At 39.2% G+C, this 72,089-nt stretch overlaps 1 long non-coding RNA gene across 1 annotated transcript; it reads right to left on the reverse strand.

The window, feature by feature from the left end:
- Nucleotides 1-27,645: 27,645 nt before the first annotated feature.
- On the reverse strand, nt 27,646-35,066 carry LOC309709886. The gene is made up of 3 exons (XR_014277626.1): nt 34,927-35,066; nt 30,176-30,370; nt 27,646-29,149 (listed from the first exon to the last, which is right to left on the reverse strand). It is a non-coding gene; the product is annotated as an uncharacterized lncRNA (long non-coding RNA).
- Between the last annotated feature and the right edge of the window lie 37,023 nt (nt 35,067-72,089).

The following is a 72,089-nucleotide window of genomic DNA, read 5'->3' on the forward strand; positions in this document are numbered from 1 at the left end:
ATAATGCCTTAGTTACAGATGTCGGTGAGTTGTCTGATGTTTTCTGTGGGTGAAATAGAGCTCCAGGTAGCTCAGAGCGATGAAGAACAAGTCTATGCTATGAAACAGCTTTTCAGCCTTAAGAGAAGCTATTATTAATCATGGTTTCTGGTATTTATAGTGTTACATCAGAAGGAGTCTTATTTTTTGATGAAAAAAAAAATCTGTCTTTGGCAGATCCAAATCTGAATGATAATGTGTTGCCCTTAATTCCAATGCTCTTGTTAGCAGTGATATTCAGTGACAGAAAATATCTTTATCAGATTTTGCAAATAGTGTTATATTAGCAATTGTCATGTACAAAGGAATGGTTCTGTTTTTCTTGCACATCAGAAATTAATTTATAAAAAGGAGGTAATAAAAAGGGGGGCCTTCTCGTAAAACGTTGCTGGATAACAATCTTCTCTGGACAATCTATTGCCCTGAATGGGACTTAAGCTGGTTCTGGGAGAGAGAGGGACGTTCCTCTGTGTGTTTTAACCGGGCTTCTTCTTCCCTCCTCTTGCCAGTTCCTACGGTTTTTTTCTGTCATTATTTTTTCAAAATGAGATCTCAAGCATGCAATGTGCTTATAAAGTTTTGCAGCAGAACCCATAAATATCTAATAAGGAGATTATCAGTGGTGATAAGAGCTGTGTCTTGAACTGCAACCAAGACCCCAAGCAGGAGTTTTCAGTGGAGGAGTCCTAAAGTGGTGCATGAGGGGAGGAGTGTGGCCTGAGCAGGATCAATGTTTTTTGTTTTGTTTTGATTTTTGCTACCCTCACATGGTTATGCAGTGTGAATCCTACAAAAATGTATTCCTCTTCATCCTCTCTATTTTGCTACTCAACTGTAAATTTAATGTGTTGGTGGGGGCAGAAGTTATAATATGTTGAAGGCCTTGAAAACATGATGTAACCACAAAAAGAATTAAACACTATTCAGCACATGTGCCTCCATCAATAGTATACACAGCATTGTAACACAAACACATTTATATGAAATGTTCTTCATGAAGAACTTTGTGAAAAGTCCAATATTTTCTCACTCTCCATGATATAAGCTACCCTGCTGAAGCTTCTATTTCCAATTTAAACAGAACTTCATATAGAGCCGAACAATGCCTAAACCATATGTCAAAGAATAACAATGCCTAAAAGCACCTTCCAGTCATCTGACCTTTCACATGTCTGTATGGAGACTGTCCAGATAAGCTGTCTTTCAGTTGTTCCCTTTATGAGTTGACACACTGTCTCCTGTTCCTCCATTTCTCTCTATAGCATCCTTCTGTCACACCAACCTTGCGCATGTCCTCCTTCACTACATCCATGAGTCTTTGTAGTTTTCATCATTTGCCTCTGATATATTCATTTCTAATCTTGGTGATCCTTGACCATTTCCAATGGAAATCTTAACATCTTCTACTGCAAGCTTGCCCCCACCCCCATCTTTTGGCTAGTGCCTCTGTCTCCAAACCATACACCATAGCAGGTCTCAGTGCTATCTTGTAAACCTTCCCTTTTACTCTTGCTGCTATCCTTCTGTCACAAATCACCTCTAAAGCTTTATCTTACATGGACTCCATTCTTCACCTCTCTTGTGCACTGTCCCTTACTTTGGATGGCTGACACCCAGGCACTTAAGCTCATCCACCTTGTCATGTAATTAATATATCCTTAGTATCCTTATTTTCTTATTATATTGTTTTATGTAGTCAAAGGAGCTTGCAAAGAAAAGCGTCTGGACTTCTTTAAGTTGCTTGAAGACGTTTCACCTCTCATCCGAGAAGCTTCTTCAGTTCTAAGGTCAAATGGTGGAGAGTCCCAGATATAAACCTAGTGGGAGTATCCCCCCACAGAGGGACAAAAGGACCCCCTGATGATCCTCTAATCGCCTGAGCCAAGGTGGGAAACTGGGCGTGGGTCCCAATCAGCCAGAGTTTCGGGTGTGTTCATTGTGAAACCTGGCCCCACCTTATCATGCGAATTCCTGAGGTCAGCTGTCAGTGGGCGTTAAGGCGTCTGGGAAGGGATCTCAAAACTGGATTATAGATGGCAGAGAGTTGGTGTCGTAAACCCCCGCCTCTGTTCAAAGATGGTCGCTCACAGTGGACATAGATGGCTTCTTTCACTCCTCTTTCAAACCATCTGTCCTCTCTGTCCAAAATGTGAACATTGGCTCCTTTGACTACGATGACCTGGATGACTGAGAACCTTCACAGACATATTGTTTTATGTACTTTAATAATGAAGGTTTGTAGAGCAAGGCCACTTTTGACTCATAAACTAAGAGCTCAGCCAGACTGAAAACAGGAAGTGTAGAGCTGTACAGTATATTAATAAATACAGGAAGCCAGACAGAAAAGAGGAACTTTGCCATATAAGCAATGGTTGTATTGAAACTGTGACGTGTAAAGTACCAAAATAATACCTATATGAGACACAGTTTATGATTCCAATGTTAGAGATCCTGCAACTGGCGTTTGGGCTGTGCAGGGGTCTCTCTCCTCCGGAAGATGATTGAATAAAAGAAATATAAATGTTTTAACACACTATGAGTTGGTTTTCTCTGTTCTATCATGAGGACAAAAGAATCGGGGTTAATAGCCTTCAGTAACTCTATTCAGAGTACGCTGTCCAGATAAACTACTTAAATGTTTAGAAATGTGTAGGACAGTCAGTTGAAGAGCCCGGTCACATTAACATCAGACAAACACATTTTCTTAAAGCACAAACTTTAAATTTAATTCTAAAATGAAATACAGCACACCACAGAACAAAGAAGCCAATCAGAATCAAAATACATTTTGATTGTTGGTCTTCCCCTCTCTGAGCATCATTTATCTCAGACAGAAACACATTACTATTTATCCACCTACTCTTCTTCTCTCCAAACAACTTTACAAAAAAACATCTACTAAAAGTTGATTTTTCCCTTAAGATTTTATAATCTTTTCCTTTTCTTTTCTTTTATAATTGAATTTTGTAGTGCATAAGCTATGTTAAAACCACTGTGTATCCTCTTCACTCCTTAAGATAAAACACTGTTTAGTGTTACAATCCTCTTAATAATTTTAAGCATTCATATCTGTACACATTAGAATTGTGCAGTCTACAAATCAACCTCTGAGTTTTATTAAAGGTTGAATTAAAAGATGCATTTTGGTGAAAAGCCAACGGCCCTTTCATGGGTGGATATATCTAAAGAAGACACCGAACACATCAGTGACGAGAAACAGTAATTTGTTCCTTTAAAAAAAAAAAAAACTGCATGCAGGTTTCCAATGCTGTCCTCCTGCCTAGCAACCTCCAGTGAATTACTGACAGGCCTGCTTACACACAAGCAAATGAAGTCACCAACCATTGTCTCCTTTAAATGACCTTCTCTTCTTAAAATGAGTTGTTTATCCACCACTTTGAGGGTGATCGTTACCACTTATTCAAATTGATTCATAGGTTCCATATTTTGTCTCCTTAGTTTGACTGTTATATGTGGAATTAGCCCCATTTGTTTGAATGTGTCTTTCTTTTCTGGCATTAGGAAAAAAATGTTTTATATTTTCAAAGACATTACCTTTATTTTTTTTTCTCCTCTCGTGTACAATTTAGTTGCTCACTCTTGAAATTACTTATAATATTTATCAAAAGCATTGCATTGCTGGACAGTGGTTTAACGGTCTTAATAATGGTGGTCTTAATCATTCTGGTTAATGCCATAGTTCCCTCCCAAAAACTAGCCAATTTCACCATGCAAATTTGTACTGAATATAGTGTAGCCTGAGAACAACACTTTACTGTAGCAGTATTAAAGGTGTACTCGAGCCGCTGAATATAAGAAAATATAAGAGGTATACCAATGTGTGCTGTCATTTGTTGTTCAGCTGCAGAGAGAAGACGCAGTTGAGAAAGGAAGATGAGAAAAGAAAAAAAATCAGAGGAGCAGGAAGAGGATGTAACCTGGCAAGTGAGACAAAAATGAAAAAAAAGTAATTTGTCTTTACAGATAAGCAGAAGGAAACCTTCAAAGAATCCTTAATAAAGTTATAAAGGGAGTACTACTATAGGAGCAAAGATGAGACAGGTACAAAACAGGCTTCCATGGATGAAGATATGATTGGTGTAATTATGAGGGGCTGAAAATGAAAAGCTGCCTTCATGCGAATACTGGTAATTTAATCCGAAATGAGGGCAAGGCCAGAGAGCAGCAGCAAGTTAAATAAGTGGAAAGGTGTAGACACATGCATGCACACATGCGCATATGGCCCACACAGACTCACACAACACTCATGCTGTGGCTCATAGCCAAGGGAGAATATTCTCTGAATTCCATCTGGTACAGTGAAAGCTGATCCTGTGCTCACTGAGCGCCTGTGCTAAAAAACCTGCTGGGGCCAAGTGCAGAGTCTCCATTCACACTCTGTTGACCTCCATCAGCTGGAGCACTCACGCTTTTTGGACTCTTACCTAAACAGCAGGGTTTCTGCATTCAGAGCATAGGTGCCATTTTCATCCAGGTGCACTTCAATGTGTTATACATGGGAATGTCACTGACCACCACATCATCTTTCAAAGTTACAACCTTCTTGAGTTTTTAGTAGAGGAGTGCAGCTCTAATTACTTCAGACATTTAGAAATGATACACGTATTATTTGGAATGCAGAAATCATATTTAGACAGCAGACTTGGAAAAAAAATGTCTAAAAAACAAACGCATTAAAAATTTGTTAAAAGAGCCAAATTTTTGAGTTGAGCCATGCCAACTATCCTTTTTAAGCTCATCTATGGACATGAAATACAAGTATGGACAAAAAACACTTAGACCTTGGACAGTTCCATTTCTCTGGCAGCATGTCTTACTAAAAACAATGGTGTGAGACATCCATGCTTAGCCATTGTGTCTTGTACTAGAAGGAAATAAAAGGAAATGGATGACTAGATGGATGAAATAATCGAGCATCTATAAATACTGTCAATTGTGCTTTTTGTGGCTTCCGGAAACGAAAATGAAGGCAAGGCAAGGCAAGGCAAGGCAAGGCAAGTTTATTTGTATAGCACAATTCAACAACAAGGTGATTCAAAGTGCTTTACAGAGACATTAGAAACAAGAACAACTAAAAAGCACGATTTAAAATTGATTAAAACAAGCAAATAAACTAACTAACTAATTAACAAACAAACAAACAAACAACAGTATATAAAATCAAAACAGATAAAATCAGAACAGTAGATAAAATCAGTAGTTAAATGTAAGTTTTGAAATTTAAGCTTAAAGTGTGGATTTGGTGCTTTATTCAAATGCAGCTGAGAACAGGTGAGTCTTCAACCTGGATTTAAATAAACTGAGTGTTTCAGCTGATCTGAGGCTTTCTGGGAGTTTGTTCCAGATATAAGGAGCATAAAAGCTGAATGCAGCTTCTCCGTGTCTGGTTCTGACTCTGGGAACTGATAAAAGACCGGATCCAGATGACCTGAGGGATCTGGATGGTTCATACTGGGTCAGGAGGTCATTGATGTATTTTGGTCCTAAACCATTCAGAGCTTTATAGGCCAGCATCAGAACTTTAAAGTCTATCCTCTGACGGACAGGCAGCCAGTGTAAGGACCTCAGAGCTGGACTGATGTGGTCCACTTTTTTGGTCTTAGTGAGGACTCGAGCAGCAGAGTTCTGAATGAGCTGTAGTTGTCTGACTGATTTTTTAGGTAGACCTGTAAAGATGCTGTTACAGTAATCAAGCCTACTAAAGATGAATGCATGGACTAGTTTTTCCAGGTCCTGTTGAGGCATCAGATCTTTTATCCTTGATATATTCTTGAGGTGATAGTAAGCTGACTTTGTTATTGTCATAATGTGTTTTTCTAAGTTTAGGTCTGCATCCATCACTACACCCAAATTTCTCGCCTGGTTTGTGGTTTCTAGATGTATAGATTGAAGTTCTCTGGTGACCTGTAATCGTTTTTCTTTGGCGCCAAAGACTATTACCTCAGTTTTGTTTTTGTTTAGCTGGAGAAAATTGTGGCACAACCAGTCATTGATTTCCTCAATGCATTTACCAAGAGCCTGTACAGGGCCTCGGTCTCCTGGTGACATTGTGATATATATTTGTGTGTCATCTGCATAGCTGTGATAGTTTATTTTGTTGTTGTTTATAATCTGTGCAAGTGGGAGCATGTAGATGTTAAACAGAAGGGGTCCCAAGATGGAACCTTGGGGAACTCCACATGTGATACTTGTCTGCTCAGATGTGAAGTTACCTATTGATACAAAGTATTTCCTGTTTTCTACGTATGTTTTGAACCAGTTTAGTACAGTTCCTGAAAGACCTGTCCAGTTCTCCAGTCGTTTGAGTAATATGTTGTGGTCAACTGTATCAAATGCTGCACTGAGATCCAGTAAAACTAGGACTGACATTTTTCCACTGTCTGTGTTCAGACATATGTCATTGAACACTTTGGTCAGAGCGGTTTCAGTGCTGTGGTTCTGTCTAAAACCTGACTGGAAGGCATCGTAGCAATTATTCTGTTTTAAGAAGTAACTGAGCTGTTGAGAAACTGCTTTTTCAATGATCTTACTTAAAAACGGGAGATTTGAGATCGGCCTGTAGTTGTTCATTTGTGTCTTGTCAAGATTGTCCTTTTTCAGTATAGGTTTGATTACAGCAGTTTTTAGTGATTCTGGAAACACACCTGATAATAAAGAAAAGTTGACGATCTGTAACAGGTCTGACTCTAAACTCTTTGAGACCTTTTTGAAAAAACTTGTTGGCAGGACATCTAAACAGCAGGAGGAGGAGTTCAGTTGACCTAAGATGTCCTCCAGGTCTTTGCTGTTAATAGGTTGAAACTGTTTCATGGTGTTTAAACAGTTTTTTGGTGGACACAGTACATATCCTGGATCTGCTGTTGATGTACCAATTGCTTGTCTAATTTTTTGGATTTTTTCAGTGAAGAATTTGGCAAAGTCATTGCAGGCCATGGTCGAATGAAGTTCAGCTGCCACTGGCACAAGAGGGTTTGTTAGCCTGTCAACTGTAGAAAATAAGACCCGAGCATTATGGCTGAAAGAGAACAAAAATACTGTGAGTACCTTCTGTGTAATTATGGCAGGGCTGATGTATAAGACAGTTTTATATTCCATTTTTATGTCCTGGATCCCATTTTGATTTCCTGCTGCAATTATTCTTCTAGAGCCCATTAGTGCTAAGCTTAAGTATAGTGAAACATGGAAATGGCTAATTTCCAAGAATTCCCCAGCAGATGCTGCTGGGTTGAGCTCTCCTGTGGTACATATCTATTAAACAAATTGTAGGTCAGAAGTTCATTTTGACCTACCTTGCTGTTCCGGTCAGTAGAAAGATACTTCTGACTGTTACAGGATGCACACAATGTTATCTCCAACACTATCTCACACATAACAGAAAAGCTAGTGGCCAAAACATCCTCATTAGTGCCAGAGAATACACTCAGAATTGTGAATATTTCTCTCTGATTGCAAGATTACTGGGCTTTCCCAGTGGAAATTGAAGGGACACATTTATGCCGGGATACAATAAGTCCAATCATAATTGTCAAAACTGATTTCACAGACACTATCATCTGCTACTTAAATTATACATGTGAGGAAAGCACCAGCATCATGCAAAGCACTGTTAAAGCTGAACCATGGCATCCGGGCAGCTAATATAAATTATTTTTTTCCCCCATGATTCTGATACACTTTGGTATGAGTATGAAACCATCCATTACCACAGAAAATTGATTCATGTAAAAATAGACCACTCTTGAAACTGAAAGCTGCAAGACATTCACTGAATTTAAGGCCTCTAAAAATTAATTTCTCAACTTGACACACAGAACATGCAAGAATGTAAGATTAGGCTGATAAACAATGCCAAAGCAAGGTTCAGTTCAACTCAACCCAAGATTCAATCTGTTGCTGCAGATGAATTTTTTACAATTTATTCCTGACACAATGCCACAGTTCAGCCTGGGGGCCATCGGTGAGCGTGAGTGGAAGTACAAATATGACTGAACATGCAATCTGTGATGAAAATCAACAAACCATCCAAATCATCTCACCTGACAAACAACTGCTACAACTAACACTGAAATGAGTTCACCTTTTTTCACCCTTATATTGATTTAAATAGCATCTGTGCAATATTTCTTTGTGTCTTCTTCCTATTGTTTAGCAAGAAAAGAAGCATTAATTCAGTGTCTCTGTGTTACCACACATTGACAAGCACTCTCAATGCTGCTGTCAGGGCAAGAAAGGTAATAAAAGGAGGGTATGCCAGCTGACACTGAGCGAGAAGCACACTCTGGACAGGTTTCACAGACATTAACCTTTGACTACATATATAATCTAATAAAAACCCATAGATGATGTATTCAGGGTGCACTCTGCCACCCACTTGCTCCCATGATAAATGAATAAATACAACTGCCAAAATAAATAAATAAAAAAATAAAAATCAATTATTTGTGTTCTTGTGGTCATAGGTTAAAATAAAAACCACCCTCCATAAGGAAAAGAAAAGTTACTGTCTGTAAAGGAGAGGAACACAGACAAAAAGCATGCTGATTATTAGGCTGAAAAATGAAGTCCACCAAAAAAGTCTAAAGTGTAAAACCTAAAAACACAAAAAGTTACATAAATGCAATGGGGACAAGAAAACATTGAAGGGGAGAGTGGAGATTAAAGGCATGAACAAAAAATGATGGAGGTACAGACTAAGGGAAACATTCAGGGAACTAAACACACAAGAAATAAGAACCTCAAAAGAGAAACTGAGGCTAATTATAAACCAGAACTAGAGCAGTAAGGCAATGAAAACCGGCACATAAAACTCAACTGAAGTCAAATCACATGAGAAAAACTAATGTTCAAACTTAGTAGAATAATAATAAGTAGTGTTGCATGGTACTGAAAATTTTGGTATTGCTCTGATACCAAGTAGATACATGGGCAATATTGCTAACACCAATACTGACACTGATACTTTTAACTTATAAAGACAGCTTATGTAGCGGAGAGCCGTGCGTTATGACTTTTGAGGTTAATAATCATAAGTTTGCATTTCTTAACACACTTTAATGACCACTGTGATTTTTACTTTCTACAATAATTAGTTACCACAATGCAACACACCACTAAGCTTCAAAGTAGGAAATAAAAACGCTAATAACAATACTCAACACTTCAAATCCCAGAAACACAGACAAAAAACAAAACAAAAACAGAAACCCAAATGTAAATATACTGACAAAGAATACTGTCAGTATATTTTGTGGTTATATTTCAGGTTTTGTGTAGTACAACACAAAACCTTAGAACAATCACTTCCTTACCTTGTCCAACTTAGGCAATGTCCACGTGTACATAGGTAGTTTTTACAACTGGTACCTGTCAAAAGCAACCACAAGTCTGCGGTCCAAAAAACCTTTGACATTGTACAACAAAATCTGTTTTCCCCGTACATATGTGAACACAGTGGGCGAGCGAAGTGGAATTTCTGAAAACCCTCATTGTGGGAGGAGCTTTTCAAAGGTTTTCAGTGATCTAATATGTTGTTTATGTGATTACATAAGAAAACAAAACAAATAATCAGGGACTCATTCAATGTTGGTCCCTCTCAGAGCAGCAAAAAGCTGCTACTGACTGATACTTCTGACTTTGGAAGCACAAATAAATGGCACACAGTAGCTAAACTGTCTCCTCATCACTGTTACTAAATAAACAAACAAGCAAACAAATAAATAAATAAAAAGAAGACCAAATTATCCAATCACAAAAGGTAAAAGGCAAAATTGATTTGTCCCCAAACATTAATAACATTAACGTCTCATTCATGTCATTTTTCAAGAAGCCTCATTTATATTCCAAGTGACAAATTACAAAATTTAATGGAATTTTCTTCCAATATGACAAAGATACAAAAGGTTTGCACGCAGTTATGAAAAAAAGAACAAAACAGCAGGATAACTAAGTTAAAAAAAGACATTTTGAGATGTGCCAGTGGGAAAATGTGGATTCTAGTGTTGTGTGTGCTTGCTCATTGTCACAGTGCCAATAGACTGAGATGAATGCTGTCATTGATGTTTTCATAACAACTCTTTTTTTTCTGTTATGACAAGAGAAATACCCACCATAAAAAAGCCCAGTGCTTAAACAAGGGGAGACACCTCATTTGACCTATTGGAAACACATCATTGCTCTTAATGTTATTTATTTAACTGCAGCAGCAGCAGTTCATCTGGAGTAAAAGCTGGGTATTGAGCCATTGATAGTCTGGATCATTCCCTTCCAGTGTTACCACAGTCCCAATACAAGATAGATGAAGACACTGAATGTGCTGTACATGGAAAAAAAATATTTTCTTTGCCTCTCCATCTCTATCCCTTTCAGTGAAAGCACAGAGTACAAAGCCCCCCCGATGGAAATTGTGCTGCTCACAGTTTCATTTGTCTCATCACATATAAATTCTTTTCTTATTTGGAGATTATTGTATTCTGTTTCCCCTAAACCCCCTTAGGAGAAATGAGGAGCAAAAGGATAAATCAATGTAAGACAACTTTTCTTAATGCATTCTTCTCACTATTTCAGAACAGCTGGAGGAACACAAGAAAAGTGGGTGATATACTAAAGAGATGAGACCTGATCAGGGAAACAAATGTCAGCCATAATGGTAAGCCAGTGCAGTTATCTTTTAGATCTTACTGAAAAAAGAAAATCAAATAACATTTGGATATTTTAAGTTAGGATCAAGCAGATATAACAAATAGGCTATTTCTTAGGAAGTGACTAAGAAATAGAAGAAGCACTCTTGGTGGCGCTGTCACTTGGTGTTTGCTCGCTCTGCGGTAGAGTATCACTTCCTGTTCCTGCTCAAACACAGTGGTGTTTCTGAGTAGCTTATTTGCTTAGCAATTTAATTAACAACTTTTAAATACATTCTTCTTTCATAGTATAATTTTCACGTGCTTCATCCGAAGCACACTTTCTGTGTACTCACTACCTAATTTATAGCCAAAGTATTCACTCACAGTCTCTGTACTGTTTCACTAGCTTAGCTTAGCTCGTAGCCGACTCGTTAGCACCATGGCTACTTCACCTGTCCCTCCTGCACTTTCTTGCTCATTGTGTCAGATGTTTAGTTACTCCTCGGCCTCCTTTAGCAGTAATGATATCTGTAACAAATGTAGCATATTTGCAGCTCTGGAGGCCAGGATTACTGAATTGGAGACTCGGCTTCGCACCCTTCATTCACCTGTAGCTAGCCAGGCCCCTGTAGCTGGTGCAGCCGAAGATAGCATAGGCCCCGCTAGCTGTTCCCCGGCAGACCCCAAGCAGCTGGGGAAAGAGGGCGGCTGGGTCATGGTGAGGAGGAAGCATAGTCCTAAACAGAAGCCCCAGGTACACCACCAACCCGTTCATGTGTCTAACTGTTTTTCCCCACTCGGTGACACACCCGCCGGGGGTCAAACTCTGGTAATTGGTGATTCTGTTCTCAGACATATGAAGCTAGAGACACCGGCAACCATAGTCAATTGTCTTCCAGGGGCCAGAGCAGGCGACATTGAAGGAAATTTAAAACTGCTGGCTAAGGGTAAACGTAAATTCAGTAAAATCATAATTCACGTCGGCAGTAATGACACCCGGTTACGCCAATCGGAGGTCACTAAAATCAATATTGAATCGGTGTGCAACTTTGCTAAAACAATGTCGGACTCTGTAGTTTTCTCTGGTCCCCTCCCCAATCAGACCAGGAGTGACATGTTTAGCCGCATGTTCTCCTTAAATTGCTGGCTGTCTGAGTGGTGTCCCAGAAACGATGTGGGCTTCATAGATAATTGGCAAACCTTCTGGAGGAAACCTGGTCTTGTTAGGAGAGACGGCATCCATCCCACTTTGGATGGAGCAGCTCTCATTTCTAGAAATATGGACAAATTTATTAAACCCCCCAAAATATGACTATCCAGAGTTGGGACCAGGAAGCAGAGTTGCAGTCTTACACGCCTCTCTGCAGCTTCTCTCCTCCTGCTACCCCCCCAAAAACCCATCTCCATAGAGACTGTGTCAGCTCCCAAACAGACAAAAAACAAACTAAAAACCAGCAACAAACAACTTAAACATAAACAATTACAAAGAAAGAACAATAAAGTATCCACATCTGAACCAAAGAGTAAAACAGTGAAATGTGGATTATTAAATATTAGGTCTCTCTCCTCCAAGTCTCTGTTAGTACATGACTTAATAATTGATCAACAAATTGATTTACTCTGCCTTACAGAAACCTGGTTGCAGCAGGATGATTATGTTAGTTTAAATGAATCAACACCCCCGAGTCATTCTAACTACCAGAAACCTCGAAGCACAGGCCGAGGGGGCGGTGTGGCAGCAATTTTTCACACCAGCCTGTTAATTAATGAAAGACCAAGACAGACTTTTAATTCATTTGAAAGCCTGATGCTTAGCCTCGTCCACCCCAGCTGTGAAACTCAGAAACCAGTCTTACTTGTTATCATCTATCGTCCACCTGGGCCTTACACAGAGTTTCTGTCTGATTTCTCAGACTTTATATCTAATTTAGTTCTGAGCTCAGATAAAGTAATTATTGTGGGTGATTTTAACATCCATGTAGATGCTAAAAATGACAGCCTCAACATGGCATTTAATCTGTTATTAGACTCAATTGGCTTCTCTCAAAATGTAAAAGAACCCACCCACCACTTTAATCACACTCTAGATCTTGTTTTAACATATGGCATAGAAACTGAACATTTAACAGTGTTTCCTAAAAACCCTCTCCTGTCTGATCATTTCCTGATAACATTTACATTTACAATAATTGATTACACAGCGGTGGAGAGTAGACTTTATCAAAGTAGATGTCTTTCTGAAAGCGCTGTAACTAAGTTCAAGAATATAATCCACCCACTGTTATCATCTTCAATGCCCTGTACCAACACAGAGCAGAGCAGCTATCTGAACGCTACCCCAACAGAGGTCGATTATCTTGTTAATAATTTCACCTCCTCACTACGTACGACTCTGGATACTGTAGCTCCTGTGAAAACTAAGGTCTCTAATCAGAAGTACCTGACTCCGTGGTATAATTCTCAAACACGTAGCCTAAAGCAGATGACTCGTAATCTGGAGAGGAAATGGCGTGTCACAAATTTAGAGGATCATCATTTAGCCTGGAGAAAAAGTTTGCTGCTTTATAAGAAAGCCCTCCGCAAAGCCAGAACATCTTACTATTCATCACTGATTGAAGAAAATAAGAACAACCCCAGGTTTCTCTTCAGCACTGTAGCCAGGCTGACAAAAAGTCAGAGCTCTTTTGAGCCAACCATCCCTTTAACGTTAACTAGTAATGACTTCATGAACTTCTTCACAAATAAAATTTTTATCATTAGAGAAAAAATTACCAGTAATCATCCCACAGATGTAATATTATCTACAGCTACTCTTAGTACCATTGATGTTAAGTTAGACTCTTTTTCTCCAATTGATCTTTCTGAGTTAACTTCAATAATTACTTCCTCCAAACCTTCAACGTGTCTTTTAGACCCCATTCCTACAAAACTGCTCAAAGAAGTCCTGCCATTAATTAATTCTTCGATCTTAAATATGATCAACCTATCTCTAATAATCGGCTATGTACCACAGGCCTTCAAGCTGGCTGTAGTTAAACCTTTACTCAAAAAGCCATCTCTAGACCCAGCAGTCTTAGCTAATTATAGGCCAATCTCCTACCTTCCTTTCATATCAAAAATCCTTGAAAGAGTAGTTGTCAAACAGCTAACAGATCATCTGCAGAGGAATGGTTTATTTGAAGAGTTTCAGTCAGGTTTCAGAGCTCATCACAGCACAGAAACAGCTTTAGTGAAGGTTACAAATGATCTTCTTATGGCCTCTGACAGTGGACTCATCTCTGTGCTTGTCCTGCTAGACCTCAGTGCAGCATTCGATACTGTTGACCATAATATCCTATTAGAGCGATTAGAACATGCTGTAGGTATTACAGGTACTGCACTGCAGTGGTTTGTATCATATCTATCTAATAGACTCCAATTTGTGCATGTAAATGGAGAGTCCTCTTCACACACTGAGGTTAATTATGGAGTTCCACAGGGTTCAGTGCTAGGACCAATTCTGTTTACATTATACATGCTTCCCTTAGGCAGCATCATTAGAAGACATAGCATACATTTTCACTGTTATGCCGATGACACCCAGCTCTATCTGTCCATGAAGCCAGATAGCACACACCAATTAGTTAGACTGCAGGAATGTCTTAAAGACATAAAGACCTGGATGGCCGCTAACTTTCTGCTTCTTAATTCAGATAAAACTGAGGTTATTGTACTCGGCCCTGAAAATCTTAGAAATATGGTATCTAACCAGATTCTTACTCTGGATGGCATTACCTTGGCCTCCAGTAACACTGTGAGGAACCTTGGAGTCATTTTTGACCAGGACATGTCCTTCAACGCACATATTAAACAAATATGTAAGACTGCTTTCTTCCATTTGCGCAACATCTCTAAAATTAGAAATATCCTGTCTCAGAGTGACGCTGAAAAACTAGTTCATGCATTTATTACTTCCAGGCTGGACTACTGTAACTCATTATTATCAGGATGTCCAAAAAACTCGCTGAAAAGCCTTCAACTAATCCAAAATGCTGCAGCAAGAGTCCTGACAGGGACTAGAAAGAGAGAGCATATTTCTCCTGTTTTGGCTTCCCTTCATTGGCTTCCTGTTAAATCCAGAATTGAATTCAAAATCCTGCTCCTCACATACAAGGTCTTAAATAATCAGGCCCCATCTTATCTTAATGACCTTGTAGTACCATATCACCCTATTAGAGCACTTCGCTCTCGCTCTGCAGGCCTACTTGTTGTTCCTAGAGTATTTAAAAGTAGAATGGGAGGGAGAGCCTTCAGTTTTCAGGCCCCTCTTCTGTGGAACGAGCTTCCAGTTTGGATTCGGGAGACAGACACTATCTCTACTTTCAAGATTAGGCTTAAAACTTTCCTTTTTGCTAAAGCATATAGTTAGGGCTGGACCAGGTGATCCTGAATCCTCCCTTAGTTATGCTGCAATAGACTTAGGCTGCCGGGGGATTCCCATGATGCATTGAGTTTTTCCTTTCCAGTCACCTTTCTCACTCACTATGTATTAATAGACCTCTCTGCATTGAATCATATCTGTTATTAACCTCTGTCTCTCTTCCACAGCATGTCTTTTATCCTGTCTTCCTTCTCTCACCCCAACCGGTCGCAGCAGATGGCCGCCCCTCCCTGAGCCTGGTTGTGCCGGAGGTTTCTTCCTGTTAAAAGGGAGTTTTTCCTTCCCACTGTCGCCAAAGTGCTTGCTCATAGGGGGTCATATGATTGTTGGGTTTTTCTCTGTATCTATGAAGCGCCTTGAGGCGACTTTTGTTGTGATTTGGCGCTATATAAATAAAATTGAATTGAATTGAATTGAAATTAAAATTCGTTCACAACTGGGAAAAATTCACAAACATCTTTTTTTGTTAGAAAACAAATCTGAAGGCCACATTTAATGTTGGTATGTGTTAGATTTGTGTTCTCATGAGTCGTTCAAGATGGCGCTGGAGTGACGGCAGCCTTTCCAAGTAGCTCTGCAACACCGCACCTTTTTGTTAACTTTAACTTTTTAGACTAGGCTTTTCAAACTTTTTTTCACCTTCCTCTACTTATACCTCTTAGATATAGCGATACAAGATGGATAATGCACTTTTTAAAACTTCTGGAACCAGTTCCTTCATCTATTCGAGAGCGGAGCTGCTGGCACTAAAAACAAAGGGACAGACCGGCATGCGACACAACATCCTGGCCGAGCTAAAGAGGAGCTACAGAGGCTGCAAAGCTGGAGCGAGGAGAGCGGATCACCGGAGGCGATTCAAACCATCAATCCCGACAGTGATCATGGGCAACGTGAACTCGTTACAGAATAAGATTGACGAACTGTGCGCTCTGAACAACCACAGACTATACCGTGAGTGCAGCTTGTTTATCTTCACGGAGACGTGGCTAACCGAGCTAACGCCGCAGGCTAACGTAGACCTATGCGGTTTCACACCCGTGAGAGCCGATAGGGACACGCAGGCCAGCGGAAAAAGCAGAGGTGGGGGACTCATTGTCTACGTTAACAACAGATACTGTAACCCTGGACACGTCTCCGTTAAAGTTTTGGTATGCCGTCCGGACCTGGAGCTGCTAGCTGTTAGCTTGCGGCCATATTATCTACCTCGGGAGTTCAGTCATGTGATCTGTGTGTGTGTTTACATCCCTCCGAGGGCCGACGCAACAGCTGCCTGTGAGAAAATACACACAGTCACAGAAGACTTCAGACACAAAACCCCGAGGCTTTCATTATTATATCTGGAGACTTTAACCATGCCACACTGGACTCTACTCTGGCTGCTTTTCACCAGTTTGTGAATTGTCCCACAAGAAGCAACAGGACAATTGACCTACTGTATGCTAATGTGAGAGATGCATACAGAGCCACCCCCCTCCCCCCACTAGGGAAGTCAGACCACAACCTGGTTTACCTACAGCCACAGTACACACCCCTCGTCCAAAGGCAGCCGGTCACAACACGCTCCATCCGGAGATGGACCCCAGAAAAGGAGGATGCTCTGAGGGACTGTTATGACACCACAGACTGGGATGTGCTCCTGAGCCCACATGGTGAGGACATAGAGGGGGCGACACACTGTCTTACAGACTACCTCAACTTTTGTGTGGACACGGTCGCCCCTGCTAAGACGGTACGGTGTTATCCTAATAACAAACCGTGGGTAACACAGGAAGTCAAAGCTGTCCTCAACATGAAGAAGAAGGCTTTCAGGAGCAAAGTGAAGGAGGAGATGAAGGCAGCACAGCGGGAGGTGAAACGCTGCCTGAGGGAAGCAAAGGACACCTACAGGAGGAAGGTGGAGCAGAAGTTGGAGAGGAACAATATGAGGGAGGTCTGGAATGGTGTGAAAACCATCACAGGCCACAACACCAAGAAAAGCACAGTGGGGGGGAATGTGGAGAAGGCAAACGAACTCAACAACTTCTTCAACAGGTTTGACCAGCCCACAACCCCCCCACCCTCACCTTCACTACAGAGTCCAATCCCCACTCTCCTACCTCCCTCGCTTCCCCCCCTTCCTGACACCATGACACCCCCCTCCTCCAATCCCTCTCTCAGCAGCAAGACATCTCCCTCCCTCCCCTCTTCCCAAACATCTCCCAGTGTCACAGTGGATCAGGTCAGGAGACAACTGAGGAAGCTTCGCCCCAGAAAGGCAGCAGGCCCAGACAAGGTGTGTCCTAGGATGCTAAAGGCGTGTGCTGCTGAACTTGGGGAGCCGCTACAACGAGTCTTCAACCTCAGTCTGCGACTGGGGAGAGTGCCCGCCCTATGGAAGACATCCTGCATCGTCCCGGTCCCCAAAAAGAACCGGCCCAATGAGCTGAATGACTTCCGACCGGTGGCACTGACGTCACATCTTATGAAGACTCTAGAGCGGCTCTTCCTCAACCTCCTCCGACCACAGGTACAACATGCCCAGGACCCACTACAGTTTGCATACAAGGCGGGTGTCGGAGTGGAGGATGCCATCCTGTACCTCCTACACAGAGCCCACTCACACCTGGATGGGGGAAAAGGCACGGTCAGGATCCTGTTTCTTGACTTTTCCAGTGCCTTTAATACCATCCGGCCCTGTATGCTTCAAGAAAAACTGAACAGGATGGAGGTGGACCCCTGCCTGGTGGCTTGGATCTCCGACTACCTCACCGACAGACCACAGTACGTCAGGCTGAAGGACATCACGTCTGACACAGTGGTCAGCAGCACAGGAGCACCACAGGGAACTGTGCTGTCCCCTCTTCTCTTCACCCTGTACACCTCTGACTTCTGCTACAACTCTGAATTATGCCACATTCAGAAGTTTGCAGACGACACAGCCATCATGGGGTGTATCTGGGATGATCAGGAAGAGGAGTACAGAAGTCTGGTGAGGAACTTTGTCGCATGGAGTCACACAAACCACCTGCAACTCAACACCTCAAAGACTAAGGAACTGGTTGTGGACTTCGGGAGGTCTAGAGCAGGTCCACTGCCGGTTCAGATAGAGGGGGAGGAGGTGGAGGTGGTCAACAAGTACAAGTACCTCGGGCTGTGGGTGGACAATAAACTGGACTGGTCATGCAACACAGAGTACCTGTATAAAAAAGCCCAAAGCCGACTGTACTTCCTCAGGAGGCTGAGGTCTTTTAACATCTGCAGGAAGCTCCTGAGGATGTTTTACCAGTCGGTGGTTGCTGGAGTACTTTTCTATGCTGTGGTGTGCTGGGGGAGCAGCACAGCAAAGAAGGACTCATCCAGGCTGGAGAAACTGATCAGGAGGGCTAGCTCTGTGGTCGGCATGAAGCTGGACACTCTGGTGACAGTGGCAGAGAAAAGGACATTAAAGAAACTGATGGACATTATGGACAATGCCAGGCATCCTCTGCACACGGCCATTAACAACCAGAAGAGTCTGTTCAGTGACAGGTTGCTTCTCCCAAAGACAAGAACTAACAGACTTAAAAACTCCTTTGTCCCACACGCCATCAGACTGTTTAACTCCTCTCTGGAGGGGAGAGGGAGGGGAAACAGGAGGACAAAGGAGGGAACAACTAAGCTGTAGTGCCTCTTCACCTCACTGTGCAATACCTTTTGTGCAATACTTTTGTAAATAGTCAACGGTGCAATAGACTCAATACTTGAAATGTGCAATTCACTTGTATTTTTATTTTTATTCCTATTTATTCTATTTATCCCCTTCGTATATTTTATTTATATTGTCTCTGTATTTATATATATGTGTGTGTGTATAACTCTGTAACTTCTGTCGGTGCTGTGCTTTTTTGGAAATCGAATTTCCCAGAGGAACCCACCCGAGGGATTAATAAAGTTCTATCTTATCTTATCTTATCTTATCTTAAATATATTAATTTATTTTATGTTGTGAAAGACGTTTTCTGATTGTCATTTTATTTTGAAAATGATTTTATTCTGGTGATTATAGATTACTTCACTTCCTATTCCTGTTGTTCCGAAGCGCGAACTGCTGAAGTAATGTATGGTTTTCCCTCCTGTGTTGCTCACAATTAAAGAAACGGGAAAAGTAATCAACCACCAAGTGTGTGCATTATTAAGAGAACATGACCGAAGAAGAAGAAAACTCTTCGAGCTCAACAGGTTATGGGCCCAGGCGTGACACAACAGGAGGAAGATGGCAGAGGTTAGTTTTCAACGGAGACGAAAACAGTTACGAACTTTGGGAGACAAAGTTTCTCGGCCACATGCGGATCATTGGCCTAAAGGACACTATATTATCAGTCACTAACCCAGATGCAGAGAAGAATGCTGAATGCTACGCTGAACTGATACAGTTTCTCGATGATAAAAGTCTGTCACTGGTAATGAGAGATGCGACTGACGACGGAAGAAAAGCTTTAAAAATACTACGTGACCACTACGATAGTAAAGGCAAGCCCAGAATCATCGCACTGTACACAGAGCTGACGTCTTTACAGAAGAAACCAGATGAGACAGTGACAGATTATATTATCCGAGCTGAAAAAGCAGTGACCTCCCTAAGAAATGCAAAAGAAGTCATCAGTGATGGACTTATTATCGCTATGATTCTAAAGGGGGCTTCCTGAAACTTACAAGCCATTTGCTATCCACACAACTCAAAGCAGTGAAGATTTAACATTCACACAGTTCAAAAGCAACCTACGAAGTTATGAGGAAACCGAGAAATTCGACAACAAAGTAAAAGCAGATAATGTGATGAAGGTTGATTTAACATCAATCACCTGCCATGGATGCGGAAACCGAGGACATTTTGTAAAAGATTGTCGCCAAAAGGGAACACCTAAGTGGTGTAGCTACCATAGAAGCTCGACACACAGTGATGAGACATGTAGAAGAAAAACCAAGTACAGAGATGATGCGAAACTAACTGTAGTAAAACAAGAGGACAAGAAAGAAGAGCAGACTTTTGTATTTAAAGTTAGTCAAAGACTTCTGCCTACTGACATAATAAGAGAAGGACTAATGGTGGACTGTGGTGCTACTTCACACATCATTACGGAGAAGAACAAGTTCATAAAGTTTGATGAGACTTGATCCTGGGAAACACTACATGGAGCTCGCTGATGGATCCAGGACAAACAACGTCGCACTCAAGAGGGGAGACACCAACGTTTCTCTACGGGACATACAAGGACACTGTACCACCATCACACTGAGAGATGCCCTGTTCATCCCATCCTACCCTCAGAGCATATTTTCAGTGAAGGCAGCTACAACCTATGGAGCACAGGTGATCTTCAAGAAGGGACAGAATGAACTGGTGAACAAAGATGGGACAGTCTTCTCCATTGAAGAATACAACAGACTCTACTATTTGAAAACGGTAAACAATGAAACATCATACAATGACATGATGTCCTGTGACACTGTTAATCTGGCTTGTGATGTGAAAACATGGCACGAAATTTTAGGACATTGTAATGTTAGTGATGTGTTAAAGCTACCTGATGTTGTAGATGGCATGAAAATCACAGGCAGTGGCATGTTAGATTGTAATGTGTGCACAGAAGGGAAATTCACTAACAACAGAAACAGACAAAGCGACCCAAAAGCGAGTGAGCCATTACAGTTGGTGAGCACTGATCTAGCTGGCCCCATTGAACCAAGTGGCCAAAGTGGTCATAAATACGCTATATTATTTACAGATGATTTTTCAGGGGCAGTGTCAGTTTACTTTCTAAAACAGAAAAGTGACACCACAGAGGCCACAGCAAAGTTTCTAGCTGACTGTGCACCATACGGCAGTGTTAAGTGCATTAGATCGGACAATGGCACCGAGTTCACAAGCAGTTCCTTCCAGTCTCTTTTACGGAAAAAGGGCATAAAGCATGAGACATCTGCGCCATATTCTCCCCATCAGAATGGCACAGCTGAGAGGCAATGGAGAACTCTCTTTGAAATGGGGAGGTGCCTTTTACTAGAAAAAGAGCTGCCAAAAGAATTATGGCCTTACGCCATTCAAAATGCAGCACACACCCGCAACAGATGCTACAGTAACAGGACTAAAAGTACACCATATCAGATGTTAACAGGGAAAAGACCAGATCTCTCAAAACTGTGGATATTTGGGTCAGACTGTTATGCATACACACATAACAACAAGAAACTTGATCCCAGATGTGAAAAAGGAATATTTGTGGGTTATAGTAAAAATAGCCCAGCATACCTGGTCTATAACCCTCACACAGGAAAAGTGTCAAAACACAGACTCGTGAGATTTATCAAGAAGAACACTGTTGAACAACAAACACAGACTGATGAATATGACACAGAAATTCAGACTTATGAACATGTAGTGCCTTTAAAAGAAAGTACAGAACAACAAAATGAAAATGCAGCAGAGAACAGACCTCCTAGAGAAGAGGAAACCAGCACAAATGAACCAAACCCTGACATAGAAAGACATGAGGGTGATGAGCAAAACCAAACTGAGCGCTATCCTAACAGAGAAAGGAAACCTCCTAAATATCTAGAGGATTACACATCTAACTGCAAAGATTTAGCAAATGTAACCTCTGTAAGTGTTGATTATTGTTACAGAGCAACCTGTGGAATCCCCCAAACCTATAAAGAGGCGCTGATGTCACCAGAGGCACTAAGGTGGAAACAGGCAATGACAGAAGAAATCAACTCTCTGAAAGAGAATGACACATTCGAACTGACTACTTTGCCTACTGGTAGAAATACCATTGGAGGAAAATGGGTCTACGCCCTCAAAGAAAATGAACAAGGACAAATATTCAAAGCCAGGTTTGTAGCAAAAGGTTACAACCAGACACAAGGAATAGATTACCAAGAGACATTTGCACCAACAGCAAACATGACATCTGTGCGAACCCTAATGCAAATAGCAGTCCAGAATGATCTTATTATCCACCAAATGGATGTTAAAACTGCATATTTGCATGCTCCCATTGAGGAAGAAATATACATGGAACAACCAGAAGGTTTTGAGCAAACAGAGTCAGGAGAAAACTTGGTGTACAAATTAAAGAAATCCCTTTACGGGTTAAAACAATCAGGTAGAAACTGGTACAAACTCTTGAATGACTACCTTGAACAAAATGACTTTGAAAGAAACCTTTCTGATCACTGTGTATACAGAAAGGACATTGGACATGAAACTCTACTGGTTATCATCTGGGTAGATGACTTGATCATTGCAGCTAGCAATACTAACTTGTTAAACACATTCAAAGAAACAATGAGGTCAAAGTTTAACATGAAAGACCTGGGGAAAATATCCAGTTTTCTTGGGATACAGTTTATACAAAAAGAGAGTGAAATCAGGATGAATCAGAAGAGGTACATTCAAAGAATGTTGGAACGCTTTGGGATGTCTGAATGCAAACCCAGATCCACACCGTGTGAACTAAAAATGGACACCACTACATGTGGAGGAAATGATGCAAATGAGACTGTTAACTCAAGAGAGTACAGAGAAATAGTGGGCAGTTTGATATATGCCATGACGTGTACAAGACCAGATATAAGCTGGGTTGTTAGCAGACTATCTCAAACACTAGCTCAACCCACGAGAGAGGACTTAGTAACGGCAAAACAAGTCCTCAGATACCTAAAAGGCACAAACGACTTCGAACTGATCTTTAAGAAAAGCAGTGAGGATCTAGATCTAATTGCTTACAGTGACTCTGACTGGGCATCCTCTGTAAAAGACAGACGCAGTACAACAGGCTACTGTTTTGCACTTACTAAAGAGGGACCAGTAATATCTTGGAAAACAAAGAAACAGCCTACAGTGGCACTCTCAACATGTGAAGCTGAATACATTGGTCTTGCAACCACTACTCAGGAAAGCATGTACTTAACCCAACTGTTAAACGGCATGGACAGAAAAAGGTACACATGTACTAAACTGTTTGGGGACAACCAAGGGGCCATTGCGTTGAGTAAAAACCCAGTGAACAGACAGAGGTCAAAGCATATTGATGTGAAATATCACTTCATTCGTGAAGCGGTAAATGAAAGGAAAATTTGCATTGAACACTGTCCATCAGAAGAAATGGCTGCAGACATACTAACAAAACCAGTTACAAGAGTGAGACTCAGAAAGTTTCAAAAATGGTTCTTTGGAAATGCATAAGATGCTATGGGTTAACAGCATGAGAACAAGGGGGGGTGTTAGATTTGTGTTCTCATGAGTAAATATATTAATTTATTTTATGTTGTGAAAGACGTTTTCTGATTGTCATTTTATTTTGAAAATGATTTTATTTTGGTGATTATAGATTACTTCACTTCCTGTTCCTGTTGTTCCGAACTGCTGAAGTAATGTATGGTTTTCCCTCCTGTGTTGCTCACAATTAAAGAAACGGGAAAAGTAATCAACCACCAAGTGTGTGCATTATTAAGAGAACATGACCGAAGAAGAAGAAAACTCTTCGAGCTCAACAGTATGCATGATGAGTTTTTGAAGTCACACTCAGTGGTGGAAAGAAAATGTGTGAACTTAAAACATTTCTTTATTTTGCAATTGGTGTTTCAATAAGTAGAGATCATTTGAAGGAACTGTACATGTAACCCAGAGTAATACATGATTTATTTAAATGCAGCGTTTGATTAATAAACTTTTTTGCCAGTTACGTACATAGCAGATGGAGTCCAGCAATGGTAGGAAGTAGGACAGGACCCCCTGGAGTCTAGATGCTGTTGGTGCCAGAGGTGAAGCAGGTGTAGCCTTGGATAAAGATCTTGGATGAAGGATGGGGTGGAGATGGGGTGAAAGCGGGTTGTACAAATGAGAGTCCAAAAGGCAGAATGACAGCAGAGCGGTGAGCTTTACAGATCTTCTTTATTTTACCTGCACATAAGCTTCATTAGGTTGTAACCATAAAGTTTTAGCAGTAATCTTGACAAGTCAGTTAAAGCAGATATAGTAGAAGCAGTTGTCAATAAAGTGTTTAAATAACGACTTCCCAGCTTGTGAAATCTGACCATCTGAGGAACAAATGAATGTAGGCTGACAAAACTGTCCAAAGCTAAGAAACTGAGCTCAGTTATGCCATGGAGATCAACATGCTGAGCGCACAAAAGATCTCTAGGTAGTAAAATGTTTGAATGATGTGATGAAATGCTACATTTGCATAAAGAAAAATGGAAAATTAGCCAGACTTTGAGCATCTAAAAACCCACAAAGGAACCCACAGGAGCTAATAACTAATTAGACACAGATGCTGGAGTGAGCAGGAAGACAGCGGCATGTGGGAAGACATCTGGTAGACAGGAAAAAAAAAGGTGCTGGAAATATAAGAAAGAAGATAGATTTTAAAAGAAGGTTAGGTTTGGAAATTTGAAACAAGCAGCACTGGTAAGAAGAAAATCAATAAAGTAAAGCAAGAGGTAGACTGATCTTTCCAGATATTAAGACCCAGAGTAAAAAATAAAGCCATGCTCTCACTCTTTATTAATAAAAAGGATGACATGATCAATGAGTAGAGTGAAGAAGAGTGTGAGAAAGAGAAATCTGTGAAATCACAAAGAGAGTCAGATGTGTAAAGAGAAGTAAGGACAGTGCAGGAAAATATGGAGAAATAGAAGATTATGAAAAAAAGGCGACAGGCTTTGCCATCGATCTGCTTAATTTCTCACTACTTCACATACTGTAAGTGTCTTAAAACCCAGTACTTAAATGATTCCATCTGTACAATTTACTCAAAGGATCATCAGAATGGCACCATAAAGTATGCATAATCACATCCAGCTGATAATGAAAAATTGTCTTGAATTTCTGAGAGAAAATGAATGGGAGAGGAAAACGTGGGTTCAGCAAGTGAGATAAACCACAGATGGAAGAATTAAAATGAAGCTGTTAGTGCTTCCATTTGTGCATATTCACAGTTGAAACTTAATTCATTAAGCTCTTATTAGAAATTCAGCAGACATCTGAACAGCTTCCATTGGCTCAAATCTTACACAATTGGGATTTCACTTACTGAAATTGACACATTCTTCATTTAATGCCCCTGAACCCAAAAATAAAAAGCTGGTTAAGAGATTACTCCACCAATGCCAGACACCCTTTAATTAATGAACCTGGGGATTAAATATGAATATAAGATAAGCAACACGTTTACATCTCTCAATCTGAAGTCTCACTTAACATACAAATGAAAGAGTGAGCAAATTAGCAGGTGTATAAAAATAAAATAGCAAATTCTGACTGAAAAATAAGCCACACAGAGATCTGTGGGAATTATGAAAGTGCAGCCAAAAGTTAATTAAATGGTAAATGGTGCACTAGTAGTCTGAATTAGCCAAGTCAACTTGGAATTTGCCAAAGCATCCGCTTTGTGTTGCCTGGGACTATGTCCATTGCTGGGCTGTTGTGAAAAGATAGGGTGCTTACTGGTAACCACAGAAGTGTGTTTACTAGTTTGTGCTACAAAGACACAACAGAACACTCGAGGCACGTTCGGACTCAGGGATTAAGACGCCAACCATAAACCATAAAATGCAACATCCATGCTTCTGGCAATCTTTGTAACATTTGTCTTTGCTTTGTTTTCCCTATCAGCTCTGTACGGATTCTTTCAAATAAAGGCATACCCCCACCCCCACCACCTCAAAAAAGTTAAAGACCACCAAGGATTTAAGTTTCAGACACGAAAAAAAAAAAAAAAGAAAAAAAAAAGAAGACAGCTTCTGAAAATTTTTACTTGAAGCCGTCAGCTCACTCTGATGAGGGTGAAGTAATATCTGTAAGGTGGTGCAGCTGGACTACCAAGTGATTTGAATCTCTTCATTTGATATTACAGCTCCATGTAAAGCTGAGACAATTAAGCCTGACAAAGGATCCCTGAGGAGGAATGATCAGCTAAAAGAACATTATATGCCCCATTATATGTCTCTGCTAATACCAACTCAGAGTCTCAAAGCAGACCTACTATCCATCATATTAATGCGTCTCCTATCAAACTCTGCTGACCGTGAAAAAAATCTGTGCTACAGTATAACTATCCGACACACTTGTGACTACTAATTTACCATAACAACTAGGGTGCATTTCATTGTAAAGCTTTAATTAGCCTGATGCTCCTTCAGCAAATTGTTAAAGCATATAAAACGTATTTGTCCACTCACTTATCAGCGGCACCGTCCTTTCTCTCAGCATTTTACTGAAAATGCATACAGCTCTACGTCCTCTGGGTTTTCTTGTGAGAAATTCAAACATTGGATTTAGACCAGAAAATGTTTGTGCCAAACTATCCCATCACAAACTACAGTTCAGTCAAGCTTAACAAATACAACATTCATGCTTTGTCTCCTAAGGAAAGCATTTGATTAAGTTTGCTACAGTTGCTTTCAACTTGAGATAAAAATGAATTGTATTAAGTCCACTCAAGCAGTACTCCATACACATGAAAAATAAAGTACAGCCCATGGAAACTGTTGCCATCTTAAATGTTTTACTTCTTTGGAAAAGCAAATATTAGACTTTTGGCAAAAGATAAAACTGGTGTACTTAAATAACATCGCAGAGAAAATAAGCTTTAAAAAAATTAAATATGCATTTGATAGAAAATTCTTCAATGGTAAAAAAAAATGCACCTTTGCACACTAACTAAAATAGATTTCTAACAGATATGTATTTGTTTTTATGATATTTATCCAGCAGTCTGTTCTAAAATGTCTACCGTTACCAACTATCTCTGTTTGATTCACCTTTTCAGAGCACTACCAACGTGTCTGGTTTTCCTGATTTTCTTCCTGGAAACTTTTGCTTTTCTTTTATGGACAATTAGGAAAGGATTAGGAAAGATTAAAAAAGAGCATCTGTGACACCTCGTAGATATCGATATAGGAGCAAAACTGGGACCAATTAATTCAATAATTAATTCGAATAACTCAATATTTATGGATTTGAAGACGGTGTATTGCTTTTTTTACAGGCTCAAGTGGTGGTTCAGGTAGTGACAGGCTGGGGAAAAGTTCCCGCTAGAGAACTGGGGCAAACATTGAGTAGGGTGTTTGCCCCGAGGGGGTTCTGGGTAGAGTGTGGGCTGTGCTGTGTAGGACTCTAATGAAGCAAGTGTCCAAGCACGAGGAGGAGCAGCACAGCACAGTGGTGTATAACACATCAACAGTTTATATACACTGGACATGTGTGGTTCAAGGTAAACAGGAAGCACTGGATAGACTGCTTATAGAAGATATTTCACTCACAGCCACTGCCAATCATATGGGCAGCAATTGGATGTATTCAGACATGTTGATGAGGTCAAGATAACCTGACAAAGTTCAAAGAAATCATAAGAATGGGAATAAAAGTGATTTATAAAGCTTTGAACAATGCATTGTTGTTGGTGACAGACAAGCTGGTCTTAATATTTCAGGAACTGCTTATCTGAGATTTTCAAAGAAAACCATCTCTAGATTTTATTTAGAATGATTTAAAATAAAGGAAAAAAAGAAACATGTTCAGCGAGGAGCAATTCTCTGGGTGAAAATGCTTTGTCGAAGTCAAAGGAAAATAGCCAGACCGCTACAGGCTGATAGGATGGCGGTAACTCTGGTGACTGCTCATTACAACTAACGTATGCAGACAAACATCTGTAAATGCACAGCACGTTAAACCTTGGAGAAGAGGGGCTACAACAGCAGACGACCACATCAGGTGCAGTTCCTGTCAGGAAACTGAGGCTGCAGTTCACACCGGCTCACCAAAATTGGACAATATAAGATTGGAAATACATTGTTTGGTCTGCCTGGACAATTTCTGTCATGACATTCTGATGGCTGGGTCAGAAAATAATGAATCAATCCTGTCTTTATTAACTTTTAAGGCTGCTGCTGGTGGTCTAGTAATGTGGAGGGATAGTCTTTTGGCAAACTTTGGGCCCCTTTATACCGGTTGAACAGCACATAAATGCCAATACCTACCTGACTGTACCCATCTTCTGATGGTCGCTTCCAGTGGGATAATGCAGCATGTCACAATACTCAGGTCATCTTAAACTGGTTTCTTGAAAATTATCGTGAATTCACTGCAGTCAAATGAGCTCCACAGTCAATAGATCTCAGTCCTGTAGAGCAGCGGTCCCCAACCTTTTTTGCGCCACGGACCGGTTTATGCCCGACAATATTTTCACGGACCGGCCTTTAAGGTGTCGCGAATAAATACAACAAAATAAAACTAGTACCGGTACCAATAAAAAAGAAGATTTATTCATAACACACGTGAAAAGACCCAGGAAAACCGAGTTAACGATAAAAACAATAACAAAATGGGGGGTGCTCATGTGCAACTATGGAGTAGACGTGTTTTCTGTGCTCTCCGTGCCTTCTCACTCATAAAGTTGCACTTTAAGTTTATTTCTAGCTGGGTAGTTTTAAAATCTGTTTTGCGGACTGTTGGAGCCGATCTTTTGTCATCATGCCGAAGAAAGATGAGAGCCAGAGGGATACGTCCAAGGCGAGCCAGTCGGCGGCAGGTAATGATGCCATATTAGCGGCTATCGCTAACCATGGAGCTGAGCTTTCCAAAATAACCTCGCTCGTGGATAGGTTGAAGAAGTCGGTTGAGGGCCATCTCGATGTAATTGATGCAACGCTAACTTCTCTCCAGAAGAAATACCATGAGTCTGAGTGCCTGTTTAAAGACCTTGATGAAGCTATGTCCGCTAACGATAGCCGATTAGCAATGCTGGAAGCATCGTGCAAAGAGCTACAGGTGGCTAACACTCTCCTCAAAGCTACTCTCACGGCCTGGTACTGGTCCGAGGCCCGGGGGTTGGGGACCGCTGCTGTAGAGCACAAACTAAAGCGAGGAGACTTGGCTTTAATGTAGTGAAAATGACACGTGTTAAAACAAAAACATATAAATGTAGCTGCACTCACAAGGTGGTAGCTGTTGAGATGAATAAGTGATACGGTGCAGGTGTTGAGGGTCTGTGGCACCTGTTTCTAGTGAATGGCAATACACCCTGTACATCTACGGAAAAATATAAATCAATCCAGACAAAGAAAACATTGTTAAAAAGGCTGGTATAAAATCAACAAACTAGCATTATTAAAAATAGTTATTTTTAAAAGAAGCCAAAGATATCTATGCAAGTTACATAAATTATGTTACCGTCTCATTCCTGGAGGGAAAACTTAGGTTCTTCTGCTTTAAAAAAAAGTAGATTTAACCGTATAAACCCGACTGGGGTTTATTGTATATAATAAACCCCGCATAGCCATTCATGTGTGACTAAGGCTAGGATGAAGTCTTTAATTAGATACAAGTTTTAAAGAAATGGGTTAATTAAAATTACAAATCCTGTTTGAAAGAACTGGAGATGTAGGACTGCATAAATAATTCACAGTAGGTAGCTAAGCTTGGATTTTAAAAATGGGCATGGATTATTGATTTAGATGAATATTTGCATGTCTATTTCCTAATAAAACACCACAATCGTTGTATGCTATGGAAGAGGCTTCTATTAAATATCAAACTGCCAAAAAGGGGCTTTAAGAAGTCAGATCAGGTCTTGTTGTGCTATTTAAAAGATTTCTAATGAAAGGTCAAATGAGTCATCAACTAGAAAGTGCTCCGAGTTGTAAAGTAGATGTTGCTACTATTAAAGTAACATTAAATGCTATTGTCATATTTTAACTTTTGTGCTGTTTTAGCAACTTAATGAGAGGCACATTGGTGCAGCGGTTAGCACTGTCACCTCACAGCAAGAAGGTAATCGGTTTGAATGTGAATGAATGAACATGCGGTTTGCAAAGACATGCATGTTATATTATGTCTGTGCAGTTTCTCAGTCATCCAGGTCATGCTAGTTTTAGGAGCTTAAAAAGAAGGTGACTGGACTTCATAAACTTTGTTGAAGACGTTTCACCTTTAATCCAAGGTGATCTTTTCGTTTAGCTGAACTGGAGGAGCTTCTTTTTAAGCTCCTAAAAATGCATGTTATGTTAATTCTTCTTCTTCTTTCAGCTGCTCTTTTTAGGGGTCAACAAAACAAACCATCTCATCCTGTTCCTAGCATTCTTCTCCTTCTTCACTGCATCCACAAATCTCCTCTGTGGTCTTCCTCTTTTCCTCCTTCCTGGCAGCTCCATCTTCAACATTGTTGTCCAATATATCCACTATCCCTCCTCACCTTCTCCCTCTCCTCTTCCTTTGTCTTCGGCCAACAGTAGCACAGTTTCCATTGGTACTCTGTTGGCCAAGAGGACAGGAGACGGTAATAATTACCCCAAGCCTCGACTGATCTGGTATGGAAATCTCCTCCACTGTCATTTCTTTACATGTTTAATTTGGACAAAATATTTTGGCAAAAAACTAGGATTACACTTGCCTGTGCCCATATGTAGTCTGAATTATGAGATTTCATCAATCTGCCCAACCTACCTTTGTCAACAGTCCAGGCCTCTATCTAGGGAGAAACTTGTTCACTATAGGTATTTGTGACCTCACTCTCAACTTCTGTACCCACTGTCACCCCTATCAACATAAGCCAGCGAGGAGGAGAGAGGGTGGGAAGAAAGGAAGACGTGAGGAAAGAAGCAAAAAGAAGAGGAAATAAATAGAATCGGCATCAACGCTATGGGAAGACAAGGAAGAAGAGAAATGAAAACAAACCTACACAGAACAAGATTAAGTGTCCAAGAAAAATACAGGGCAGCCAAAGCGATAACGGGATGATGCTACCTTTCCATTTGTATACTATCTGGTGTTTGGGCTGAGGGAGAGATAATGAAACAAAAAGGAGAGAGATTCTGGGTCTGAAATAAGGACTGACAGCTTGAAAGTGTGTCCCAAAAACAAGAAGAGTGTCTTGTCAAGATAGAAGGGTTTAAAAGTCTTGGAGAGGAAAGGAGAGATGAGAGAAGAAATGATAAAAGATGCACAAAATTATTAGGAAACGAAGCAAGTTCAATCAAGATAATAATATGCAATAAGAGTCTCTATACTAAAAAGGTAAGAGGGGACAGGTGCACCATTCATAGAAGGATAAAGAAAAGCAGTGGATTTGTGGGATTGATCGAGGGATCAGGGGGTGTTGATCATCTGCCAGTCAGTTTCTCAAAAATGGCAGGGAATGATAAGGGTTCATGGCAGCAAAGATTTGGTCATGATAGATAAAAAAAAAAAAAAAAAAAGCAAAAACAAGACAAAGGTTCACCACTGCCAGAATCCACAGTTGATTGTCTGCAAATAATCTGCTTCGGGTCACCTTATTCGGCATGCCACGGCTGTATCTGTCCATAACTCCAGGCTGCTGTTTATCAGACTCTGTGTAGCAAAACATTGTGTGCAGTCTTTGGCCAAACTGTAAAAAGATGAAATGTTCACTGCCAGACTGTGTGATCTGTCCTACAATATTTCCTTGTTTCCCAGTATTATAGTTCAGGGACTGGCAATATTTGATTAAGTTCAGGGAAAGGTCATGGTCTGACTCAATACAAAAAAAAAAAATAGAATCCAGTGTATTATGATAAATTGTACATTTGGCTTCATGTCAGTCTTTTCTCACAGAGCTTGTATTGCCTAAACACATGTCTGGATGTGAACCCTGTGCTTTACTATCATAGTTCTGCACTTTGTACGTAGCTGAAAAGAAAAATTAAAGGAACACTTTGAAAACAGAATTGCAATGGATTCCCCAGATGATCACTGTCCCACCACCACCAAACTGGTCATGCTGAACGATGTTGCAGCTAGCATAATGTTCTCCACGGCTTCTCCGGGCACTTTCACATCTGTCACATGTTCTAGGGATGAACCTGCTCTCAACCTGCAAAACGTATAGGGTCCCAAAGGGGACCTGCCAAGTGCCAGGTAGCAAGCACAGAGTCACGCAGAGAGTAGGGACACTGACCCTAGTCAAATGCAAAACGAGTGAATCAGTGAGAAAGAGAGGAGGAACAAATGTCTGTAACCTCCATTTGGGAGGTTGTTTCATTGTTGCCCCTCTAGCGCACCCGTTGTTAATTTCAATAACACCAAAGCAGCTGAAACTGCTTAACAAACCCCACTGCTACTTAACTGACTGGACCAATATCCCAAATTAAATGACTTGATGATATACTCTGAATAAAAAGTGTTGCTTTCATTGTTTTTAGCAGTGTGTGTGCTCACTGGGAAATCTCAATACATCCCAGTGACTCCAGTGCAGTTATTAGATGGAGCAGTTTATTTATATAGGAAGAGGTTGCCAAAGAATTAAATTTATCACCACAATGTAACAGGGAAATGTAGGTATTTAGAAATCTATTAACACAATTTATACAAGAGAGTTGGTAGGAAAATCAAATTTTTACCTACAAAGGTATATATACTTACCAGCCATTTTGTACTGGTACTGGGTACTGGGTTTGACTCCCTTTTGCCTTAACACCTGCCATTCTTCATTGATTGAACAAGGTGTTGGAAATATTCCTCAGAGATTTATATCTATATTGACATGATAGCATCAGACACTAGCAGCAGATTTGTCAAGCACATCCATGATGTGAATCCATCACATCCCACAGGTGCTCCCCTGGATTGAGATCTGGTGATCTATTAAAGTGGTAGCAATTCCTAAACAGTTCATGCAATACTCTTGTCAAACCTTTTAAAGCTAAATGTTTGCATATTGATTGTTTGATTTGGTGAGTCTAAACTGATGATTTGTATTCGGTTTTTTTCCCTGAATTTTTTTGTAATACAATTTCCAGAACCAAGTCCCATAAGTATGTTGCTCTATTTATCTGACATTAATTTCTTTGTTCATATATTTTTACAGGATAAAACTAGAATAGTTTTGCTTAAAGTCAAGTCATTGCTTACGAGGCCAAATACTGACTCATTTCAACTTCAAGCCAAGTCGAGGCTGAAACATCTGCTTGGCTGTTTCTTTTATATATTGCAGCCTGCAAGACTGTCAGGTCCAAACAACACAAGGTGTCAGCTCCTCTGTAACCTTTACTTATTCATAATAATATTCTCTGCTTTTATGTGAAATGCTGTAAAACAATGATTCCATTGTGTAAAATGGGTTCCTGCTAATATAGTGTTTTCCTGCTCAAACCATATTCACCTGTTGACTCACTGTGGGTTTTATGCCTTAAGCACTTTCTAACTATCACACTCATATGCCAAGAAATGCATCAGGGGAGACTTTGGGTTTAGTATCTTGCCTGAGGACACTTTGCTAAAATGGTAAATGGCCTGTATTTGTATAGTGCTTTACTAGTCCCTAAGGACCCCAAAGCGCTTTACACATCCAGTCATCCACACACACTGGCAAGCTACATTGTAGCCACAGCCACCTTGGGGCGCACTGACAGAGGCGAGGCTGCCGGACACCGGGCCCTCTGACCACCACCAGTAGGCAACGGGTGAAGTGTCTTGCCCAAGGACACAATGAGTGAGACTGTCCAAGCCGGGGCTCGAACCAGCAACCTTCTGATTACAAGGTGAACTCTCAACTCTTGAGCTACGATTAACACACAAACTGGTGGAGGTGAGGATCAAACCATTGACCTTCTAATCTGTAAAAGGCCTGATCCACAGCTGTCCCATGTCTTGACAGGGTGATGTAATTTTGGGTAGTTTTTTCGATCGCCTACTCAGCGGCTTGACTTTAATATGATTGATCAGTATTCATTACTTTATTGATACTTTCAGCTGGGGTCATTATTAGAGATGGCACGATACCACTTTTTTATGTCCGATACCGATACCGATATCATAAATTTGGATATCTGCCGATACCGATATGAATCCGATATAGTGTTTTTTAATCAACAAAACTGTTTTTTAAAATATCTTGCTGCATTTTGTATAAGTTCATACTCAAGTTTAAAACAACAACTACACTAAAGCTATTCTGTTATACCTGTATGCAAAAAAAAATGTTTCATAGTTCAGCAATACTGATCAATCTAATAAACTTAAACCTACACCATCCTCCCTATTCTGGTATTTTAAAGAGTACTTAGCGTAAATATTAAGCAACCTAACTAATAGGGTTCCAACTCCCAGCAACAACAAAAATAAATAAATAAAAAATAGGGAACCACCCCTCACGCTCCACCTCATGATGCTTAATCGACGTAATCAACCTTAATTTGATGCAGTGTGAAAAAAAATGCACAGAAATCAATTATTTTTCAAGAAATATTAAATAGATTCAACATCTTTCTTCAACAAAATTGCAGACTGCACAGATGGTACCTTCCCAAAGGAAAAAGTGCTATAGCTTACTAGGGTATATATATTAGACTTAATAGTCACTATATACAGTAATTGACTTCTATTCATTTTACATCAAATTAAAACTTTGGGTGTCAGATAATTATTTATTAAAAGCTTTTATTTATTAGACATTTTAAATGAGAATAAGAAAGAAAAGTATGTCTTTGTGCCCCCTTTCCCCTGTTCATGCCCTATCGGCCCCCCTGGCTAAACTTTGCTAGATGCGCCCCTGCACAGTTACCAGCGTCAGCTACGTAGAAAAAGATCCTCGAGTAGAAAGTAATATTAAATACATTCTAACAACAGCTGATCAAGCTTAAACGTGCTGCTGTTGTTCAGCCGCTGGTTTCCTCTTTCTGGTGTAAAGTGGGCCAAAAACAAACAAGACAGACGGACTCACGACAGAAAAGCCGACCAGCTGATCATTATAAGCAGTTTCATGATTGAAGTAGCAGCAGGAGAGGCAGTCGCTCCATATATCGCTTGTTAAGCTTAACGCAGGAATGCTTTACATTCAGAGATGGACTTACACACTTGCTTTACTTCTCTCGGGGATAACTTTGTCGGAGATGAAATGCCGGGTTGCTAGCGAAGCTCCACATGCTATCCAGACCACCACAGGTCCCGCATGCCACAGCCGCTCTATCACGTGATGCACACTGCTCCGACGTGCTAACGTTCTGAGGCGAGTTACGGCGTGTTGCAAGTTTTGTGAGATGCTTTCGTGATATTTAATGGATCGGATTACATTTTTTATTTTTCTCCGATATCCGATCCAGTAATTTAGGTCAGTATCGGACCGATACCGATACGTAATATCGGATTGGTCCATCTCTAGTCATTATCAGGTGAAAGTTTTGTTTATTCATTCAGGAGGAAATATGATATATTTCAGGTACATCTCCAGTTTGTAACAGCAGACTTAATAGAATATGAAAACATAGAAAAAAAGTCAGTGTTAAGTAAAAAAAAAAAAAAAAAAATAGAAACAAAATATCCAAACATAATATTTTCTTTTCAAGAAAATATATGTACTATCTTCTCTCTTATACATAAACACTGTCCATGCCCACAGCAGAAATATCCTGAGGGACCAGAATCGGTGATGTCCTGCCAAGCACTGCCATCTCTCTTTTAATACTCCTTAATTATCTGAGTTTGACAGGCTCTGTTAACATGTAGCAGCTAAATTACTTGCATCTAAGGATTATGCACCGACCCTCTAATCATTCAGGGGGCATAACGGTGGAGAACTCTGATGTTTTATTATCAGGAGAATTATCTGAAAGAATAATACTTTATGCATTATATTTCATCACATGTGGCTCAACATTTTCTATGAATGTCATACAGTCAAGCTGATTTAGGGCTTTTGAATTGGACTTCCGTGGTTGTCAAAGCAATAATGGCAATTATTTGAAGTATTTTTTAAATGTACAAAGAAATTAAATAACCTGTTATTGTTTGAATTTAGTCAAATGATAATCTTACTTGTGGGAGTATGTGTGTTGTTTTTTTAGCAGGGGAATTCAAAGAGATTTAAAAACAGAACTGAGTCTTCTGGCAGGATAAATGCCTTCCTCCCATCAAATGTACCCTGCAGAAGTCTGTGTGGATGTAGCTAAAAATACTGCCCAACTGGAAGTCCCTAACATTCAAGAGGTCAGTCAAGGAGATACTTTCTTTTGCCAAAAAGTTTTTGAATTCATGGAATATAGCTAATGAGCACTGCTGTGTTGTTGGTTTAGTTTTGCATTAGCTGATATTCAAATTCTAGCCTACCAGAAGCGGTTCTCCATCTATATTTGTTGTTACTTTTTTTCCTCTGTTGCCCCCTCTTTTTCACACTGTCACTTTGGATTGCTATTGGGAGTTATGAGTGACTCTCCTATAATGGTATTATGTGCTTTATGCTACAAAAGAGCCCACTAAACTTGAATTTGTAAAGGTTGCGGTTCACAAGAGCTGATTGACAGACTGGATTGTAGCCCTGTGGCCACACATAAGGTTTTTTCTTTTCAAAGTTACTAGAGGGGAAGCATTTGAGCTGGCTGTAAATGGCAGCATTAGTGTGAGGTACTGCTTGATATGAATAGCGACATCCATCGTCCCACACGCCATCAAACTGTTTAACTCCTCTCTGGAGGGGAGAGGGAGGGGAAACAGGAGGACAAAGGAGGGGGGAACAACTAAGCTGTAGTGCCTCTTCACCTCACTGTACAATACCTTGTGCAATACTTTTTGTAAATAGTCAACAGTGCAATAGACTCAATACTTGAAATGTGCAATTCACTTGTATTTTTATTTTTTATTCCTATTTATTCTATTTATCCCCTTTGTATATTTTATTTATATTTGTCTCTGTATATATATATATATATATATATATATATATATATATATATATATAGATATATATATATGTATGTATGTATGTGTGTGTGTGTGTGTGTGTGTGTGTGTGTGTGTATATATATATATATATATATATATATATATATATAACAATTCTGTAACTGTAACTTCGGTCGTTGCTGTGCTTTTTGGAAGTCGAATTTCCCAGAGGAACCCACCCGAGGGATTAATAAAGTTCTATCTTATCTTATCTTATCTTATCCTGCTATTTACAAGTTATGCCGCACAGTAAGTGGTTTGCAAAAGCAGGACTCTTATTATTAAAACAAACAGAATTTAAAACTTTAAACTTTAAAACTATAGAGAAGAAAATAACCCTGCAGCTTCCAAATGAGATCTGGATGTATGATTGAAATGCTGGTACATCTTAAGTTAGCCTGTTGATGGCTGCAAACATACCTGTCGTTCAGGGTTTTTCTTCTCCTCGGTTATAACAGGGTGATACATGTCATTAGATGAGAAAAATTTATACCCATGCCTGACTGAACAAGTTATAAAATGTGCCCTTCTTTCTTTATACTTGATTAATAACTCAGCTGACCTTGGTGTGGAGTGCTAATGAGGATATAAGAAAATGAATGGGAGGAGACGAGAGGGGATGAACAACAGAGAAAATGTAATATTATAAAGTTTTCATTGGAGATGAAAAAGAATCTAATTCTGTCTTTGTCTCTTCATTGAATCCAGTGGAACAACCCTCTCTTTTGATGCATTATTTTATCTGCCAGACAATCAGTTTAGCTGTAGCTCTTTAATGCGTTATTAATTCATGCAAAGTAGAAACACAATGAGAAGCTGGAAACAAAAAAATGTATTAAGATGAAAGAAGAAAAAAAGATATGATTAAAAAATGATTCTAGCCACTGGAAGGAAAATAAATTATGGGTGTATAGGAGTGTGTTTGTCCATGAGCTTGTATGTGCTGCCCCATGGGTCTGTGTTGCTGTTCATTAGCTGGCTGAGTCATGTCAAGATGTTAAAGCAGGCTGCCAAAGCACTGAGCCCTTGGTGTAAGGCTGCCTGTGCAGAGATGACATTCCTCCCAAAGGACCGGGCCTCGCTGTCTGTAACAGAACTTTGGACAACACAGAGCCCAGTCAATTAAAGAGCAACACTGTTCACATCACAGCTGCAACACAGGAAATGTGAGAAAACAAGGCGACACACACTGGCTTTACAGTGGGAACCCGCCACAAGGTTCTCAGGAGGTACACACACCTCGTGGCAATCACAGATACACGGTCAAGACAAATGACGATTCTTATAATTCTGCACCTGTAGAAAGAGACTACAGAGCACCATCGTCTGGCTTGAGTGATTGGTTTTGAGAAACATTCAACTAACTTTTTAATGCACATTCATGACGTAACCTTTGAAAAGGTGAGAGGTTCAATGGAGCTGAAGAGAGGAACAATACTTTGATCACAGAAAGCATCTTTGTAGGTCTAAAATTTCTCACATGCTAAGCGGCTCACAAAAAGGGGATAAGCCCAATATTTGGCAGGTGGTTTTAATGTGCCAAAAAAAGGTGCGCTTGCAACATAAGTAGACAACCGTATTGCATCAGATGAGTCAAATCAGCCTCATTCACTGCACCCTATCTGCATATAAACAGCATATAAACAAAAGAAACAAACACCCATGCACATATGTAACCTGTTCTTTTTAAATGCCTCCTCTGATCTATTCCTTCACAGGTAATCCTAAATGAATTTACATTTCCACTTGCATTTAAATTACATCCATTTCTTCTCTGGTGACTGCCTGGAGAAGATTAAAAAATAGGAGGTAAGGCAGTAAAATGCATGCTATTTTCTTTTAGGTTTTAGTTTGACCACAGCAGAGGCATTTGCACTGTAATAATAATAATAATAATAAAAATACTTGGGTTCCAATCGGTCCTAACACCTGCACCATTTTATTTATACTGCTCAGCGTTTCTAATAATTTTGACTTGACAAATGAAAGCACAGAGGTATTTAAATTCAAAGAGACGATGAAATCAATCAGTACGGAACAGCTGAAAGTGAAGTAATTTGTTAGTCATATGGAACAAATTAAAGTTGCTATCAGAGGATGTCTTATTTCTATCTGGCGTTTAATGTCTTGGCTTGTACAGCATCCTGAGGAGGAATCATTTTTCACCAATCACATGCTGACTGTTGTGCCGAGAACTAATCCCAGTCCAATTTATCCCATTTAGGTCAGAGAAGTAAGTAAAGGGAGCACTCTTAAATCTTCTGTCTGCATTTAGAAACGAATAAACTAATTAAAAGTGCTGCAGAGGCTGTGGCCAGGAATTAGTACAGAGAACAGCCTCCCATAACCTCGTTTCCTATCGATTCCTCATATTATTTCTGTGTTTTAATCCATTGGATCCCCCCCCCCCCAAATAAAATACAGAACATAATACAATATACTGTGTATTACTGTATATTTAAAAAAAAAAAAAAAAAAGGTAATTATTAAAAACAAGTCTAAAGTGGCCGACAGTAAAGCACCCAGATAAACAAAACAAAAGATTAAAAAAAGCCTACCAGAAAATACTCATATCCCCATATTTTCAGGGTTTTTTTTGGTTGTGAGTTCTCACACTTGGCTATAGATGTTTAGCAGGGTTTGAATTTTGCCAAAGCAAAATAAACAGGATTCGGTGTAGTTTAAACTTTCATGTGTAAGAGCTTCACTGGAACTGTGTGCCTGGCCCATTTCTAATCTTAGTGTAGAATTGAGGCTTTGCCATCAATTTTAAAACAATTTACCTGCAATTGTATGCATGGGTGTGTCGAAAACTCATCTGACTATATGAGCAGGAAAAGTGGAAGCACATATGCAGGCCATAGAGATAAAAGAGATAATAAATAACGCAGAGCCTAAAATCAAAAGGTTTTATGAAATATATCTGAGCCCAGAGGAAATGATGATGCAGTAAAATTAGATCATGAAGAAAGGGAGGTTATAAATAAATAAATAAATAAAATACAGACATCTGCTTCTTAGGTCAGTGACACTAACCACTTTCGCAAAAAGCACACAAGGGAAAGACAAACTAATTTCTCCTCCAAGAAACCTTCACAGACTCTGAAAGCAGAGACATATTAAACAAACAGAAAGAAAAAAATCTCTGGTGAATACTAGTGCAACTTTGCTTTCCATCAGCAGGGGATATAGACAACACAGAATTGTGGACAGGCTGTGCAGTGTAGTAACAATTGTACAATGTTTTCTGAAAATCCTGCTTTCAATAAGATGTGTGTTGTTTGATATGTGATTTTAAAACTATTGCAAATCACTGTTGCATTTTCACACCTCTAATGGTAGCTTTGGAAAATTTTAGGGGAATGTCAAGGCTGAAAGATATGCTGGATGGAGACTGTTTAATCAAAGACAGGTGTGTTAGTCTGTTATGGTGTCGCAGACTTTGTGAATAATGGCACACTCTTTTCCTCTCACTTCTTGAGAGTGTATTCTTCTACATTCTTGTTAGTTTCTCGTAGATGTGTTATGATACACCAGTACTGTCAATAACCATGATAATTAACAAAAAAACAAACAAACTCTATACCCGTTAAAATGACCATCTGGTAATACTATAAACAATCAAGAACCAGTATACAGTAGTTATAGTTTAGACTGTGTCTTGCCCCTCTCAGTAGCTACTGAGGCCCCAGCTTATCTATGCACCTTATATCACTTTCTTAAACCTAACAACAACAACAACAACAACAATCTTTATTTATAGAGCACATTAAAAGCCAGGGGCATGCCAAAGTGCTTTACATAAAACAATAAAACAATAAAATGATTTACACTAAAACATCGGAGTCATATAAGTGTGGGATTATGTTCACAGGTAAAAACCACTAATAGGAATAATCTATAGCACACAGCTATAGCAAAGTAGAACTGTACCATCATACACAGTGATAGAGAACATAGACAACGCAACAATAAAATAATAAAATAATTAGCACTATAACGTCAGAGTCATATAAGTGTGAGATTATGTTCACAGGTAAAGACCACTAATAAGAATAAGCTATAGCACACAGCTATAGCAGAGTAAAGCTGTACCATCAAACACAGTGATAGAAAAGATTGACAGCGCAGGACAACGCAAAACAACCAGACACATTAATAGAATAACTCACAGAAGCGAGGCGAGAATTTAACTAGTAGAAAAAGCAAGTTCAAACAAATATGTTTTAAGCCGTGATTTAAAAGATTGAATAGAATCAGACGCCCGGATGCCAATCGGGAGATTGTTCCACAGCTCAGGTGCAGCTAGAGCAAACGCTCGATCACCTCTAGACTTCAAGCGAGATCTGGGCTGAACCAACAATGACTGTGAGGAGGATCTTAAGGCCCTCGTAGGAAGATATGATTTTAAGAGTTCCTTAAGATAACTTGGCCCTGTGTTATTAGTAATTTTAAAAGTAAACAACAGAATTTTGAATTGAATACGAAATTTCACAGGCAACCAGTGCAGATCAGCGAGGACGGGAGTGATGTGAGCAAACTTCTTAGTTTTAGTTAGAATGCGTGCAGCGGCATTCTGGACTGTCTGTAATCTATGTAAAAGGGTAGAGTGGAGACCATAATAAAGTGAATTACAGTAATCTAGTCTTGACGTTACAAAGGCATGGATAAGCTTTTCCAAGTCATTGTGCGGGATGTAGTGTTTGGCTTTGGAAATAAGGCGAAGTTGGTAGAAACTAGATCTGACGACAGCAGACACTTGTTTATCAAGTTTAAATGAGCTGTCAAGTAGCACACCCAAATTCCTAACAGTGTCAGGGAAAGAACTAGTGAGAAAACCAAAAGCATCATGAAGTTTGGCACGAAGAGCGTCACTGCCAAAGATCATAATTTCAGTTTTCTTATCATTAAGGATAAGAAAATTTGCCAGAAGCCATAGCTTGACCTCACACATGCACTCTCGAAAGTTACTCACGGACATAGCTAGATCATCATTCAGCTCAAAATAGATCTGGATGTCATCGGCATAATAGTGAAAGGCAATGTGGTATTTCTCAAAAATGACACTTAAAGGAAGCATATACAGTGAGAACAGGGTAGGGCCTAACACAGATCCCTGGGGGACACCACAGCAAACAGGTACAGCGGAGGAGGAGGAGGTGGCCAAGTGAACCGAAGAGAGCCGATCAGAGAGGTAAGATTTAAACCAATCCAAGGCAGCGCCCTTGATGCCTACAGTGTGCTCTAGTCTCGCCAATAGTATGTTATGGTCAACCATGTCAAATGCCGATGAAAGATCCAATAGCACTAGGACAGAGGGGCGTCCATTGTCAGCCATTAGTAAAAGGTCATTAAAAACTCGGAGCAGTGCTGATTCAGTGCTGTGGTGTTGTTTAAAGGCCGATTGATATTTATCATTAATGTTATTCTCATCCAGGTAGGTCTGAAGTTGAAGCAGAACTACCTTCTCAAGAATTTTAGCCACGAAGGGAAGTTTAGAAATCGGCCTATAATTGGCATAATCATTTTGATCGAGGTTACTTTTTTTAAGAACAGGTTGGATTATAGCATGTTTAAGAGCTGATGGTACATAGCCGGACAGCAAGGAGGAGTTCAATATGGACAATAGACAAGGTCCAATTGCACTAAAACAATCCTTGACTATACGGGATGGAAGAACATCATGTACAAGATTAGTATTGTTCAGTTTCTCAATTAGATGCTTCAGAGTAGAGAGAGAAAGAGGTTCAAACAACACGTGCTTTTCTTCCCACGACAAACCAAGTTTGACTATGTCATACACAGCAGTTTGGCTGTTACTAGGTTGTTGATTGAAGTACTGAGGAGGAGTTAATCCTATTTACCTGTCCTTGCACTTCAGTTTGCGGCAACGACTCACTGAAGTTTACCCTACATGTCATGGTCCTGGGTCTCTGACCCAGTGCTTTTAGTTGTGAAGTGTTAAAATCGTGTTTATTTAATATCTGAGTCTGAGGTATTAGTTTCAGTTAGATTTCTGTTGTTTTCCTTAGTCGACAGCTGTCTGTCTGTTCCTTCTCTTTCACTGACACCAGCCTCCAACCAGGCCACCAGAGGGTCTCTGCCATTGGACCAGCCCCCTGAGCTGTTTAGTTTCCATTGGGCACCACTGGCCTCCTGGGGTGCAACCAGGAGGCCAGTGGTGCCCAATGGCTTGGCCAATTCTCTGAATTATCTTTTGAATGTTTTTCTTCCCCTTTTTTTCAGCTGTCTTTGTCAGTTACCTCGATCTGTATTAAGTCAAGATTTGGATCCCGAAACCAACATACTCCACATGACACTATAAACAATATCCCATTGAGAGATGTGCAAGAGAGAGTTCACCCTTTAGCAATTTATTTTTTTCAGCCTTTATTGCTGCTTATTCTGTTTAGCTTGGTTTAGTGTGAGTTGCTCCTCCTACCATCAACAGACTTGCATTTGAGATTAACTGGCTGTAGATGTGAGTGTGAATGGTTGCCTAGCTCTCTGTGGTATATTGGTGAACTGAGAAAAGACTGAAATTTCCAAAACTGAACAACACGTAAAGAATCTCAATAGAAAATCAACACAAAGAACAAGATAACACATACATTTGTGAGCTAAAGTGTCCTATTAAGTAGCCAAAATGAATGTATTAGGATAGCCTGATAAATGAGCCTGATATCCTTATGCGAGTATGGAAATATTCCATTTTGCAGAAGTCTTTATGTGGTTACAATTTGTGAAGCACAGTGTCTCATTGAATTTATCTATAAGAGCAACACTATTCTCTGCTCTACAATTTCCCATCTGCTGTCACCACGAAACCATGGTCTGAACATTCCTGCAGTGATGGATTTTATGGTTGTGAGGACTTAATTTCTCTATGCCTGCACTCTCCTGAACACTGCTCATTTAAGTCAGTCTAGTCAATTGCTTTTTTTAATGTCAGACCCTCCGGGGGACCTTCTTACGACAATCATTAACTTAAATAGAAATCCTATGACTCATTTTCTTTCTCTCCTTTTGTCCTGCTCTGTGTTCTCTCACTTCCTATTTCCTCACTGATTTTCATTGTCAGTGATGTTCTGATTCAATTTGTGCTCCATTTGATTTAAATGAGAAGCAGAAAATCAAAAGGACATTGTAATTCTATTTATGTCTCCTAATTTTGTAATCTATACATGTTGTTGTTTTCACGTATGCTTCTTTTCTACATTTTCTGTCTTTCAGTCTCAGCCTTAAGTTGAGTAGGTTTATGTCAGAATTGATAAGTGACAATCCACCTTCTGAAACTAAAAGGTTTAGAGACCCAGTAAAGAAGAGCTGAAGATGACTTCCACAAGTATCCATAAGAGCACCATCATTTAGCAGGTTTGTGAACTCCTGGGTTTAAACACTTCAGGTCACCTTTGTTTTGTTTAATTATGTTTGACAATGATGTTTGCATGATGTAACTCTGGTTACAAATGTTACTGAAATATAACAGTAACAAACAGGGAGACAATTAACATTGTACGAAGACTTTTAAAAAGTGAGATTAGAAATTTTGAATACTAAAGTAAGGTTGTTTGTGGAAACAAAGTGGCATGGTGGTGCAGAACTAAAAGCTGCTGGGTCCAATTCCAATTGCCGACACAGGCCTTTCTGTATGTTGTCCTGGTCCCTCCAGGTGTTCTGGCTTCTTCCCACCATCCAAAGACATGCATGTGAGGTTAACCGGTAATTCTAAATTAGCTATAGATGTGAATGTGAGTGGGAATGTTTGCCCGTCTCCCTTTGTTATCCCTGTAATAGACTGGCTAAATGTTTATTTATTTTTTTAAATTATTATTTAATTGTTTTTTTCTTTATTATTATTTTTTTAACTTTTAAGTTATTACTAAAGGAACAGACATCACTGGGGGATAGGAAAGACAAAGAGAAAGACAAGAGAAGTTCAAGAAAAGGAGAGGGGAAGAAAAACAGAGGGGAAGAGGGACAGTAAGAAAAGACATTAAAAAGTCCACTAGATCACCTGCTGGAGAAAACAAAAGAGAACAACACAGTAGGGAGACCACAGCAACAACCTAGATAACTATAAGTAACAGTAAAAAATAAATATTGAATGCTACTGAGCAGCACGCAAGACCGACAATGCAAGGTATGCTTTGAGGCAGCAGCCAAGGAAGATACAATGTGTGTCTGTGAACACCCATGTGTACACCTGTGTGCACCCCTGTCCGTGAGCGCGCTTGTATTCAAAAGGTTTCTCTATGTAACGATCTGATAGAAGGTGTGGGGAGCCAGGACATGAAGCATGCAGGGAGGAGACTCAGACCCCAGACATCTACAGGCCCCCCAGAGCCCGAGAGTCCAAAGAGGACCACCGGAGGGGCTAAATTTTAAGGTTTAACACACCTGTCAATTTGTACATCGCAGAATGGACTCCAGCCTACTACAGTCCTAAATTACATAAAAAAGATGGAAGGAAATAGATGTTTGTGGCAATGCTCTCTTAATATGCTCTTGCCCGCTGTTCTTGCTAGACTAATTAGTGTCTACAGATAGAAACAGCTAGCCAGAGCAGAGTTATGTGATACAGTTATAAAGTACCAAGAGTATGTTCATGTTTGCTGGGATAACATGAAAATACTGGGATAATACTAGGATAAAGGGAAGAAAAACTAGTGAATGTTCAAATCCTAAAAATATTAACCAAGGATATTTTGGTAATTTTGATAACACTCCAATTGATAAGTTGTGAGTGTGTCTAATTAGTTACAGATACACACTCACTTTACCACATTTAGTCTATTAATCCTGCATAGAAAACAGTTGTCTTTGAATCCTTAAAAATAGCAAATCAGGTTGCTGTCAAAATCTAAAACTGAAGTTTAAAAACAATACAAGGGAGATTAACAGATGCTAAGCCCAAGCCCAAGATTGAGGGGAAGACAGGGCTGTTTATATATGTGAAATAATTGGAGAATAGTAATCAAATCCAAACTAATAAAGGATGGGGCTAGAAGAGAAAAACACTTATCAAATGCACTGTTTGTAAATGTATATTTATGTATTGGACATAAATAGTATACATACAATATTTCTCTATGATCAGCTTTACAGTCAGTCCTTCCTAAATAGGCAGTAAGAAGCAGAATATAAGTATATTGCTTAATCCGAGTGTATTACTTGATATATGTATTATATATTTACAGTATTATTGCATACAAGTTCTGTGTTTAGGGATCAAAAACATCCAAGTGCTGCTGCTATTTTTTTCCTTACAGCTGTAATCTCCAGAGGCAACTGGTGTATGTCATATTATCTGTAATAGTCATTACAGCTGACAAGGTCATAACAACTGGAAGTGATGATTATGGGTACTGTTGACAGTTCCCAAAAGGAGATGACAACAATTGGGAATGTCAGCTCATATCCACTGATTTGATCAGTGAAGTGTTTCATCAAAAAAACGAAGCAAACGCATGCAAAAGAAAAACAAGCTTCCTCCCATTTCTTTACACCTAAATAGTTAAATTCATACTAAATAGTTAAGTTATGATTGTCTCATTTCATTTAATTCAAGATTCAAATTTAATTCAAGCTGATGATTTTCCCTGCAAATGCTAATTAATAAAAAAGCGGCAAAGATAAAGTGAATAAGGAACTGCAGTAGTTCCTGACAAAACCTGCATGGACAGTCTGCTTCTTTGAAAGGCAATCAGTGAAATTTGTTTTGGTCACTGGGGCTTCTTCCTCTTCATTCCTTATATTGCATCTCTCTCTCTCTCTCTCTCTCTCTCTCTCTCTCTCTCTCTCTGTGTGTGTGTGTCTTTGACCCTTCTACCCTTTCAAAACTACTCAGAAGCTGTCCACTTAAATAAATTTGTTGTGCAGCAGAGAAAAAGTGAGGTACTACAGTTAATGCTTGTAAACATCAGTTCAGGCAAAAGATAATAATATAAGCGTTACAGAAAAATAAAACAGAAAGGACAATGTGTTTGATTTTAAACAGTGCCCTAGTGACATATGCACATATCTGCTATGACACAGATGAAAAACATAGCTAGCGGGCCCCTTAACTCAAAATCACGTTTACTTACTCTGTCGTGGTATTTATGTTGTCTAGTTTTTCTCACCTTATTTTGAGGTGGGAGAAAATTGCACAAATACACAATTTTTGTGTTAAAAAAAATGACACACTTATTTTGTGACAGTTGGCTATGAATTCTATCCAGTTGATGTGTAATAATTTCTTTGATAGTAGCAGAACATAATGTTGTATCTGTAATCAGTAAATACAGCTGTACAGTTGTAATTAAGAAGTAAACTGAACCACTCTTTATACAAAACAAGAAGATAGAAAATTGCATTGTTGGTGTTCGCACATCAAAACAATAAAGAGTTATTGTGCTCTGTACTTCAGTGTGAATTTAATTTTAAAAAAGGAAAGGGATATTTATTTTGGTAAAGTAATATAGTTGGCTGGTAAGCAAAGAGATGAAAAGGATCTGGTAAAAAGCTGTAATTATTTCCCAGAGGTCTGAGTAAATCTTGTTCATAAGCCTGATGAAAACTGAAGCATAGATTGTGTTTACTAATCCACATAATGTGTAAACCTATTCTATAAAGATGTGTTTCCAAAAACAACACATAATCTGCTTTAAGGTGAAGAATGTAGTGGATGAAAAAAAGGAAAAACATTTCCATTAAACACGGGGATATAAATAATGACTTTAAGGATTGAAATGGGATGTGCAACAATTTGCTGTAGAGCATAATCCAGTGGTGTCTGATGGCCTTTTAAGAAAGGAAATGGCTTGAAGGAGGTTTGAGGATTCTTTGACATGGTTAACTATAGTATCTTCAACAGACTGAAAATATTAATAAAAAATTAAAGTAGTGTATTCGCAAAATATGTCGTTAAATGTATGAGCTTGATGCTTATCTTTCATAATCTGAACATTTCATAGCAAACATGGGAAGGGCATTAAAGTTTTTTTTCAGACTACACACAAACATCTCTGCATTACACCTGCTGGTCAAGGAAATTAGCAAAGGAAAACATATCTGATGAGTTGATAAATTACAAAGGAATTTGCTTGTTGACTTCTGCTGCTACGTGTTTCCACACATCTATGCATGTGATTGCTAATGCAGTTGATCTCACCTACAGCTGACCTAGAGTTGTGAAATCTGAACATTAATACCTTGACTAGGACAATGGTCTTTCTTCAGTCTCCCATCAAATCAGAGGTTCATCCAGAAGAAAAACCTTCTGGCCTCTCACCATACCAAGCTCCACCCATTGTTAATGATAAATGGACTGGTTCTTATGTAACACTTTTCTACTCTGAACACTCAGCTTGCTTCACTCGTCCATTCACACAAGCACTTTTTTCTATAGTCTTTCTATCCAAGTGCTTACTAGCTAACATTCACACACATTAATGCATCCATTGGAGTATGAGAGAGCAACTTGGTGAAGACTAGACGAAAGGGAAGACTAGAGCACACAGGGCATCAAACCACCAACCGTCTGGTTAGCAGGTAACATGCTCTACCACCTGAGCCACAGCCACCCCGTGGACACTCCCATGAAGAAACTATAGATTCTAGTGGCTCTTAGTCCAGCTAGCTTCTAGACATAAATATATAGTCACAATATATCAAATAATCAAATATAATCACAGAATGGCACAAGATGGGTGCATGCAAATAGGCAATATGAGATACTTTATGCGCAAGAATGTTCTTCAGAATATGAAGACAGAGACTAATTTTATTTTAGTATATTTAAAATGATACTTTAAGATTTCATGGGACAAGCAGTGCTCTCTTTCCTTGCCCTTGCTATGTGATTATGTTGATCCAACTAAACTCAAAAGAATTAATTTAGTACTACAAAACTTCTGTCACCTTACTTTTTGTAGCATTTGCCTTCACATATTATGTGAACAAAACTCTTTACTTGATTCTGTGAGGTTTGAGGTCAGAGATGAAGATCCATCCATCATTGTCCCTGTAGGTATCTTGTGGCGTCTGCTGATTCGTTATTATAACAATGCAGCCCTTGTGAGGATTACTGCGCTTACAGTGCTTTTACAAAGCAGAGCTACCGTGCTGAAAATAATATTCCCTTTAAAATAATGTAAAGTCAATATAAAGGGTTAATGTTAACCATGCTTCTTGATCTCTGGATTCCTCCCCCTCTCTTAATGCAACCTGATGTTTTCACCTTTCATGTCATTGGCTGAGGTCTGAGTCCTGCTGCCAGTGGATGTGCTCCAGGCATATATAAAATGACTAAAACTGGATTGCTGTCAAAGCTTTCAGAACACAATGTGTTTTGAGAGTATGCTCTAAATCTTTGTTTTATTTATTACGTTAGAATTACCAGCTTCCCTAAAGTTTTCTCAGATGACTTAGATGTTGCTTCAAATGCTGCATTTGCCACATTTTTTTCTAAACTATACATGTAAAGCTTGAACTGTCTTATATCTTTTATTAACTTATGGAACCTGAAAACTACCATTATACAATTTTAAATATTAGTGATTTCTTCCCCAATGTTCACCATGTATAAATGTAATTATGTTTATCTCCCCAAAAAAAGAAAAAAAAATCAAATTCTGACTAAAGATCAAAGAATATTTTTAAGCCTCATTGTCAAGAGATGCAATTAAGAGCACATTCTGACTGGAGAATAATTGCTTGTTCATTACAAAAGATCATTAAAGTTGCACGAAGATGAATGTGAGCTATCTAACCACATCCATCTTGAAACATTTATACACCTAATACTTCATAGAGAAAAATATTTCCATTGCAACTTAAAAAGGGAGCAGTAGTATATACACACACACATACTATATACACATACACATACACATCCTGAGCCATATGCCTGTTCATCTTAGCTGCTATGATGCTTGACCTGGTACTGGGGCAGACTGGCCAGTAATTCGATGGGACCAATCCCTTCTGGGCATCCTTGGGGATCAGGAATGTCAGGACTGTCCAGTCTTCAGTTAGCCTTTAGTAAGGGTGTGTCTCATCTACTAGCAGCTTCTTCTTGTGACTCATGTCAGGGCCTGGTGCTCATACTGGAGACCCATTATCTCATAGGATATGTCTATAAGGTTCTCCCCGTGTTTGCGTGAGTTCTCCCTAGGTCCTCCGGCTTCCTTCCACAGTCCAAAGATATGCACTTAGTGGGGATATGAATGTGGGAGTGAACGTGAGTGCGAATGGTTGTCTGTGTATATGTGTTAGCCCTGCGACAGGCTGGCGACCTGTCTAGGGCGTACCCTGCCTCTTGCCCTAAAACAGCTTGGATAGGCTCCAGCTCCCCCCGCAACCCTGAAAAAGGATAAGCAGAAGCAAGGGGATGGATGGATATTTCTTTGTGTGTGTGTGTGTGTGTGTGTGTGTGTGTGTGTGTGTGTGTGTGTGTGTGTGTGTGTGTGTGTGTGTGTGTGTGTGTGTACAAAAAACAAATAAAAAACAACCAAAAGGAAACATGCCCTGCTGTGGCAGTTACTAAAACTGACAAAGCACTTAAAATATCCATTGTCAGCCAAGATTTTAATAACCATTTATTCAGACAATTGAACAGGGGAGGATAGCCAAATGTTAAAGTGTAATTTTGAGCCGCTTGGCTTGTTCTACTTCAGGCATTTTTTATTTTTGTTGCACATAATAAATATATTAAATGTGTTCTGACAAATGACAAAACTTCACATAAATGTACTATGCTGCATATTGTACCTTATCACTGTCTGACCCCATTTTACAAACTACACATTACATAGTAAACTTTAATGAATAATGAGTCCTCATTTCGAAGTAATTTGAATGCAGCTTAGCACACGGGATAAAGAGAGAGAAAGCAACTCTGTGAATATGACAGGAGGTTTAAAGTGGCACACTGTTGTCTTTTAGAAATGGTGACTTTAGTCAGTGGTGGACTAGCAATGTGTTATAGAACAAGTTTTTGTTTCACTGAAAAAAATGTTCAAACTGGGTACGTGACTATACAAAGAAAGGATGAATTCATTTCTCAGTAGTGGAAGTTGACCTTATTAAGTTGATCTTTGATTATTTCATTATCATTCTTTGAAGAAACTTTCAAGTAGCTTGGCTATCAGTTGGCATTACCTCTGCCTATAGAATCTGCCCATAGACAAATACTCCATCTTGAATCTGATAAGTCTGAGTGGGAGATCAGGAGATTGATTGGAGAAACATCAGCTTTAATGCAGTGTTTATGCTAGACTGTAGTGCTGAAAGAGGAAGCTAATCATTAGAGTCAAGCCCTCAGTTTGTCTGCTTCTTTGTGGTTATACCCTCAGATCGTCAGGCAGTAGCAGAAAAAATGACACTGCCAAGCTGAGCTTCCTTTACAAGAAATACAGATTGCACCTCTTGCTCTTATGCTTTGATACATGTCGCCCAAAGAACTCTGATTAGGTTGTGTCAGCAGGTTTGCAGCTATCTCTGGTAAGAAGGTGACCCTGGAACAGGCCCACAAAATTTGAAGCAAGGGCACCTTTGGGTCAGCCAGGAGGTGAATTTAAAAGGGGAAATAAGTCTCTTGACTTGAAGACAATGTGACCCAGGTCAGAAAAGCTGCTGAACATGAATTAATGGGAAAACATGTTAAATCATGTTTAGTAGTTTTAAAATCCAAATGAACATTACCCTTTAAAGCAATGTTGACCCAAGTGCTGATTTAATATCAGTATTTTTGAGTATACAGTGCAGCGGTCCCCAGCCTTTTTTGCACCACGGAGCGGTTTATGTCATACAGTATTTTCACGGACCGGCCTTTAAGGTGTCGCAGATAAATACAACAAAATAAAACCAGTACCAGTACCAGAAAAAGAAGATTTATTCATAACACACGGGAAAAGACCCAGGGAAACCAAGTTAACGATAAAAATGATTAAAAAAATAACACTAAAACCCGATAGAAACGCTGAAAACCATAAGTTTCACACCTCAGCCTCAACTCTCGCGGCCCAGTACCAAACGACTTACGGACCAGTACCGGTCCATGGCCCGGGGGTTTGGGACCGCTGATACAGTGTACTTGCCATGCTTGCCTGTTTACTCACTTGCTGGCTGGGATACACCATGCATGGTAATCTGTCTGTGAAATATAGCTCATTTCTTCAGCAGTTTCATTATACTTATCACAGACAGTGCACTGCTGACTGCTTTCTTGGTCACCTAGCTGACAAAGTGCAGTGCCAGCAGAAGTTGAGCAAAGCCTCTATCACCACACATCATTGAAGCACCTCCACATAACCCATATCAGTGGATTGCTTGCCACTTAAAACCTGTCTGCAAAAAGCAGATAACTAGAAACCCTCTGTAGAAATACCTATAGAGCAAGTGCTCTTGGCTCTCAACCAAAACATATACTACATATACTACTGAGGGCTTTAAAATGGAAAAGTCATGATACATGTAGATTCAAAGAATTAAAGAAATAATTTCAATAGATGTTTGGTAGTTTTCAGATCAGCAATTAAGGTAACCGTCTTGCAATTCAGATGTACATCAGACTTTTCTTAAAAAAGTTGGAATGCTATCTAAATAAATGAATTTAAATGATAATAAAAGGCAAATCATGTAAAATGATTTTCCCTTATGTACAGAAATGTGGCTCATTCTTGTACATAAGGGACAAGGCTAACAATCAATCTTGAATTGCACTGAATAAAAACTAATTAAATAAATAAAATAATCAATCAGAAAAGAAGGGTACCTGGAAATGGGGATGTGCACAGGAAAAGTGTCAGTTTGGAAAAATGTTTAGGTTTTTTTCTCATCCACTGCTTTGGGAACTTCAAAAAAAGTAGAACAAAAGAATAAATAACTAAAAGAAACCTTAGATATAAAGAAAAGTTTCTTAGTAAAACAAACTGTTAAAAATAACAATTAGCTGCATGTTATATCATGCAGTATGAATGATTGAATTGAATTTAATGATTTTCAAATAATTTACAAAATGTTAAATGATTAGAAAAAAACTTCAAGCAAAGTTTTGTTTGAAAGAAAAAGACATTCAGCAATCAGTGTAAACAACAATCCATCCGTATTCCTGCTTCAAACCCTCTGGAAACAGGCTTATCAAATAGAAAATTGAAAAATGCTTCCCTATTTTTACCTCAGAGAATTAACAGTAATTATACTAATTAACAACCTCTATGCCTATACAAAAAAACAAGGATGATTTTTGTGGAAGTGATTTTATGGACTGGTCATTTCAAATGCTGTGTGACATTTGACAACAAATGGATAACAGCGAAACAAAGTACCAAAGCACATGCTCCCCGTATTATATATTATAAAAGCATAGCACATACAGTACCTCAACAGTTAAATTATTTGAAATATTATCAATAATAACTTGTTTTGTTCTGATAAGAGTACCAGTAAACAAAAGTTGCTTGTATGTGCGTGCGTGCATGCGTGTGAATTATAAATACATGTAGGATGCATTTATAATGAAAAAATGGAAAAGAAAAATACATTTGCAAATGTTCTGAATTTATTGAGATCTGGAATTAACCAATTACATTAAGCCATCATAAAAACACTAACTAATGCAACCTCTGCAGAGGTTGTAGAGGTCTGTTATCTGTGTCATGGTGTGCTGAATGGTTGGAGAACATTTAAAAAGCTGCTCTTTAGTGTTTGACCTAATGTAACTACAGGAGAACAGCTGTATTTGTAATTTTAACTAAGGGATTTCAGAGTTAAAGAAATTTCCTGCAGCTGTGTACATGAGTTTGTTCACTCTTTGTTAGCTGAAGTCCACGATCAAGACTCGCTGTGGGGTGAATGCTACCTACTACAGAATGATTAGTGGTGGCCAGTCAAGCAAGTAGATGATTCAGCTCTCTGGTGAGACTACCTGCTGCTTGTTTGAGTATTTGCGAAGGCAGGCTACATTCATATAACAGTTTCAAAGACAGTTTGAGCACAGCATGTTGAGCCACCCCACGAGAGAGTTGTTCTTCATCTGTGCAACTCACAGATTTTAAAGCTTTTCCTCTCTGTGTAGGTTTCAGAGAAAAGCTGTTTGTTTGTGGAGGGTATACAACATGTATAAAATGTATGGTAACTATTTGCCTGTGCACCGTGTGTGTTTATCAAAAATTATTCGGTAGTGATGTGCGGATCGATCCTGAAATATCGATTCCTCCGATACCAATCATTTATGTTCTAGAATCGATTCTCACATTAAAATATCGATATTTTAGTAATTTAGAGTAAATTTGTAGTTTATCATTAACAGGAACACAGTGGAAAGAAACTATAACATTCGGATTGCCTACATTCATAGGAACTACTTCCTCTTCCGCCTTTCATAGTCATGTGCGAAATACGGCTGTATAAATGTCTCGCAGCCCCTTGGCGTGCGCACTCACAACAATGGCTGAGCGTAATTGTGCGGATGTATTTTACCTCCACAAACAGCTGAGCCGTGGTTTGCAATAAATGTGGCAAAAAAAGTGAGGTGTTGTGGCCATACTTGCCAACCTTGAGACCTCAGAATTAGGGAGACATTCAAAAGGGCTGTTTGGGCGGATAAATATATTTTACAGGGTTTATTTATCGGATAAAATACGTTAAATGTCATCGTTATTATTGGCCGGCCCGGAAACAGCGGGGGTGTCCAAATTCAGAGGCTGCTTCCACCTGAGGACCCGGCCTTCGCGGTCTAAAGAAAGCCGGGTAGTACGTCACGAGCTCCCTCGGTGGAGTGAAACTCTGCCGTCTGCTCCTTGCTGTCTAAAATATAACCGGACACTGACGTAAACTCTTCTGTTTAATCAGTTTTCTGTTTGACGTTTGTTCAGCTGTGTGAAAACCCCGGAGGAACCCTCCCGAGGGAATAATAAAGTTTAATTTAATTTAATCTAATCTAATAACTTTAATCTCAGCCAAACCGATTTACTCACGAACAAATAAAACACTGAAAAAGCCAAACAAGAACATTTTTAAGTTATCAAAGTGACTTGTACATCATGTTTAACCCGAGTGGTGAAAGACCGCGGGGGTTTGAAGACGATGTGTCGGTCGGCTCAGATATTTGAAGTTTACACAGCTACATTCTCACCTGAAAATATGTTAAAAGTTTTTTTGCGACCCAGAAAGAGAAATAAGAGTGATATTAAAACTAAGTCGCTGCTGTCATTGTTGGAAACTGGAATTGGCTGGGCCGCGCTATGAATTCTGCGATATGGTTTTTCAACTTTGTTATCCGGGTGGAAAATCTGGAGAAAGGTGGGATTCTCCCGGAAAAATCAGGAGGGTTGGCATGTATGGTTGTGGCAACATCACTAACCTTGTCAGACACCTCAGAGTAAATCATATCACAAAATATGACGAGCGTATGTTGAGGCGAACTGAAGAGGAGGAGAGGGACAGGTGCTGCTAGGGTGAGAGTCTCTCACGGAGTCCTTTAGTCCTCCAGGCAGGCAAGGTGTTCAAATAGCACACAACTTTAGTTTTTTTATTTCTATATGATGAACTCTGCATTATTAAGTGATAAGAAGAAGGTATTCTGATGTCCTGTAATCATTATGACGCTATAATTTGAGATACAATAAATAAAATCCGTTTTGTACAAAGTATCGGTATCGGATCAGTATCGTCGATACCACCCTGAATATTACTTGGTATCGGATCGGAAAGGAAATCAGTGGTATCGCACATCACTATTATTCGGCTTGCCTTTAATTGGATTATTTATCTTTTACCAAATTATACACACAAGCACACATACACAGTATGTGTGTTAAGCACTTATCTGAGCACTGTGAAAAAAATGACAAGGCTTGAAATTCCTTTGGCTACTTTTGTTTTAGCAAACAAATATACTGTGAACAATATGAGACAAGAGAGAAAATTGGTTGTTTTTAAATTGCTCATTTAAATTGTCAATATCTTTTCTGTTAATAAAATGGTTTACATTTTCTAAAAGACTAGATTTGTGGAAAATATAAACCTTTTATTTGTAGGTTACACTGACACAAGTAATTGGCCTCGTACCAGTTGCTAGGGAAAAACGATTATTCCCCAACTGGTTGCAAGAGGTTTCTGGACAGCACAATCTATCTATCCGCTGAGACTATAGCATGTGATACAGAAGTGAAAATATGTTTTTGTGTTCATAGACACATTTGCTACTTTTTTCTTTTCATTTAAGTAAACACCAATACATCAGTGGCTTTTGTAGAGAAAGCAACAAGATATCAGCTATTAAAAGATGTGGCAACCTTGATATGGCAACTATAAGTTTCAAATGTGATCATGTAATTTTCAATGACTAATTCTAACCTAATCTAATCAAGTAACATATTCGTAATAAATAAAGCTGTGTCCAGGTATGACTCAAGTTTATGGCATGAAAGGCAAGATAACTTAACCAGGAATTATACTTTGCCTCTAGGGACCCCCTCAGTCCCAGTGATGTAAATTAACAAGAAAGTAACTGGAATCAATACTCGGCCACTGGGCCTCCAGCTTTCTATGTCTGTGAAAATTTGTGTCCAGAAACACAAATTAATAGATTAAGGTTGTGACCATATCAAAAACTGCTTTTGTGCTGGAGGTTGCTGATCACATGGTAATTCACTTGCAAGGAAAAAGGGTATATTACATGACCAGTTGGTAAGAAGTTGCTTGTCACAAAGAGATATTTGGTGCTGCCTGTAGTTTGCATGGAAAACATTGACTTGTCTGCAAACACTTGCAAACAATTTGCCAACCAGTTGCGAACCTGGGAAAAGTGTAACATAAATCACAGAGAACATGTGTCTTCTTGTTTTTTTGTTGTTTTGATACCTCTTGGTTTCAGCAACAGGGCACAACTTTTTCTTTGAAGGCTAACGTTCCCCATTTCCAGTTTGCATAACACAAGCTTCAGTACTGCTTGGCAGACAACATCCTATGGAAACTACAGGTGATGGTGGCAATTTTCTGGCAATCAATGTAATCACAACGAGCTTTTTGGTTGCAGCTCCCTCTTTGGAACCGATTTCACCTAGCAACAGCCAGCAGCCCTCAGCAACCACTCACCATTTCATTTTTCTCTCCACAGGTTGCTGGGAGGTCACCAACTGGTCTCTAGGTCTGCATGACAGAGACTGAAAACTAGCTGTGAAGTATGATCTGAAGCTTCAAAGCATATGAAAGAAAGGCGTTTCAGTATAAGTACTGGCAGAACAAAAAACGAGTAGCAGCAGAGCGAAAAGACACTGTGTCCATAAAGTGTTCAGTGGGTGAGGATGAAGAATCTGAGGCTTATATTTGAATCAGTGCACAAAGCTTTTAAGAGTAAGTGTGCAAAAAGTTAAATTACCCTCTCTGATTCATTGGATGAGCTCTTAATTTTTGATACTGCAATACCATAGACTCTACGCACCTTTTATTTTTATGGAGTCTGCTCCATCTAAATACACTTTTTGGTGCATGCCTGCCAGTTGCTGTCATTTTAAACTCTGCTACTCCCTCTCAGCTGTAAGCTTTTCCATTATTCCTCACTCACATTCTCATCAACTGCCAGCACACCTGCCCCTCATTACCCTTTATCAGCTACTCAGTGTATAGACATGCCAGCAAACAATCCTCCACAGGTTAATACTATGCCACATCAGTGCTAGAGCATTTTTGCAACGAAGAAGCTGAACCAAAGGATGTTGTTTTTTGTGAAATCTTATACTTTTAATCTCAGCTGTTTCAGTTTCTATTGTGAGTGAATGTGTCCATTGTCACTCATGTTAGCTGCATTTTGAAGTTTTTGTGATGTTAATTTTGACATGTGTTGTTTTTTAATCCCTTTTTAAATAAATGTTAAATAATTAATCAACAGATTTTGTGTGTGTGTGTGTGTGTGTGTGTGTGTGTGTGTGTGCGCGTGTGTGTGACTAAAAATGGTCAAAACATTCATTTGTTCTTCTCCTGTTTCTTTCTGAAAGTGTTGAACCATGTTAAACTTTCACTGCCATCTTTTCTCACTAAGATCCTCTAATAGCTCTGCAGGTCTAAAACAAAAAAAAAAAAAGGTTTGTTCACTTTAAATAAGCTGAACCATCTGCATCTCAAATTTTGTTAGGATGAAAGTGAAATTTCCTTTTTCTTTGATTCTGCTTTTTCTTTTAGCTAGTCTTCCCTCATTGATCTCTTCCTTCTGATCCTTTGTCTTTTTGTCTTTTTCTCTTATATTGAAATGACCAAATGAATTCAACATTAAACATTCAAGAAAATCTTCTGTTTTCAAATTATCTCAAAGTATCTTTTGTGTGCTCTACTGGCGCCGAATTGTACTGGGAAAAAGGAAAAAAACAAAAATAGAGAAAAAAAACTACAGTTTTGATTTCAGGCATGTTGCTACTGTGATTTTGTGATGAAGAATCAACATCAAATAAACGAGAACCACAGCACGAACAAGGCTGTGAATCCATGAGAGAAACCTGCAAAAACAAACTACCATCCATTATGAAAACATGCCTCACTCAATGACACTTAGAACAAATTTTATACAGCAACAAGAGTGATGCTTCACAGTTTAGTACAATAAATATCAAGACAATTGCTCATGAGAGGGGTTATCTTGAAGTTGCCCTGTTCACATTTCATAGCTATGAATGAAACTGGAGTCAATCGCCACTTTTGCTAATAAGTACCGCTGTACAATCTAATGCAGTCCAGTAAAATTATCCTGCCATATAATATACTTTTATGATGACTGTGATGTTCAGGGTTTTTTTTTATGCTAACATAATGATTTTATTCCATCTGTTTTTGCATCGAGGTCATGGTGATAGTGCCATTGAGCCAAATTATACTATCTTCTACTGCCAATAAAGACACAGCAGCCTTAAATTCTAGAGTGCACATTACACTGACACTCTGAGACTTTTTTTTTCAGGCACTTGGATGACTCGATCATTATCTAGGTTCTGGAGCTTAAAAGGGTAAAAGATTAAAAATGCGTTTTTCCCTTTTTTACTTAATGGTGTAACACCCATTAGTCCAATAGCAGGGACATGAAACAAAACAGAAGGAAAACAAACTGGGCACATGGGCTGTCTAGCACAAGAGATATAAGGCAGAAGCCTTGTACACATGGTACAAAGAAGATCTGGCAATGGCAGCAGGAAATGCACATGGCTGATATATCCAGTAAAGAGGTACAGCTGCATACAGCAGAGCTCCACACTTGGATAAATTAGCACGTATAAATAAACTTTCTTTGTAGTAATTCTAGCTTTGTGTTGCTAACTATTTTTGGGCTGCAATCACTCTTTCTTTGGCATATTATTTCAAATTCAAAGCCTTTAACAATAGATATATTTTTCATATGTTATAATGCAGTACCTTTTGAATCAAGTGATGCTACAGTTACTGCTATCTTGTTAAAACAACACTCAGCTCCACATGATAGAAGTTTTACATTGGATGCCCTTCCTGATACAAACCCAAAGAGGAACAGTGTGTCACGGCCTGAAGCCAGTGGGAAAACGGACTCTAAGGCAGACAACACTCGGAGGGGCTGGGACTGAGGGTGACTAAGCTTTATTTACAGTGGTGCAATTAATGTAAACAGTGAACAACGGTGAGAGCTGCTCAAAGTGCTTACCATAACTTAGAATTGCTCAACGTAAACAAGGAATAACTCAAAAACACTCATGAGTAACGGAGGGCTAGCGGCAGCCTAAATAAACTTAAAACACGCTAGAAACTACTCTACTTCTCTGGAACATGAATTTAAATATAAGATTAGCTTAGAGGCACACTATGATTCATAATACTCCACTTGGAGACACACAGTTTTAACTCTGAAATTCATAACCTTTTACTTTGAAACACACATGGCCTACTTGGCATTTATATGAAACAAAACTATAAGGAGCACTAGAAGTGTCCGTGGGGAAGCCGTAGGGCTGTCGTGGATGGAATGGAGAACCCGACACTGGGAAATCTGCCAGTGCAGGAACTCCCGAGGAGGGGGGCAGAGGTAAGGGTTTAGTCATCATGTACAGGCGGAGGCAAAGCTTGGAGGGGAGGTGGTCCGGGTGAGGGGATTATCCTGAGCGCTGGGCAGGGAGTCAGGCAGGTAGGCACGGAGAAACTGTGAGCAGACCAGCGCTGAAATCCTAACAGGTTACAACAACGTCCGGAGGTCCTAAAGGTTTGCAGACGATCTGGCGAGGTGTGAGTCTGAGCGCTGGTCTTAAGAAGCCGGCAATTCCAATTACACTCAGGTGCAGCCTGTCAGCATGATGTGGTGGCTCACCCCCCGAGCAGGGGGCCCAGGGGTGGAAATGCCGGCCCTGTGGGAAGGCCCAGCACTCACCCGGACCATGACACAGTGCCTTCATGGAACTGAACCAACAACCTTTTAATTTCCAAAAGAATGTATTAGCCACTACACTATCCGGTCTTTAAGTCAGACATCATTAGCCGTTTTCGGGTCCAAAATCCACTTCTGGTCCCAAAGTCAAACAAACACTGTGGCATCACTGAGAGTTAACATGAGGGTTCCTGATGGTTAGGGGAAAATGCAATTGCATGGCAGGATGCTATAAACGGACCAAACTTTAGTCAGGAGAACAACTGAGATAATACAGCCACAATACGAGGTTAGTCATTAATATACTGCTGCATGCTGGGCTGTAGTCACATCGTAAGGTTTTAAAAACTGAGCTTGAAAACGTGCTGTCGATGAATAGTGGTAATAAAAACCCAGAGAGGCCATCAGCGATCACTGACTTTTTTCAGGGGCTTGTTCAGATTAAACAGAACAAGATACAAAGCATTAAAACATGTTAAAAACACAACAGCCTTAATAAATGCAGAGTAGTTTGGACCGAGAAGCAGGATTCATATGTCATCACTTAACAGCCGGAGAGAGGCATATGTTTTAGTCAAAGCTTAGGTAATTACAATCTATACGATGATATTATGTGCCACTTTGTTGCAGTAATTCTCCGCCTGAAGGGAGGGCGTATGTAACCGGCTCTGTTTATTTGTTTTGTCTGCTTGTTAGCAACCACATTTTCAAATTTTGTGTGAGGGTAGATACAGATAACATCTCGAGTTGATTTAATTTTTGGTGAAAATCAAGTAAAAGTGATGGTCACATCAAATATGACAGTCAGTAAAGCTCTTGGGAAAGATACAAGGGAGACAACTGGGGGAGTTGATAGCAAGAATAAAGGGAAGTATCAGCAATCAGGAAAATGAAATATAGCTGTGGCAGCTTTTTCTCAGGTTTGTTAGTAGTTTTCAGTATGGGAAGTAGAGTCATTTATAATACATCGATACTTCTTGACGATTACATTTGATGACTAATAATATCCAACCAATGGACCACTTCTCCCTGGTGGCTTATCCACAGGAAAATGAATCCTTCTCTTGCATGGGGACCAATCTGAAGAAACACCCTTGTGTAGAGGGTAGAGTAGAGCTCACTGAAGGCACTAATATTTGCATCTCTTTAATCCTAAACACACATCATTAACAAATGTCAAATCTCAATAGCAAGACCAAGCATATTATTTGTACAGCATTATTTGTACTTTAATTGGCCACACTCCTCTACAGTAAACAGTTATTGAATTGATTTGTCAGATGACAAATGCTACTTCCAGTTGTTTTCAACTGTTTTTAATTAGGGTTATAAAATATAAATAACAATATAATATAAATAAGTGATATATATACAATATAAAATTTGTATTATCCTTATAATATAAGGACAATACCTTATAATATACAGCTGTCTGACGCTCAAATCACTGTCATTACTGTAGAAGGCAAAGTTGAACACTGAGAAATGCCGATTATGTTAGAATAGAGTTTTGCCATTTGCATTAGTAAAAAAGTAAAAGTGGTCAGTGACAGGGCTCTCACAAAGAAGGGGAAACTGAAACCAGGAGAAAATAATGTATTTGTTATATTGAAGCTGTAACAGGAGCGTTGGAGTGCAAACCTCAGCACCAAAACACACATTGCTATGATGTTAATATAGCTTGTTTCAGTGGCAGACTCCTAGCTCTTAACACACATTAGGGGAACTGGATAAGTTCATGCTGTGACTGTATGATGTGTCAAGTTTTATTTTTATTTCTCTACGTGGAAGTGGAAGGGGCAGCACGGTGGCATGGTGGTTAGCACTGAGTTCAATTCCACCATCAGTCCAGGGTCTTTCTGTGTGGAGTTTGCATGTTCTCCCCGTGTTTGCGTGGGTTCTCTCCGGGTACTCCGGCTTCCTCCCACCGTCCAAAGACATGCAGCTAGTGGGGATAGGTTAATTGGATAATCCAAATTGCCACTAGGTGTAAATGTGTGAGTGAATGTGAGTGCGAATGGTTGTCTGTCCCTGTGTGTTAGCCCTGCGACAGACTGGTGACCTGTCCAGGGCGTACCCTGCCTCTCGCCCTATGACAGCTGGGATAGGCTCCAGCGCCCCCCGCGACCCTGAAAAGGAGAAGCGGAAGCGAATGGATGGATGGATGGAAGTGGAAGGCTAACATTAAGTCTGTAAACCTGTATTATATTATAAGGGTCGGACAAAAGCCAGTTCGCACTTGTCTGTTATGGCCTCTTTAAAAAAGGGATTTGGTCAGGAGAGATAATTAAATAGAACCCTCCTTGAAGTTTAAGCCTTCTTTAGACATTCTGAAAACAGATGAAATTGTATTGTCCTTCCAGCAAAGACCCTGAAATTATTCCCTATTCACGTGTGGTTAATTGACAACAACACCAATTCACATTCTCTGAGATCATAAGCCTCTAGCCAGAGAGAGACCGGCTGAAGGTAAATAGCCTGCCTTGAAATAGGTGATCCCACAAAAGCTTTAATTTTTGCATGGCACATAAGATCTGATAAAACGTCTGCTTTGGAAAAGCATGAGATTGTGACGCGCACCACACTGCCTTTTCATTGCCGGGTTGTCATTTTTGCAGGGGAGTCGGGATGCATAGACACAGTTCATAACACCTAAATCGACTGGCATATAATGCACCGTAATTAGGACTTTTTTTCCTTTTTTTTTTTTGCATAATCCCTTTGAGGCAGCCCCAAAAGCTCCACCACAGCATAAAGTTTAGTTCAAAGTGTCTTACAAAAAAGTTTCCTTTCAGCTTAGTCTAGTCAGAAACTCACACCCTGCCATGTCAAAGGGGAACTGAACTGCCTGCTTGTTAGGAATGTATTAAATTCTCATAAGCATAACAACATCCAATGCAAAAGCGATAAAGAATGAAGCACTTTAAACTCCACCCATCCATCAGAAGATTGACAGTTTGATCCCTGGGTGCTCCAGTCTATAGGAATGTGAATATTAGATAGAAAGCACTTAAGCATGCAAATGAAGCATGTTGTATGAAGTGATTTGAGAGCTCAGGTAGAGTAGACAAGCGCTATACAAGAACCAGTCCATTTCTCATTTGCCAGTTTCAGCTATACCAAAAACCATCAGTCAGCAGAGTCTCTAAATGTTTAGGCTAATAAAGTATAGTATCAATTAATTGCTATTAATTAAAATAAATGATTCATGATTATGTAATAAAATAATTGATAGAATTTCAATTTGACTGAAGTAAATATATGAAATACAAAGCACTGATGAGTAGATGTATTTCTGATTAAAAAAAATCTATGCTTAATTTTAATCATGGAAAATGATAAATTCAGCTCACTGTTGATAGCTGCTGCTTACCTTAAAATTATTTTTATTATTATTATTATTATTATTATTATTATTATTATTATTATTATTATTATTATTATTATTATATATTTTTTATTTATTTTTTAGTAATTTTATTGTCTTATTTTATCACTTCTTCCTCCAATCTCTGGCTTCTTTTTAGGATCCAATGAAGCATCTATGCTTGTCGTTTGGGTTTTACAAAGAGATCAGTTCTCAGCCTCAAATTAATATCTACCAGAAAGTCTCTTCAGATACTTAATGTGCTTTAGGACTGATGTATGATCCAATGCCTTAACTAATAACAGGCTCAGTTAGTGAATAGGGCAAAGAGGCAATGACATACAGCCGGGGAGATTAACAGACACAAACACAAAGTGAGACATAAGCATCTGTCTTATTCTAACCAAGTCTAATGATTAATCTCCAATTAGTCAGAGTAGCAGTTTACTCTCATATGACAGCATCTGTTTGGCAGCATCATCACAGATGAAGTTTTCAATTAAATATCCATGAGGCTAAACCAGTTTCTGGCAGCAATAAATAAATCAATAAATACAGCTAGGTGACAAAGGCCACTTAGACATTTTCAAACCAGCCATCCAACATATACACAGAAAAGGGACAGGCAGTTTACAACATGTCGCAGGGTTAATGCAACAAGATAACAATTGACAATCAGATTTACACCTACAGATAATTAGAAATGATGCATAGGTAACTTGGACAGTACACGTGACAGATGAATGGATTGGAGCAAGCAGTCTGAAGGCTGTAGTTTGGGGCCAGAAATGATATCGCCTGGCCACTCTCAGAAATAGGGGTACCAAAGTGTACCAAAAAGGGTACAAATGCTTGTCGCTGGGGGTGTTCCTTTTTGAAGGACATTTCTGTACCCTTTAGGCTTGGTACATTTTTGTACCTTATGAAGTTGTACCATCTGAAGTACAATCATGTACTTTCCTAAGACATAAATGTACCTTCAAACTATAGTACAGAAATGTTCCCTTGAAAAGGGTACAATAGGGTACCTATGAGGGTACCCCCCCCAGCGACAACCTATTTCGTACCTAAAGAGACAAAAATGTACCCCCAATAGTCCAAAATATTTGATTATTTAACCATTTATTTTCGATAATAGAATCACATCAAAGTATTTAAACAACCACAGGAATACATCCTTGATTACATTCGTATATTGCCATAGGACATGTCAAGAAAAATACATTAATTTAAAAAAAGTAAACAATCACATAAAGACATTAAACACCTGAACACAATGTTTTGACGGATCACAGAGATGGCATGTATTTAAAAAACTGTCCACACAAATGTTTTGCTCTACTTCATCAAGCCAGAATGTATGTATGTGTATATATATATATGTGTGTATATATTAGGGGTGCAACGATACACAAAATTCACGGTTCTGTTCGGCTCGATACTTTGGTGTCACGGTTCGATATTTTTTCGATACAAAAAAATTTTTCATGCTTTTTTAATTTGTCATTTATTAAAATTATAAATATATATTTTAACTTAAAAGTACAGTTTTTAAATTTAACCCTAACCCTTGTGTGTGTTTTTTATTTTGACAGCGAATGCGCACCTGCGGACCACTTATGTGCACCCCTGGTTATTTAGCTCGTCATATTGCAGCCACAGAAATTCTTTTGTCCATGAAACCATAAAGCTGCACTTTCTTTTTGCCTGATAGTCTGATTTGTCATAACTTCTCCGTTTTGTGGTAAGCTTTTCTTTGGCTGTCACTTCTTCACCCTGACCTGTCTTATTTGGCTCAGCAGAACTAAAATATATATCCTGCTGCTTTTACACACTCACTCACATAAGCTCAGCGATTCTCTGCGCGATCAACCTCTCACATGTTTAAGCTTGCTGCGCGAGATTTCACTTGTCATGTTTGCGTAGTAAGCTAACGATTAATAAGACGATGTCAGAGGAATTGGTGCACAAATTATCATCACTCACAGATCAGTGCTGTCGCTCTCTATACACAGTTCGCACGATTGCAAAGTGAAAGCAAAAAAACAAGCGCAAATTCAAACGTGATTTCAATATGTCACATATTGACAGTGGCTCACCGATGCCAATGACATAATTACCCAGCTACATTTCTGAAAGAATGCAAAAGCATTGACATATATTTTTCCTTCCTACAATAGGCCGACGGGCAGGGCAGAGATAGATTTTGGTAGCCCGACTGAAAAAAATCTCTAGCACCGGGACGTCGGGCTAGCGATATTGCGAGCCCTGTATCTGATTGAGGAATCACTCATCTTTGGAAAAGAGAGTTTATTACAGAGAAATGGCTCTTTCCAAAATAAAAGCTATACTATCCGCTTCTTCTGGGCTATATTCTCAGCAGCATAAGGAGAATCATGTGCTAACAGCTGTCAAAGGCTACGTTCACACTGCAGGTCTTAATGCTCAATTCCAATTTTTTGATCAAATTCGATTTTTTTGTCTGCTCGTTCACACTACAAATAAAATGCGACAGCAAACGCGCTCTAGTGTGAACGCTCAAAGCGGCCCGCATGCGCAAAACAAGATGTCACACACAACGAGCTCTGTTTAGACCCAGAGCAACAGTATTGTTTGACTGATGGCCCTTAATATAAAGACTTCGGACTTCACGTTTCCCAATTTTTGCTTTAAGTTATTTTGTTATTTACATAATAATGTAAATAACCTAATAATGATCCTTATTGCTGTTTAAGAGAGGAGCGGTGCTTCAAAGGATAGCTGCAGATTTCTGTCAGAATCTCCAGATTATACAGTACAAATAAAATGTTCACGTTGTCTTCCCAACAGTTTCACTAACATCTACACTGGATGGCCAGGAAGCGTTCGCGATGTCTTCTCGGGCGCTTCTCCGGCGCTGATAATTGGCTTCAGTCTTGTGTCAGTGACGTAAAAGGCGGATTTAATGCGACTTGACCGTTCAAACAGCAGTCGCTTTCTAAAACATCGGATATGTATCGGATTCAGTACCACATACGAAAGTGACCCAGATCGGATTTGAAAATATCGGATTTACGCCGTTCACACTGTCATAGCATGATCGGATATGGGTCGCATAGGGTCAAAAAAATCTGATTTGATGCGCTTTCGCCTGCAGTGTGAACGTAGCCTAAATGACTCAGCTAAAGTTAGTAGCATGCTTGCTGTTTTTGTCTTTGCACTAGGATGTAAATGTGCAGTCATATTCGTTGTGTTCCCACTAGTGCTTTCAGGTTAATCTCGTTGAAATGACCTTAACGCCACAACACGGCAAATCTCCGTTAAAGAGCTACCGCCGATCGCCCCATGCATGGGGCTAGACGGCAAACACGTTAACGAGCTAACTGCGCTAACACACTAGTTCCCACCCATGTAATTGAGCATTGCATGGCACATCCAACATACTGTTTTACTTTAGTCCATGACTCGCTTACCTTCAGGGTCATACGTCACATGAAAACCAAAATAATTCCAAACGCCAGATCTGAATGAGGGTGGGGGAGGTCCATGTTGCAAGGAGAGCTTAACTTCTGTCTTGCTAGCTTGCCCTGCGCTCTTCCTTCTGACTAAGCTGTCTGTGTTGAGCGCTCAGTGGATCTGCGCGCGACAGTGCAGCCTAGGCGGAGTAGTCGAACGCAGATTCACTGAGCGCTCAACACAGACAGCATCGTCTGAAGGAAAGTTGATAAAATAAATTACAAATGTTGTATTGTTCGATACATATGCGTACCGAACCGAAAGCACTGTATCGAACGGTTCAATATCGATACGAATATCGTTGCACCCCTAATAAATATATATATATATATATATATATATATATGCGTATATATATATATATATATGCGTATATATATATATATGCGTATATATATATATATATATATATATATATATATATATATATATATATATGCGTATATATATATATATATATATGCGTATATATATATATATATATATGCGTATATATATATATATATATATGCGTATATATATATATATATATACACACATGTATATATACACATATATATACACACACACATATATATATATATATATATATATATATATAGAGGAGCATTTCAAGTTGCTATACATCAATACAACTGTTATAGCCCATATTTTAATAATATGTATGCATTAAGTCCATAGTAATTACATAAATTGCAAAAAAGTGCAATAAACTACAAAAAAAATTGAAAATCGCTTTTGTTTTGTTTACATATATTTCTACTTGGAGAAATTTAAGAGGCTTATCCCTCAAAACTTTAAATACAATAAAGTTGCAAAAAATAGTTTACAACAACAGGAAATTTATTTTGAGTGTCTTCATAGTTTTATTTTGGAGATACAGCAATTTTTATATACTGCAGGAAAAACAAAAAATAATCCTATGATGCAAATTTGCAAAGAAAACAGCATGTGCATCATTTCACTGTGGGAAGTGTTACGAACAGCTGATAGGAACGGCAAAGCGTGTTTCTGGAATATTATGTTTTTGTTCCTGCAAGCGCTTTTTATGCAATTTTTGCAAAGCTATATGTGGAACGAAACCGTGACCGAGGACAAGCTGATGGCATCAGATGTAAGTACAACTCCTCCGGTTTCATATGCAAAACAAATTATTGCGCTAGCTTACACGGTTCAGGTTCTACAGGGATTTAAAAATACTTACGCAAAACGGAGCGTGCTGCTCTGACCGGCTTTAAAGGGTTAACAATGACTTTAAAAAAATAATATAAAATAGTGTGCAACACCACTGAAGTTTTTTTTTAAACTCTCTTTTCAACCAACGGCAGTCACTCTCCAAATAACTTCTGCTTAGCTTTCCGAGCTTCCCTTGGGTCCCTCGGGTCAATGAGGGAGGGGCTAATAATCGGCTCAGTCATTTTTAATGATCGTTGAAAGCCCAGATCGTAATCGTGATTAAAATTCGATTAATTGAGCAGCCCTAGGGGAGGGTGCATCCGGCCTCCTCGGCTGTAATTGGTCCAGCCCAGAGTCGATCATGACCAATTGGCCAATCCAACACCTTTCATTATATATACCCTTCCTAAAAAAAAAAAATAAAAAATCCATTGGCCCATAAAAACAAAAAATCGCCCGGTATGCCCGATGGCCAGTCCAGCTATGGTAGTGACACTTGGATGTTAAAACATTTCCAAAGACTTCTGTAGTCATTTCAAGAAATTCTTGAATAAGCAGGTTTAAATGAGCAAGCTCATCTTTTCTCACATTTGTAGCCATTACAAGATCTATGATTTCTGAACATAATAAGAACACATGCCAATATGGAGTGCCAGGTGGAACATGGGGAGCCATTAAAAAAGGCAAGAGCCTGAAAAGGCACCATTTTTGACTGGCTGATCCAACTATGTTAGAATTTTGAAGCATCTTTTCCGCCAGTGGCATTGGTCTGTTCGGCTTGTCATTCCTCCCAAACTTCACATTTTTCAGCTCATCATTGATTTCATATATGGTGATGTGCTTTTCCCTGTGAGCTTTACAAATAACCAAGTTCATTACCAAAGGAATAACCTCCTCCAGCAAGTCGTGCATTACATCTGGGGGAAGAGACTGGGTCACATCAAAATAAGGCAGTGCATCAAATGTACAGTTACCATCCACACCGTACAAAGCAGCACTCTCTGGGTTGTTTTCCACACAGTTTATGTGGTACTCATGTACTTTGGTTGTTCTAATAACAAAATGGTCCTCACAAAAGTGCTGTTGTATCTCCGAGTGCGAGGCCATACAAAATCGGCATATTCTGCCTGTATTGAAAGACATTGAGAAACGCCCAATCATATGAGCGGAAAGGTTGTCGCATGAAATGGTAGCAAGAGCAGCATGAACTGTGTGCTCTACTTCATCGACACAGATAGTGAAACCCTCTGTGGACAGCATCTTCAAGTCAGGTATCAAGGGCTGAAGTATAGTTTCAAGCCCACACTCTTTTAAATGTGAATGGCGAACCAGTAAGGCTAAATGAATGTGACTCAACTTTGAGCGATGTTTTCCACTTATGTTTCCTATAGTATAATAAAATGCACAGATTTTGTATTTATTTCGTTTTGCACCAAGTGGGTTCACAATTTCAAATTCATCTTCATAAAAATGAAGTCTTAGAGCTTGAGGATGGTCTTTGAAAAATGAGTGGTCTTTAACATGCCATCTTTGTAATCAGTCAAAACATCATCATCTTGATTTCTGTGGTTATCCAGAACAATTTGTTCCCTCACATCCTCCACCTGACAGTATTTGTTTAATACCTGTGGGATTGGAACATACGAATAACTACCAATTTTCACACCAGAATGGTCTCTTACTGTGTAACTGGTCAAAATGGTACAGATTTGTACTTTATGAGAGTGTGGGAGGTTTTGTTTTATGTAAACTAACCTTAACAAAATTAAGCTTAAAACACAACAGCTTAACAGTTTGCTTTGTGCAGATGAAGGGTCTGTCACAAGTCTGTTTAGTTCTCAAACATGATTGCTGGATAGCTGTAGGAGGTCCCGTCCACTCTGCAAAGAGAAATAGTGCAGCTGTTCCCACACCCTTTTTTTCCTTTTGATAAGATCAATTTCTTAACATTTGACAAGGTGGCTATGATATTCATTTCAGTGGAGTGCCTGCCAGCTACCTGTGTGGACTGTCTTATTATCACAAGGCATCGGAACAAAGCAAAATCTGTAGTTTGACAGTAAAAAATTTCAAACCGATTGGAAGATTTGCAAGCACCCTTTTTTTCTGACGGAGACTGAAATGTTCAACAAGAATCAAGTTAAATATTCAACAGGCATTTAAAGTCTATTTAAATTCAAATAGGAAAATCAAATATTCTCAGGGTTCCTGTTAGTGATGTGCGATACCACTGATTTCCTTTCCGATCCGATACCAAGTAAAATTCAGGGTGGTATCAGCGATACTGATCCGATACCGATACTCTGTACAAAAACTTAATGTTTCATTGCATTTCATAATACAATATATAATTGTATTATGTAATTGTAATAATAACATAACCATATTGCTTCATAATGATTAGAGGACATCAGACAACTTGTTTTTATTGCTTAATAATGCAGAATAATCATATAGAAATAAAAAAAACTGACGTTGTGCGCCATTTGAACATGTTGCCTGCCTGCAGCACTAAAGGACTCTGCGAGAGATGTCTGTCTCGCCCTAGCAGCACCTGTCCCTGTCCTCCTCTTCAGTTCGCCTCAACATAAGCTTATCATATTCTGTGATGTGATTTACTCCGAGGTGTTTGACGAGGTCAGTGGTGTTGCCACAACAACGTGTCCACACAGGACTCTGTTTGCGCTCAGCCATTGTTGTGAGTGTGCACGCCAGGGGCTGCGACACATTTATACAGCCGTATTTCGCATATGACTATGAAAGGCGTAAGAGGAAGTAGTTCCTTCCAAATTAGACGATCCGAATTGTATAGTTTCTTTCCACTGCGTTCATTTGAATAGAAAATCTACAAATTTACCCCAGAGTACTAAAATATCGATATTATAATATGAGAATCGATTCTAGAACATAAATTGCTGGTATCGGAAGAATCGATATTTCAGTATCGATCCGCACACCACTAGTTCCTGTGCCAGAGTCACTGACAGGTTTTACAGGAATTTGTGGTTGACTTTCAAAGCTTTGGTTTAATTGGAAACTCAATTTTCCCCATGTGTTGATGGTGCTGAATACAGTTATTCAGACCTTGCACTGGCTGTTATTTCTTTTCTATTTCTGTTAGAGTTCAAAAATAGCTACCTTTGCTATTTCTGCAATGCCTAATGAAATGCTAGAGTTATGATTAGGCTGTGATTTTTCTGGCATTTTTACAACATGCTCAAAATCAAAGGAAGCAGGAAGTTCAAAATAGCCGAATAGCAATGAGTCGTGTACAGCACACACTTTTGAACTTTTTCAGAAAAAAATAGAAATGATGAGGCAGCAATCTCTTTACACAGTTAACAGAGAGAGAGAGATACACTGACTGAGCATATTCTCAGTCAAAGTAGCATCCAACCTGCACCACTTTGCATTATCAGACTGATTATTACAGACAGTAATTGCCATTTTCATAACTTTATCCTGGAGTCGTTTTCTGAGGGTCTTTCTTATTTTAGGTTTGGATACAGATCTACTACCTAAACATTTCCAGGAGTTTGGAATAGATTTGTGTAAGATCTACATGATTCAGAATTAGTAGGACAATTAGTAGCTTCTAAAAATATATCCAAATTTCTTTTAGTTTTTTCTTCAAATGTTTAAGGGTGGCTGTAGTTAGTGCTGTGTGCAGCTATCATCTGAAGGGGTTTGTACACAAAGTTAATCCGTATTAAATGCAATTTCATGCATAGTTAATATCATGCATTTTAGTGAACCACTGTTATATTTAATTTTTGTTTAATTGAGTTTTCAGTAATTTTATGTAAACATTACTATGTTATATTACATGATGAAACCAACTGAGTTCACTGGCCCCATTACGAAATGACTTAAATAAAACTACAAAGATAAATATGAAA

The sequence above is a fragment of the Aulonocara stuartgranti genome (genome assembly GCF_965226115.1).
Source record: "Aulonocara stuartgranti genome assembly, chromosome: 7".
NCBI classification, from domain to species: Eukaryota; Metazoa; Chordata; class Actinopteri; order Cichliformes; family Cichlidae; genus Aulonocara; species Aulonocara stuartgranti.